The sequence below is a fragment of the Nicotiana sylvestris genome, chromosome 2 (assembly GCF_000393655.2).
Source record: "Nicotiana sylvestris chromosome 2, ASM39365v2, whole genome shotgun sequence".
NCBI lineage: Eukaryota > Viridiplantae > Streptophyta > Magnoliopsida > Solanales > Solanaceae > Nicotiana > Nicotiana sylvestris.
The window spans coordinates 137,472,743-137,544,831 of NC_091058.1; the positions used below are offsets into that span (position 1 = coordinate 137,472,743).

The 72,089-nt window shown below is 36.5% G+C and overlaps 4 protein-coding genes and 1 long non-coding RNA gene across 5 annotated transcripts; 1 reads left to right on the forward strand and 4 right to left on the reverse strand.

Annotated features, from left to right (window-relative positions):
- Positions 1–3,574: 3,574 nt before the first annotated feature.
- Positions 3,575–5,085, reverse strand: LOC138885658 (uncharacterized). Its single transcript, XM_070166631.1, has 3 exons — positions 4,533–5,085; positions 3,937–4,170; positions 3,575–3,813 (listed from the first exon to the last, which is right to left on the reverse strand). Exons 1-3 carry the CDS (start codon positions 5,083–5,085, stop codon positions 3,575–3,577), a joined length of 1,026 nt encoding a protein of 341 aa, XP_070022732.1.
- Positions 5,086–5,127: 42 nt separating this feature from the next.
- LOC138885659 (uncharacterized) lies at positions 5,128–7,686 on the reverse strand. The gene is made up of 4 exons (XM_070166632.1): positions 6,879–7,686; positions 6,349–6,585; positions 6,039–6,229; positions 5,128–5,841 (listed from the first exon to the last, which is right to left on the reverse strand). Exons 1-4 carry the CDS (start codon positions 7,684–7,686, stop codon positions 5,128–5,130), a joined length of 1,950 nt encoding a protein of 649 aa, XP_070022733.1.
- An 11,886-nt stretch (positions 7,687–19,572) lies between these two features.
- Positions 19,573–20,157, reverse strand: LOC138886402 (uncharacterized). The gene is made up of 3 exons (XM_070167501.1): positions 19,946–20,157; positions 19,807–19,860; positions 19,573–19,738 (listed from the first exon to the last, which is right to left on the reverse strand). The coding sequence occupies exons 1-3, from the start codon at positions 20,150–20,152 to the stop codon at positions 19,574–19,576; spliced, it is 426 nt and encodes a 141-aa protein (XP_070023602.1). The 5' UTR covers positions 20,153–20,157; the 3' UTR covers position 19,573.
- A 9,838-nt stretch (positions 20,158–29,995) lies between these two features.
- LOC104229243 (geraniol 8-hydroxylase-like) lies at positions 29,996–33,194 on the reverse strand. Its single transcript, XM_009781847.2, has 3 exons — positions 32,593–33,194; positions 31,937–32,400; positions 29,996–30,743 (listed from the first exon to the last, which is right to left on the reverse strand). The coding sequence occupies exons 1-3, from the start codon at positions 33,002–33,004 to the stop codon at positions 30,138–30,140; spliced, it is 1,482 nt and encodes a 493-aa protein (XP_009780149.2). The 5' UTR covers positions 33,005–33,194; the 3' UTR covers positions 29,996–30,137.
- An 874-nt stretch (positions 33,195–34,068) lies between these two features.
- On the forward strand, positions 34,069–39,132 carry LOC138886537 (uncharacterized). The gene is made up of 2 exons (XR_011405492.1): positions 34,069–34,729; positions 38,874–39,132. It is a non-coding gene; the product is annotated as an uncharacterized lncRNA (long non-coding RNA).
- The last annotated feature ends 32,957 nt before the right edge of the window (positions 39,133–72,089 follow it).

Below are 72,089 nucleotides of genomic sequence, written 5' to 3' on the forward strand. Positions count from 1 at the left end.
GTAACAATGTATCTGGGGAATCTATAAGGTGGAGCTTCAGTAACTTTACTGAAGTTCCGGATCCTCTCCCAAATTTCCTCACCTGAAAGTATCGGAGGTGGAGAATCATATTCTATTTTGTTCTTTTTGAATGCATTTTTCATCCTTCTAAACTCATGATCATGAGGCAAGAATTGACGATGACAATCAAACCATGATTGTTTTCGATCATATTTCAAAGTGAACGATTTACTATTTTCCATGCAGTAAGGACAAGCTAGCTTCCCATCAGTCATCCACCCCGACAACATTCCATATATATGAAAATCATTAATAGTCCACATTAAATTAGCATGCAAATTGAAATTCTGCATGGTTGATATGTCATATGTTTCAACACCACCATACCACAATTGTTTTAGCTCATTAATCAAAGATTGCAAATATACATCAATCAAATTTTTCGAATTACGTGGACCGAGGATAATATAATTTAAGAATATATATGGACTAGTCATGCACAACTCGGGTGGTAGATTATAAGGTGTAAGAAAGACAGGCCAACATAAATATGGTGTCGCAGATACAGAAAAAGGCGTGAATCCATCCGCACACAAACCTAACCGAATGTTCCTTGGTTCACTATCAAAATCTGGATATGTCCTATCAAAGTGCTTCCAAGCTTCTTCATCTGAAGGATGACACATAACACCAGGTGGTCTTCTATTTTCAAAGTGTCATCTCATATGTGGAGCAGAACTCGTCGACATATATAACCTCTTTAACCTAGGTATAAGAGGTAAATAATGCACCGCCTTGATAGCGACCATATTCCCGCTAGAAAGCCTCTTGAAACGAGGCTTTTCGCAAAATTTACAACTGTCTAAAGTTGCATCATCTTTATAATATAACATGCAACCATCTTCACAACAATCAATTCTCATTGATGAAAGTCCTAACTTAGAAACCAATCTATTTGCTTTATAGAAATCACGAGGTAACTTGATATTAGGGTCAACTAATTCACTCATAAGTTCAATGAAAGAGTCCATGGCTACTTGAGAAATATTACAATCTGATTTTATACTTAGTAATCTAACTGCAATAGACAACTCAGAGTGCGAACTTCCTTTACGTAGTGGACGAATAGCTTCCTCTAACTGGTCGTAAAAACGTTTTGTGTCATCATTAGGAGTTTGTTCAATATTTTCATTGGGCTCACCCCCGAAATGCATCCCAAAAGCATCTGTAACCATATCATGAATTCTAGAATCACGATTTGTATTCTCCACTGACCTACTACTTTCACCAACAACCATGTTATGAAATATCGCATGGCTACCATCGATCTCTCCATGATTAGTCCACACAAAGTAATTCTCTATAAACCCCTTCCTATAAAGATGAAGCTTAACTTCCTCCGGTTTTTTAAACTTCATACAGTCGCACCTAACACATGAGCACCTAATTACTCCTTCACTTTGGTATGGTAGAAGTGATATTGCATGTCTAATAAAATCATGAACCCCTTCTACAAAATCCTCCCGCAATCCCCGCCTATTAGGATAATTCCTATTGTACATCCAAGTACGATGTTCCATCTATACAAATAAAATAAGAACAAATTAATTTAGTTAATTCATATCATAATCTTTTTTTAGTTAATTCATGTCCTAAAAGTTCCAATTCATATCCTAAAAATTAAATTCATATCCTAAAATTTCAATTTATAAACTAAAAGTCCAATTCATATCCTAAAAGTTTAATTTATATCCTAAAAGTTCAATTTATATCCTAAAATTTCAATTCATATCCGAAAATTTTAATTTATAAACTAAAAGTTCAATTCATATCCAAAAATTTCAATTCATATCCAAAAGGTCCAATTCATAAACTAAAAGTTTAACTACAAATCCTAAAAGTTCAATTCATATCTTAAAATTTCAATTTATAAACTACAAAATTCAATTCATATCCAAAAGGTCCAATTCATAAACTAAATGTTCAACTACAAATCCTAAAAGTTCAATTCATATCCTAAAATTTCAATTTATAAACTAAAAGTCCAATTCATATCCTAAAAGTTCAATTCATATCCAAAAGGTCCAATTCATAAACTAAAAGTTCAACTACAAATCCTAAACCTAAGATTCTAACTAAACTATTCAAGACTATACAAAGTATAATTCCAATCTTACTAAACTACTCAAGACTAATTAAACTAATTAGTTAATAAAATTAATAAACAAAACTAATTAAAACAAGACCTAAACCCTGTTCCTCAATAAAATACAATGTTCAAAGAATTGAAACACTAATTGAAACAATAAAATACAATGTTCAAATAATTGAAACAAAAACTAGAAATAACAATGAAATGGGTTGTAATTCAAACCTAAAATTTTTAGGTGGAGAAGGAGAGGGGAGGCAGTCCTAAAAGCAGTGGCAGCGACAGCTCCGGCGACGGTGACGGCAACGGCTACGGGCGGTGGCTACACGGGGTGGGGAATGGGATTTGTGTGAGGTAAATAGAGAAGGGGAGGGAAAGGTATTGAGGGAGGAGTTAGGAAAATTTTGGGGAAGAAAATAAGAGAAATGGGGGGAAACCCGTATATCATTCTGAATTTCAGAATTACCGACCAACGTTGGTCGGTAATTTGGTCGGTACATTAAGTGTTGACCGTTTGACCAAATACCGACCAACTTTGGTCGATTTTTTTTTAAAAAAAAACTTAATTAATTTTTTATTTTATTTTCAACATATTATAAGCTATAACAAATTATTATAAACTATAAAAAATTATTATTATTTGGTAAATAAGAATTTTATTACCAAGTAACAATATTTACAACTCATCTAACTATTACAAAATTTGTCTAGCATATTACCAACTGGACATGAAGCCCCAGTAAGATGATATCTAGCCTTCACTTCTCCTAACCTCCATCAACTTCCATTGTTATTCTGTTCTAGCTAATTTCCGGATACCAGTTCAAAGTAGTTATCACCCTATCGATAAGGGAATCTTGCTGCCCTTATGTGCACTTCCTAGATAATAAGCTTTATTAACGAAGTGGCTGTCCCTTTCTTCTTCTGAAAAATCACAAAATTCCTCTCCTGCCAGCAGTGATACACTGCAGCTGCTAGTGTCATTCTGCATATAGCTGCTCTTGCACTCTTACCTTTAGTCATCTTCACCATCCATGTAATCTCGTCTTGCCAATTGTTGTGTGATCTTTGAATCCCTTTCCATCTCAGCAAACTATTCCATATCTTCCCTGTAATCTCACACTTGAAAAATATATGTTGCATTATCTCATTTTCCTTATTACACAGAGAGCATGTTTGATCTATATCTAAACCTCATCGTACCAGCCTGTCTTTGGTAGCTAACCTCTGCTATATTGCTAGCCTCAATATGAATATCCATTTTGGCTGCCCTTGGTTATTGCACACTAGCTTCCTCCATTTTACTTTTTGAAATACACCTTGTAGTGATCTGTAAAGTCCCCTGATTGAGCATTTCTCCATTAGTTGGACATCATTTTCAATCATACCAGCCTTAGTGAAATACTCCTTAGCCTGAAATATCTTCTAAATTGTCCAGGAAGCATTCTTTGGTTCTATATTCCACATTGCTTGGCCTTTGACATAGTAAGTATGTACCCAATGCACCCATAGCTTCTCCTTTCTAGTACATATATTCCATAGCAACTTACAAATAGCAGATTCATTCCATAAAGTCACATCTATGAAATTCAATCCCCCTACAACCTTAGGTGAGCAAAGTCTTTCCCAAGCTATCAAGGCCTTCTTTGTTGGTTCAGCATCTCCTGTTCACAGAAACCTTCTACAGATGGTCTCTATGAATTGTATAACCTTCTTAGGTAGTATAAAGATCTGTGCCCAGAATGTTTGGATGGCAAACAACACACTCTTTACTAGAACTGCTCTACCTGCATATGATAAGTACTTTGTTGTCCAGTTCTGAATTCTGTGCAACATTTTCTCAATTAGTGGCGCACATTGTATAGTAGATAGTCTCTTATTACTCAATGGAACCCCTAAATATCTGAAAGGCAATTCTTCTTTTTTATAACCAAGAGTCTCCATAATTTGTTGCTGAGTCAACTGATTCACCCCTCCAAAATAGATGCAACTCTTGTTTGGATTAGCAACCAGTCCTGATGCTGCAGAGAATTTCTAAAAATGCTGGTGCAGTATCTGCACAGATTGCACATCACATCTACAAAATAATAGTAAATCATCTGCAAACCCCAGTTGCACTAGGTTAAACCTGGCACATCTGGGATGATATTTAAACTTCTTGTCATCCTTTAGAGTCTTCAATGACCTGCTCAGGTATTCCATAGCCAAAACAAATAAGAAGGGTGAGAGTGGATCCCCCTGCCTGAGTCCCTTTTTTGCCTCAAAAAGATCTGTTGGTCTGCCATTTATTAGAACTGAGTAGGTTATTGTACTGATGCAAGCCATTAACCATCTCACAAAGAATTTTGGAAAATTCAGTGACTTTAACACTTGTTCTATGTACCTCCACTCCACAGATCATATGTTTTTTGCATGTCAATCTTAAGCATACATCTAGGGGAGATACTCTTCCTTCCATAACCTTTTACTAGCTCATGACTCATCAGAATGTTATCTGTGATCAGCCTTCCTGGTACAAAATCAGCTTGATAATTATCCACCAGTCTATCCATTACCCCTTGCATTCTTGTGGTTATCACTTTAGAGATGAGCTTGTTTAAAATTGTATTGCATGAACTAGGTCTGAAGTCTCTTATGTTTGTTAGATTCTGGATCTTTGGAATCAGTATGATTGTTGTGCAATTAATGGCTTTACACATATTAGCACTCTCAAAGAAATCTTGAACTACTGTAGTTATTTCCTCTCCTACAATGTGCCATATCTTTTTAAAGAAGTAGGAGTTATATTCATCACACCCTGGTGCCTTGTTGTCATCAATGCCCAATAAAGCTTGCTTCACTTCTTCCCTGCCGACTGGTCTGATTAACTGTAGTTGTTGACTCCTGTTTAGCATATTGCCATTCTTCTTTATGTCATAGTTGATCATTGGTAGCATTGTAGCTGAACTACCAAGTAATCCCCTATAAAAATTTAGAATTTATGCCTTCACCTCTTCAGGACTTTGCATTATATCCCCATTACTGTCAGTTAACCTGCTAATATTGTTCCTTGCTTGTCTATTCTTCATACAAGCATGATAATAAGTTGTATTAGAATCTCCCAAATTAAGCCACTGTATTATGGACTTCTGTTTCATAATACTCTCCTCCACCATTAACCATTTCTCCAGCTCCAATTTACTAGTTCTTTCCAATTCAATCTGCATTTCTCTTTGGCCAGGACATCTCATTTGGTTCTGTATACTTTCTAATCTTTCTCTAGCATCCTGTATTTTACTATCAATGCCACTGAACTCCTCTTTATTCATCTGCTTCAGTAACCCTTTTAACTTCTTAAGTTTGTTCCAAACTATCAACATTGTTTGTCTGTTCTTTCCACTCTCCCAACCCCTCTGCACTATACCTTCAAAGGTCTTCAAGTTTACCAGGCAGTTCAAGAACTTGAAAGGTTTCCCTCCAACTTGGCTACTTGTATCAAACTTCACACGAAGAGGGCAATGATCAGAGAATCCAGGATTCATAGACATCCCCTCCATGTTGGGCCACTTTTGTATCCATTCAGCATTTACCAGAATTCTATCTATTCTATTATGCACATGGTTATTAGTCCATGCGTATTTTCTTCCCACTGTCTTTAACTCATCTGTTTTGGCATCCACTAAGAATTGTTTAAACTCCCTTGTCTCCATCTCCTGTACAGGGTTTGGTTTCCATTGAATCTATCCTCACTAGTTAGAATTGTATTGAAGTCCCATATTATAAGGCAAGGACTCCTTATATTGACCACTGATATTAGCATCTCCTCCCATAGACACTTCATGTCATGTATTGTATGCTTACCATAGACAGCACATAGGTGAAACTGAATATTATGTTGTAGTAATGTTACTTCCCCCAAAATAAATTGTTCATGATGTCTAATAATTGCATAATCCACCAATATAGAATCCCATGCAACCCATATTCTGCCCCCAGGAGCCTCATCATAGTTATTCACCCATTTCCAGTTCTTTAGAGATTTCCTTAACACAGAGTCAGCATTACTTTGCTTCACACTATGCTCAATTATTGCTATCAAAACTACATTATTAATTTTGCAAAAAAAAATTAGTTCTTTTTGTTTGTACACCTTATTCAGACCCCTTACATTCCATGCAATAAAGTTCATCATGATATAATAGGTAAAGTTGGAGGTCCACCCCTGTCTTCCTTGTTATGCATTCCCTTTACACCTTGAGCTTCTGACATTTGAACAATTTTTTGAGCAGTATCAACCAGAGCTTTGAATGCATTGCCAATATCCACTTCCCTCTCCCTTATCACATCTGTGTGCTTCTTAGTTGCAGATCTACCTGTAACTACTTGCCATTGTTCCTCAACCTCTGAGTTACTCTTTTGTATAGCTACTTCTTCCTCCAGTTGTTCAGTAAATCTCCCTGTGCATCAATTTTGTCAACCTTAGGATCAAGCGCTCTAACTTTCCTCCATTCCTGCATTTGCTTCCCTTCCACATTTTTCCTCACTTCATTATGTCTCAGCTTCCTTTGATCCTTGCATGTATGGCCAAGTTGGCAACATTTCTGGCAAGGTTGGTTTCTAGTCATAGTGCACAATTTGTTCCAGCACCTTTCCTTTTGGATCATAGAGTTTTATCTTCTCTGGTAAAAACCTAGTGACATCCATCTCTATTAAATCCTTGCATATGAGATTCTCTCAATAATAGTCGTACAAGCATCAGCATATATTGGTTTCCCCAATCCACTTCCTGTCTTACTTAACGCTTGATTACTCCAAAGGTTAAGTGGAAGATTTGGAAGCTTGATCCACAGGGGAATAGTTCTCAGAACTTCCTCATTAAAATCAAAATTCTCCGACCATTGCCTCATAATAACTAGCATATTGTTAATTGTATAGGGGTCATTCATTAGCACCCTCTCCTTCTCTTGATTAGTACTAAGCAGGACTATGAAATATCCCTCATTATGAAATAACACCTTTGGTTTCTGCACACTTGCCCATTGATTATTGATAAACCTTTCAATGGCACCTATTGAAGGTGTATTCCCCACCACATACAATATTACTGCTCTATTCCATTTTTCATTTTCCTCAACAATGTCTTCCTCCATCAGTTGTACAACTACTTCACCATCCTTCATTAACGGTGGTATATAGTTGAGATTCATACCTTTTGCAGCTAACTTGTTCTCTTGTAGTAATCCCGCCCATGATTGACCCTTATCAACAGTTGAAATTGAGTTCTTCCCTTGAGCTTCCTTTTGATTATCCATAGAAATAGCCCTCTGTTCCTTGCTTGAGCTTGCATGTACTGTTCCATTGGATTTTACCTCACTCAAGCTGGTTTTCTCATTTGCAACCCTAATTTCGCTATTTCCTTTGCTCATGTTCACCGTCAGTGCCAATTTCCTGCTCGAATTCACTGGAGTTATCTCTTGATTTCGATACTTGTCCAGATCTGGCCAGTTGTCGTCACTGTCATTTTCTTGTTCTGCCCCCTCCTCCTGGATTTGATCCATAGCTTTGGCCTTTCCTTTTCCTTGTTCACTCTATCTAGTCGTCATAACCTTCTGCTCTAGTGCTGGTACTTTGGTAGTATTCCTCCTCGGTCGTCCTCTTCCTCCCATTTTCGGTGAGGCCGCAGGTTAGTCAGTCACCTAACGTGCGCCGAGAGAGAATTTTGTTGTTACTTATTGTTAAAAAAACAAAAAAAAAATTCCTATAAAAAATTATTATTAACTATATATTTATTTTATTTAACTACAATTATTATAAATAATTATAAACTATAAGCATAATCTTTACAAAAAAATTATATTAACTAGATATTTATTTTTAATAGATTATAATAGCATCTATGTAAGTAATACATTTTTAAGTTATATTTAAGTATATGAGTAATTTCACACACACATATAAACTATATTGTAATTGATGATCAATCTTATACATTACTACGTACGTACAAATAATTAATCAATTGATAAACCAATATAATATTATTCTATTTTAGGTCGAGACGTTTTGTTTTTTATATTAATCGATATAGGTCAAAACATTTTATTTTTAATATTCATCGTTGCATCTAAATAAGATATAAGTCGATGAATAAATTTATAAGTTTATCAATCCCTAAAAGAACCCCACCCTGTGTTCCTAGCGCTTCATGTTCTTATATATATACGACTATCAAAGTGTATATATATATATATATATACACACACACACATACATACACACACACAAAGCCACTTCATTGTAATACTTTAACTATATATATAACTTATTATAGTATATCTTATTCTGTGTGTGTGTGTATATATATATATATATATATATATAACATACATACTTCGTTGTGCTACTTTAATTACATATATAGCATGTTATAGTATATGTTACTGTATTCATTATTTATATTATAACAGAGTTAATGGATTACATTCATTCATCACTAAAATGCATGACATAGATTAATCGATATAGATCGAGACGTTTTATTTTTACATTATACCGGATATATTAATCGTTCAAAGGGGCCGTATGTTTTCAGGATGAGCGGTTAGAATTACCATCACATAGGCTACCAGAAATTGGGAAGAAGCCACAATTTGCTCAGCTTTATATATATGATACTGAAAATGAGATAAGTAACAGAATGAGTTGGCTGTCGCAAGAAGATATTGATCCCAAGGTTGTTCATGACGTATCTGTCACGACCCCAAACCTGGACCCGACCGTGATGGTGCCTCTCGTGAAGATAAGACGAGCCAACACATTCTCATTTCAATTTTAAGCAATTTAATATAATAAATATTAAGACTTAAGCATCCGACCCCCAGGTCAACGTCTCGGAATTCGATAAAATTCACATCAATAGATTCCCCATCTCCCCACGAGTTCATACATATCAAAAGTACCAAAATTCGACCACATATGGTTTCTCAAATCCTCAAGTCTAGGTCTCCAATACCAAGCCCTACTTTTCCCCAATTTTAACCCTTAACTCCATAAATTATAGCTCTAATCCGAGAAATAATACCATAGGAACGAGTTTTAGGTCCAAAATCCTTACCTCAATGAAGTTCCCTTGAAACCCTTCTTCAAAATCGTCCAAAAAGCTCCAAAGCCGACTTAGAAATGGTGGAATAGCTCAAAAATCGTGAATGAAACAATTTATACCTTCTGGCCTAGGGATTTCGCATCTGCGGCCAAAATCCCGCTTCTACAGTACCGCATTTACGGTCCTTGAACCGCTCCTGCGGTTTTCACTTAAGTCTCAACTTTTTGCATCTGCGATGCTTAGTCCGCACCTGCGCCATCGCAGGTGCGGTTCTCCAACCGCTTCTGCAGTCACAGCCTTCCCAGTCACATTCCGCTTTTGCGGCCTTCTTCCTCTCAACTACGGCATCGCACCTGCGGTCCCCAATCCGCAGGTGCGGAAACAACAGAAGCAGAAAATCTGCAGGTTCACTAAAACTCCAAACTCTCCGTCAACCATCTGAAATCACCCCGAGGCCCCCGGGACCTCAACCAGAAACACAAACATACCCATAACCTTATTCAAACTTATACCAACCTTCAAAACACCTCAAACAACATCGAATCACCCAAAACACATCGGATACAAGCCTAAGTTTCCAAAATCTTCCGAATTCCGCTTTTGATCAAAAACCCAACCACACCACGTCTGAATGACGTAAAATTTTGCACACACATCCCAAATGATACAACGGAACTACTGCAACTCTCGGAATTTCATTCCGTCCCCTATATCAAAATCTCACATATCAACCGAAAATCGCCGAAATTCCAATTTCGTTAATTCAAGCTTAAATCTACTCCGAACCTCCAAAACACATTCCGATCTCGCTCCTAAGTCCCAAATCACCTCCCGAAGCTATCTGAACCATCGTAACTCACATCCGAGCCCTCTAACATATAAGTCAACATCCGGTTGACTTTCCAACTTAAGCTTTCTCAAAAGAGACTAAGTATCTCAAACCTTACCAAATCCTTTCCGAACTCGAGCCAACCAACCCGATCACATATAGAACCGATAGACAAATCAATAAGAAGCATAAATGGAGAAAACTGAGCGGTAGCTAATGAGACGACTGGTCGGATCGTCACATTATCTCAAATGCTAGACGAGCATAACATTTTGGTAAAATCATTTAGGATGGTAAAGTAATTTTGTTGGAAAGTAAAGATAATAGAGCAAGTGAATGAAAAGAGGGTGAGGGTAGAACAGAAAAAATTGTGGTGTGGGCCTTTTTGTAGCTTGGACTCTTGTATAAGATATCTTTCATTTTTGACACATACAAATCCATTGTTAATTACAGGTGATTTAGAGCCTTATCACCTTTGATTATTTTAATTATAAAATTAAAGATTGCCCGCTTGGACTCTTGTATAGGAAATCTTTTCATTTTTCACACATACAAATCCATTGAAAATTACAGGTGATTTAGAGCCTTATCACCTTTGATTATTTTAATTATTATAAAATTAAAGATTGCCCAAAAGAAACAAAAGAAAGTCTACATTGCTTTCTGCACCTGTCGCCTTGATTGTATGCATTAGGTCCCCCACCTGCACTTACCTTTAACAGAAACACATGCAAACTTGTACGTTAAGGCTACTCTTGTAATTCAATCTTATGACATTTTAAAATTTTCTATTTGTACTTCGGTTTTAGTTATGTAGACAATAAATCATTATTGTGAAGAACTTTTTAGGCAAAATACGTAGAACCAAATCTCTGTTATACATTTTTTGTGGACGAAAATAACTTTACACACTCAATATTTTCAGAGTGTGTCTAATACACACTACTTTTGCTACGTGGCACGCGCGTGTTTAACAAAAATTATAAGCGCGTTAAACTGTAGAAATTTTTATCCCAATTCTTACTTAAAGGACACATGTCAAAATTTTAAATTTTTGCTTTTTAAAATTATTTTGTTCCCCTTCACTTTAACTCACCCCTCCCTATTCTTCTTCCCCAGAACCCCGCCCCTATCAATTTGTTGCTAACCTTCCTCCTTTCCCATTTTCATCTTCTTCCCCACCCCTCTTCCACCATCTTCTTTGTCCATCATTTTAAGAATAACAATAATATAAAAGGGCTTTGGAAGAAATTGATAAAGAAAGTTAAAAGAAATCTATATCTAAGAGAATTCTATAGATCTGGGTTTGAATCATAATTAAGTAGTAACAAATTAAGAACACAAATTTAATGTGGTAGAATATTAATTTGGTGTTGAGGGATATTAGAGATGAGCCAAAAGATGTCGAGAATTAACTATTTTATTTGTTATTTACATGCCATTTTTATAAAGTTGTTGTTTGTTGCTTGCGCTTTCATCACTTTGGTTGCTTATTTGCACTGAATAATGCCACCGATTCTGGCCATAATCAACTGTCAAAACACCTAGTCTTTTATTTTATCGGAGAAGACGACCGTGGATCGATCAACCATGGATTTGGCCATAACCAACTTTAATGGAGTTTTGAGATGCCGTTAGATTTGAATCTGGACTCACAAACTCGTGATTAATGTACATGAGTTCCTAATTTTGCTTTATAATTGAAAGGTGATAGTTGTGGATTTTTTATGGTGTCGGTGTCAATGGAGATTCGGTGTAGAAGAGAAAGGGATGGAAGGGAGAATAGTTTAGGGGTATATTTATAATTTCACATTAATTTATTTTATTTCAAAATTAATGACATGTGGTAATATATTATTGGTGCGTGACAGGCCTCACTTTTTCTAAGATGCTTAAATATAAAAGTAGTGTATATTGGATACACTCTGAAAAGGTTGAGTGTGTAAAGTTATTTTCGTCCACAAAAAGTGTGTAACAAGGATTTGGTTCATAGTTAAGGTGTTAACTTATGTATATTGCCAACTTTTTACCCTATCACATGTCGTCGAAGGATATCTACACACAAGCAGAGCTACCTTAGAGTAGGGAGTCATCCGCTTTCGGTAACTTTCGGGGAAAAATGTTTGTATATATATTTACTAAGATTCAAAACTTACGCAGTTGCATTAGTCGATTTCAAAGGGGAAGACACAACTTTACTTTTAGTTTGCTGCGTGGATTCAATTTGTATTCTAGCATTTTCTCAGACTTTCTTATTTGCCAGTGCTGCTCCCCACACTTAAATTATGGGTCCACCTCTGTATATGTAACAATTTGGTAAAAAGCTACTAACAAATTTGTATGGCAGAAATTATTTTTCTAAGAAATTGTTGCTGATAGAATTTAAGGGTCCACCAAACTATATAGAAAACCAGGTTCTCTATTAGTTCTCACAGAAATCACGCACACTGCAATAAGTAAATGACAAGAGAAATTTTACATGAAAAATTTCTAGCTTAACGGGATTAAAAACCACAACCTACCCTTGTAATATTTCAACTTCACTACTCAGCAACTTTAGATTACAACATATGTAACCTAGGAATTAACCTCTTAATCCCTCGCTAACTTGGAACACTCTATTACGAGCCATTCTGTAATAACTCTATTACAAAGACTTTACAACTCGACTTGGGTTCTTTTAGGGATTGATAGACTTGTGAAGATCCTAATTAGTATATATAATTTATCATCAAATATATCTATTTGGAAATTGATTCATCGACTTATAACTTACTCAGATGCATCGTTGAATATTAAAAACAAAACGTCTGACCTATATCTATATCTATATAGATAAAGGTCGGGTTTTTTAGGGATTGATAGACTTGTGAAGATCCTAATTAGTATATATAATTTATCATCAAATATATCTATTTATAAATTGATTCATCGACTTATAACTTACTCAGATGCATCGTTGACTATTAAAAACAAAACGTCTGACCTATATCTATATCTATATAGATAAAGGTCGGGTTCTTTTAGGAATTGGTAGACTTGTGAAGATCCTAATTAATATATATAATTTATCATCAAATATATCTGTTTGTCTATTGATTCATTGGCTTATAACTTACTTAGATGCATCGTTGAATATTAAAAACAAAATGTCTGACCTATATATATATATATATATATATATATGGGTCGGTTTCTTTTAGGGATTGATAGACTCATGAAGATCCTAATTAGTATATATATATATATATATTTATCATCAAATATATCTGTTTGTAAATTGATTCATCGACTTATAACTTACTTAGATGCATCGTTGAATATTAAAAATAAAACATCTGACCTATATATATGTGTGTATGTGTGTGTGTGTGTTTTATATTCATCCTTTGTATTACAAAAGTGTTAACGGATTATATTTATATTATTTAGATAGTAAATATAAAAGTGATTTTAAAATTTGACCAATATTGACCTAATAACCGACCAACTTTAGTCGGTTATTTTCCAGAAATTAAAGTATAGCGACCAAAGTTGGTCGGTAAATGCTCCCCCCTGTATTAACCGACCAACTTTGGTCGGTAATTTTAAATAAGATTTCTTTATATTTTATAAAATATTTAAATAATAATATAACTATTAAAATTTTATAACTGGGTCCCATATTACCGACCAAAGTTGGTCGGTAATGTGAAATTTTCTTTGACTAAACAAGTCTGACCAGCTCGGTTAAATTGTTGACCACTTTACCAACCAACTTTGGTCGGTAATTTATTTAAAATAAATATAAATATTTTTCTCCCCGTTACCAACCAACTTTGGTCGCTTTTTTGGACCGATCAATTTTGGTCGCTACTTACCGGATTTCTAGTAGTGATGTATAAAATTTATCTTTATTTGAAAATTAATAAACATAAAATCCAAATGAAATACTAATTAATCTAATATTCTATCCATAAAATATATAGTTTTTTAAAATACGATAGTTGCTAGTGGTGATGGCTAACGGTAGTGCTTGTGAATACCGACTAGACGTGGTGGTTAGTGGTGGTAGTTCAGGGTAGTAATTAGTGGTGATTGATAGTGGTAGCGATTATGATTGAGGATGGTGGTGATAGGTGGTGACAGTTAATAATGGCGGGTGGTGGTGGTGGTTTATAATGATGGGTAGTGACGACTATGTTTGTTGATAGTGATGGGGTAGTTGGTTGTGTTAGTTGAGGTAGATGAGTTTTGGTTGTGGTTGAGAATGATGGTGGTTGGAGTGGCGGGGATGATAGGGGGTGGTAGTCGATGATGGTGACGGCTATGATTGAGTATCGTAGTGGTGGTAGCGGTGGTGGTTGATAATGGTAGGCGGTGGAGGAGTATGGTGGTGGTGGTTGATAATAGTATGCGGTGGAGGAGTATGGTGGTGGGTGGGTGGCATGGTGGTAGTTGATAATGGTAGGCGGTGACAACAATTAATAATAAATATGGATGATATCATCTTAATGAAGTTAAGTCTCTGTTAAAGATCTTAATCATCCAGACTTATTCAGACTCATTAAGTGGTTGTTAAGTAAAAAAATAAATACACTTAATGATTAAGATCAGAATAATTAAGATTCAGACTTTAAAATAAATGCAATCAGAGATATATTAAGATTAAGTGCAGACAAATGAGTAATCTTGTTCAAGATCTGCTACACATATATAATCTTTTACATCTGCATCACTTATCACATGCATGCTGTTACCAGTATTCCTTTCAAGAATTTAATTATTTTTAGAGCTAACTTGTCTCTTTTTTTCTACAATTACATTATTAATAACGCTTTGCAGGGTTGAAAATGTAGAAAGTAGTTGAGCTGTCCAGGTCAAAAAGCAATTCATTTTTCTATAAATGATGATGTGACCTGTTTTGTTTCTGAAAGGAATCGTCCATCAGATTTCCTGAATAGGAGTAATATTTTGAGTGCGGAACCAAAATGTGGTTTATTTTTACTCAAATCAGTATAAAAAAAAAGTTATCAAACTATATATAACGCCACAAATAGTGGCGCTATACAGTAACGTTAACTGCATCGTTACTATATAGCGCCACTATTTGTGGCATTATACTGACACATCTTACATAGCGCCATTAATAGTGGCGCTATACGCCTTATTACCTGACCCAACCAATAATTTCTGGGTTTAATAATTTAAATGCGTATAAAGCCACTTTTTGTGGCGCTATATACAAAAAAAAAAAAAAAAAACGGCTAGCCATTTTCTATATAAACATCGTAGAATCGTCACAACTTCATTCAAAATTTTATTTTAACTCTTGTTGGTTTCTATTGTTGTTAAATTCTCCAGCATTTTTTCATTATGTCTGAAGAACGTAGAATAAGAGTATCATTATATTGGGGGGTGAGGTTGTGATGGAGAATAACTCTGTGGGCTACAGTTTACCTGCTAAGTGTAATGTTAAATTGCCACTTTCAATGGAGTACGAAACATTGATATCGTTGTTATGCAAAAAAATGAGTGTGAGAAAACGTTCAGTGATACTCAAAGTAACCGGAAGATATCCGTATTCCGTTACGCCGCAAGGGGTTGCTTTTTACTCAGAGTTTAACATCGACGATGATGACACTTTGAGTGATTTCTTGAGGACTCCGGACGAATGCCGGGAATTTCTTGTAATCACAATGTTGGAGATGTACGTGAAGGTCGAAGACGTTCCAAAAAATGAGGTTGTGCGTAGTAGAGATAACCCCCAGTCATCGGGTGGTTATTCTGGATCACTTTTTGCCGGACATGTTCCAGATGAAAGATTTTTTCTTGATTTAAATTTATCACCGTCGGCGAATGAGCAGCGAGAAAATAATTTATACCCTGCTTTCCATAATTCACAAGAAGAGTGGTAAACTTCAATTTTCATTTGTGTTAATTATGTATATTTTTGCGTATTGAATTAATTTTAACGCTCATTTATTTAATAGGGGGTACCGGCCGGATATGAATTTTACAAGTGGCCCATCCGGTAGTCATCACCTAACTGAAAACGTCCATCATGGAATGTCATCACATTACAACTTGTAAGTGAAAAGATACAGCCATATATAAAGCATTTATTAATTTAGTAGCTTATATTTTTGTTGAAATGTGCAGTGAAAACGAGCAAGTTGAACTACCCGTACTCACTCAATTGCCCGAAAATGACGTATTACATCAGGATCTGGCAGATGAACAGAGTGAGGAAGAGAACAGCAATTACGATAACAATGCCGATGAATCGGGAGATGAGACACCATTTGCTCGTGAGGATGGTGATGAAGAGGACGAGGAGGAAGGACCCGATTTGAAGAGAGCCCCCATAGACGAAAAGTGAACGAGTTTGAAGTGCCGTTTCATTCAAGGGAGATTCCTTATATTGATAACTTGTCAGCCGTGCCGGATGTGGAAGCTCTCACAAGGGATTTTGATGAAATCCGGACAGCAATGTGAGATGAAGTAGACCAATGGTGCTTGCAAAGGGGATGCTTTTTCCTGATAAAGCACGTGTAAGCAGGGCTTGTAAAATGCACAATGTTAAAGAGTGTCGTGAGATGCAGGTATCGGAGTCAAGTCCGACGGTATACAAGGCTATTTGCCGCAGGTGGTTTTGGCCATGTAATTGGATGTTGCGTGCGTCGAAGAAGAAAACAGGTATGTGGAAAGTGGGTAAATACATTCCCACCCACACATGCGAAATGGACACTTTCAACGGGAATCACTTCAACTTGGATATTGACTTGATATCTCTTGTACTTATTCCGCACATCGAAGCGTCCATAAGGTATAAAATCAAAGAGTGCATTACAGCAGTCTACCAGGAATATGGCCACACAATTACTAAAAGAAAGGCATATCTTGGGCGCAAAAGAGCGTTTGAAATAGTCTATGGTAACTGGGATAAGTCATTTGCAGATCTGCCTAGCTACATGGCTGCACTGCAGCACTTTAACCCCGGAACAGTTATTGAATGGAAGCTTGAGCGGAGTCCGGGTAAACCAGAATATATATTCAATTACGTGTTCTCGGCGTTTAAGCCAACAATTGATGGTTTTCCGTATTGTCGGCCTGTAATATCCATAGACGGAACTCATGTCTATGGAAAGTACGATATCAAGCTATTGATAGCCGTGGCAGTGGATGCTAATGGACAGATATTTCCTATAGCCTTTGCTATTTGTGCAAATGAAAGCATAGAGACGTGGACAATGTTTTTGAACCACTTGAAAGAGCACATTGTCAAACATCGTTCAGGTATTTGCTTAATATCTGATCGGCACGGGGGTATATTAAGTTCTGTGGAGAACCTTCCTACCTGGCAAGAACCTTATGCATACCACTGTTACTGTGTGAGGCACTTTATGGCCAATTTCAAGAAAGTACATCCCAAAAAAGATCTATATGATTTGATGTGGATGGCAGCAACAGACCACCAACAACATAAATTCCGGAGGCATATGGATTCTATCAGGCAAGAAGACGATGCAGCATATCGTTGGTTAATGCGACATGATCCTGAAAAGTGGACGTTGCATGCAGATGGTGGCAGACGCTGGGGAATTCTTACTACAAACGTGTCAGAATCCTTCAACGGGTTATTAAAGTCGGCAAGAGGATTGCCCGTCACAGCCATGGTGCGTATGTCGTTCAAGCAGATGGCGGAGAGGTTTGTACAACGGTCTGCAGCTGCAACGGAATTGATGGAAATGGGTGTTGAATTTATGCCAGTGCCTATGAAGAGATTAGAGAAATACAGACGGCGAGCACATTGGCATTCCTTTTTGCAATATGATAACGAACGAGGTATTTTTGAAGTTCGCACCGCTATCCATAATAATCGGGGTAATAATGTACATACTGTAAATGAATCCACAAGGTTATGCTCATGTGGGAAATGGTCAATCTACCACATGCCTTGTTCACATGCCATCAAGTGTTTTCAACGTGTTGGTTATGCGGAGACCAACTATATTGATCAACAATATAGTGTTTCCAAATACCTAAACACATATAGTGGTCAGTTGCAACCAGTGGGTTCTGAGCATTACTGGCCCCCAGAACCATTTAAAATGGTGTGTAACAAGTCCTATTTGCGTAAAAGACAGGTGCAGAAGAGAACGCGTATACGGAACCAAATGGATGTTAGTGATATCGTATATGCACGCAAATGTGGTATATGCTCGCAAACAGGCCACGACCGTAGAAAATGTCCTTTGGGTGGCAACAATAATCAAGCTCAGGGCGGGTGTTCTTCTATTGTACCTAACTACCCATGAGTTCATGTTGTAATAATTAGTTGTTATGTATACGATTTAAGTATTTATGAAATAATATTTTCTTGTTTGTTAATTATGATTTGTACTTTCCCTTTTTACCTATTTAAATAATAATTTAATATAATTATCGGTATATTTATTATGTGTGTTGTCTTGTCGCTATCACGATATTTAATACACAAAATATACATATGGCGCTATGTGTGTCTTGTCTTGTCGAACTGAAAAAGCTGAAAACATCATGATATGACGCCACTAGATATGTGTGACCGGCTGACATAAAGTCGTCTCGTCAACATCATGATATGGCGCCATTAGATATGGCGCTATCTAATATAGCGCCATTAGATATGGCGCTATATGTGTCTTGTTTAGCCTATAAATAATGGGGTCATTGTAGTTATTTTGTGTGCTAAAAATTTCCCCCAAGAAATATTTCATTAAAAGTAAGTAAGGTTTTTATTATAAGCAAATAGTTCACAAATGGCTCAACCTGGTCGTCCACCAATTTGCTTATGTGGAAAACCATGCATGATGGATTGTGGGTGGGAAGGTGCTAACGTTGGACGCCGCTATTGGTGCTGTATGAACAAGTTGTACAAGCAACCCGACGAACCTACTTGTGAATTTGATGAATGGGCTGAGGAACCATGTTATCAGGAAAGCTACAGGGATAGATTACAGGAATTTCATAATATGTTGTTATACCAGCATAGAATACAAAAGGAGGGAGATAGAATTATTACAGAAATGAGGGAGAAACTGAAGGAGGTGGAAGATAAAAAATGGAGAGCAGAATGGAATTGTGAAGCACACAAGGAACGCAACGAAAAATATAAACGGGAACTTGCGGAGGTGAAGGCGAGAGTGAAAGAGTTAGAAGAAGAAAAAGAACAAATGGAAGAACGATTTAAGTGGTTGGAGCGAAGAATAAATGACAACTGAGGATGGAGCATTGGCGTGTATGTGTTTAGTGTCATTTTCATATGTCATGTATTTTTATTATGTTGGCCTGTTATGTTTGTGTTTGTGTTGTAGTAATGTTTTCCTTGTTTGTTGTACTAAATTTTATTTTAATTTAAGTGGAAGTTAAGTTTAAGTTGTTTTGTTACTATACCAAATGCTATAAAACGAAATGAGAACTAAAAAAAAGTAACTGTCATATTCGACTAAATATTATTTACACCAAAAAAACAAAAAAATGGAAGACCGAATCAATGTGTCCCGCATCCGGTGTGTCTCAAAGTAGCCGTTGGCCTGAGGCGCATCCCCTGCCGCCCGGGTACGCTATCAGGATCATCATCATCAAGTCGTCTCCTTATGGCCGGATGCGGCACAGGATGACATGTATCGGTGGTGCTGTCAGGTCCAGTAGAAGGCTACATAATAATATCAAACTTAGTATAGAAAACTACATAACAATTCACAAAAATTTATATTGTCTTACCATAATCGTGTCTGGATCCTGAATGTAGTCATCTGTCGCAGCATCGCATGAAGCCTAAAAAAGTAAATTAATAAAGTTAAAACAAAATAAATAAGTTATAGTAAAAACAGTAATAAAATTAATACTAATAAACTCATACCTGCGCATGTGATGAGCTGCCATAACTCAGTCGGTGCCCACTATCAAAATCTCGGATCGGTCGAGACTCATCAGTGGTAGACGGGCCAGGGAAATATCTACCCAACTCCACTCCTTGAAAATCCGAGCCCATGATCAAGAATTGACCCGATGGGGTCACCTGCGACGTCCCTGGAGTGTCATAAATGCCAAGGCTGTAAGACGGCATGTCGGTCTCATGCATGCCACCTCCCATATCAGTAGCAACATCATCAGCAGGAGCCTCAAAGCCCCCTTGCTGGGGACCTCCTCTCCGCCCACGACCACATCGTCCAACACCAGCAGGTCATCGTGGAGTAGCAGCAGCTCGTCGGCCACCACCCCGTGGCATACCACGACCTCGCTAGTACGTGGCTGGGTCAACATAATCTGGCTGGTGTGCCAAACGCTGATCCGATCGGCCTCGCTGCAGTGTCTGGGCAGCCACATCCATTAAGCGACGACTATAGTCCTGCATGATCATAAGGGTCGTGGACATAACTCTGCATCTGCTGCCCCATACGATATACGGTATGCAATCCAATCGCCTGCACAAAAGTTTTTAATATAAACTACGTATTTGACTAGAAATTACTATTAATGTAATTGATAATAACAGAAAACATACCAGAGCCTCATGTCTCCCGGCGTATGAGACGTACCGACCATCTACCTGATGAACTGGGTTCCCGATAAAAAGTCGGGAAACAGTGCAGTACCATGCCATATAAACTTCGATAGGAAAGTGTTGCGGAGCTGGGGTCAAGTCCCCTCGGCTATCCCAAATACCCAACTGCGCTGCTAGCCACTCAATAAATGTGTCGTCCACTCTCATCCTATCATCCCTCTCATAATGTAAAGGATCCCATGCAGGCTGAGTCGGTATAGACTGCGGAAATCCAAACTGACGAAATACTCGCTCTGAGGCATGATGCTCAACAATATCGAGGCACGTGAGAGGGACGGAAGCCCTCCAAATATGGCGACCGTGCGTGCAATACACTGGCAGGGTACCTATCAGCTCTTTGCGTCCAGATGAACTATCAAATAATAACACAAACCGTTAGTATGCGCAACACCTAGTTAAACAATAATTGGTAAGTTTAGTTAGATATTCACCGGTGCATCCTCCAGAAAATCCAACACATCCCTACAGAAGGGGAGATTATGATGGCCATGATATTCTCGTGCAAGTCTACGACGCAATACCCACCTACAAGCTAGAGGGAGATCAAGAATATGTACATTAGCCGGTAGCTGTGGTAGAGGTGGCCGAAGTTGCAGAAATCGCTCCCACACCCAAACCTAAAACAGAAAGTTGACGTAAAGATTAACTATAACTAGGTAGAATTGTAACTAAATGACAAATTATTTGAATAAGTTGTCACCTGTAGAAGTGGCAGAAAGCCAGAAACGTCTCTCTGTGTGCCCATGGATGCCTGGCACATCTCCCTGTACAAAAAAGATATGACAGCACCACCCCAGCTGTAGCTGACTGTATCATCGAAATCCGCAATATGATGCAGAAAACGAAGGCTCACTAGGTTCCCCGAAGTGTTCGGGAACAAGACCCCCCCAAATAGAAGGAGCAACAACAGCCTCGTATATTGCTCCACATCCACCTCCGCTGAGTCGTCGGTGATAGTATCGTGGATCTGCACCAAGTGGTCTCTAATGGGGACCAACTGCATACGACTGCTCCCAATTGCTACATCTGGGTCCTCGGACCTGAAGCCCGTGAGCCTATGCAGCATATCCATATATGAAGCCCAGTTAAAATATCTCATGTTCCCAGACAGTAAAACTGGCAAGCCATCGGTGGACAGGCCATATAAAATCTCGACGTCCTGGAGTGTGATGGTGGCTTCGCCGATGGGCAGATGGAAAGTGTGCGTCTCCGGTCGGCACCGCTCAATCAACGCCGTGATCAAAGCATAGTCGAGCTGTATCCGGCCAATGCTAATGATCCTATATAATCCCATCTCCTCCAGGTGATGGACCACACGGGGATGTAAAACGCGGGGAGGAGTCAAAAACTCCCACAATAAATCCACTCTCCTGCCCCGAAAAGTCTGCGTAAGCAACTCTCCCCCCCAACTCGACTTGGGTTCTTTTAGGGATTGATAGACTTGTGAAGATCCTAATTAGTATATATAATTTATCATCAAATATATCTATTTGGAAATTGATTCATCGACTTATAACTTACTCAGATGCATCGTTGAATATTAAAAACAAAACGTCTGACCTATATCTATATCTATATAGATAAAGGTCGGGTTTTTTAGGGATTGATAGACTTGTGAAGATCCTAATTAGTATATATAATTTATCATCAAATATATCTATTTATAAATTGATTCATCGACTTATAACTTACTCAGATGCATCGTTGAATATTAAAAACAAAACGTCTAACCTATATCTATATCTATATAGATAAAGGCCGGGTTCTTTTAGGGATTGGTAGACTTGTGAAGATCTTAATTAGTATATATAATTTATCATCAAATATATATGTTTGTCTATTGATTCATTGGCTTATAACTTACTTAGATGCATCGTTGAATATTAAAAACAAAACGTCTGACCTATATATATATGGGTCGGTTTCTTTTAGGGATTGATAGACTCGTGAAGATCCTAATTAGTATATATATATATATATATATATATATATATTTATCATCAAATATATCTGTTTGTAAATTGATTCATCGACTTATAACTTACTTAGATGCATCGTTGAATATTAAAAATAAAACATCTGACCTATATATATGTGTGTATGTGTGTGTGTGTGTTTTATATTCATCCTTTGTATTACAAAAGTGTTAACGGATTATATTTATATTATTTAGATAGTAAATATAAAAGTGATTTTAAAATTTGACCAATATTGACCTAATAACCGACCAACTTTAGTCGGTTATTTTCCAGAAATTAAAGTATAGCGACCAAAGTTGGTCGGTAAATGCTCCCCCCTGTATTAACCGACCAACTTTGGTCGGTAATTTTAAATAAGATTTCTTTATATTTTATAAAATATTTAAATAATAATATAACTATTAAAATTTTATAACTGGGTCCCATATTACCGACCAAAGTTGGTCGGTAATGTGAAATTTTCTTTGACTAAACAAGTCTGACCAACTCGGTTAAATTGTTGACCACTTTACCAACCAACTTTGGTCGGTAATTTATTTAAAATAAATATAAATATTTTTCTCCCCGTTACCAACCAACTTTGGTCGCTTTTTTGGACCGATCAATTTTGGTCGCTACTTACCGGATTTCTAGTAGTGATGTATAAAATTTATCTTTATTTGAAAATTAATAAACATAAAATCCAAATGAAATACTAATTAATCTAATATTCTATCCATAAAATATATAGTTTTTTAAAATACGATAGTTGCTAGTGGTGATGGCTAACGGTAGTGCTTGTGAATACCGACTAGACGTGGTGGTTAGTGGTGGTAGTTCAGGGTAGTAATTAGTGGTGATTGATAGTGGTAGCGATTATGATTGAGGATGGTGGTGATAGGTGGTGACAGTTAATAATGGCGGGTGGTGGTGGTGGTTTATAATGATGGGTAGTGACGACTATGTTTGTTGATAGTGATGGGGTAGTTGGTTGTGTTAGTTGAGGTAGATGAGTTTTGGTTGTGGTTGAGAATGATGGTGGTTGGAGTGGCGGGGATGATAGGGGGTGGTAGTCGATGATGGTGACGGCTATGATTGAGTATCGTAGTGGTGGTAGCGGTGGTGGTTGATAATGGTAGGCGGTGGAGGAGTATGGTGGTGGTGGTTGATAATAGTATGCGGTGGAGGAGTATGGTGGTGGGTGGGTGGCATGGTGGTAGTTGATAATGGTAGGCGGTGACAACAATTAATAATAAATATGGATGATATCATCTTAATGAAGTTAAGTCTCTGTTAAAGATCTTAATCATCCAGACTTATTCAGACTCATTAAGTGGTTGTTAAGTAAAAAAATAAATACACTTAATGATTAAGATCAGAATAATTAAGATTCAGACTTTAAAATAAATGCACTTGATATCAGAGATATATTAAGATTAAGTGCAGACAAATGAGTAATCTTGTTCAAGATCTGCTACACATATATAATCTTTTACATCTGCATCACTTATCACATGCATGCTGTTACCAGTATTCCTTTCAAGAATTTAATTATTTTTAGAGCTAACTTGTCTCTTTTTTTCTACAATTACATTATTAATAACGCTTTGCAGGGTTGAAAATGTAGAAAGTAGTTGAGCTGTCCAGGTCAAAAAACAATTCATTTTTCTATAAATGATGATGTGACCTGTTTTGTTTCTGAAAGGAATCGTCCATCAGATTTCCTGAATAGGAGTAATAATTTTGACCAAATTATTGAGGCGGCTAAAGTAAAAAGTACTGTTTCTTCTGCATTGACAATGTAAAAGTCTTACTAATAACTATAAATGCCTATGAACGCCTCTGGATAATAATGTTATGGGGACAAAAAACATTTCTTTTTTCAAGGATAGAAGGAAGATGAGTGAAGGCTACAATTCATTCCAACTTTTAATATAAAGTCACTCAGTCTTTGGTTGAATTTATAAAAAAAAACGCGATTATTAAAAATTAAATAGTTATGTTATTATTTCTATATACTAATCTCTGTCATATATATATATGATTTTACCATCTTTCATGATTCTTCTCAAATCGTTATATAATTTTAGATCCTATATAAAAATTAAAGAATCTGTGAGCACATTTCAGATTAAATATTGAAAACTTATTAAAACTCGTCTAGATCAATATATGTGAGCTTGAATTGGAAACCTATAAAATAGAAAAACTAAAGAAAAGGAGAAATGATGATGTAAAATTTAGGAAAGTAAACCTAAATATCGCATGCTTTCTTTTCTTTCTCTAAGACATTTTTGTTAATATTTTATTTCTTAGTTCTTACTATTAATTGTTTACACATATGTTTTATAATATTATATTGATAGTTTCTCATTAATTTATCGCAAATAAAATTTAAACAAACAGTAAAAAGAGAAGGAAACAGAAAAGGACATAGAAAAAGAGAAGGATACAGAAAAAGAGAAGAACTTTTTTTTAAAAAAAAGAAGAAACCATCTATTAAATTATCCCTCTCTTGCATGAAAATTTCTGCATCCAATCCCTTCTTCCTTTCTAAAACTCCAAATTATGGAGTCTCTGTTCATTTCTTTCCTCGTTCTCTTTACCCTCGTTTCAACACAATATATTGATCTCAATCCATAGTCAAATTATGTGTATCTCCAAACAACGTAGACTCTTCGAGCAACTTTGTTTGATACCATCCTAGAAATAGATAACCATAAACGTTAGAAGAATAAGATCCCTACTTATGAAAATCATTTATGGTCAGTCTTCCAACATTTAGTGTCAAAATACAAGGACAGAAAAAAAGTGAACTATTGAACAATATATTACTCGGTAGCAATACTATGCATGTCTAAATTGAAAAGTGGCTATATTAAAATATTAGAGAAAGAGGACGGTACTTAGAGGAGCAACACAAGAATTAAAAATGGCACAAATTTCTAACTCAACTTATATAAATAATGGATATTTGTATTCGTTCCAAATTAATATCACTTCGATTATGTATTACTGGATAAGCTAGTGGCTATAATAATTGTTTTAAATATAAAAAATTGTGTTAATCCCTTAGTATAGTAAATACTCAATTTTAAGTCGTCTGATATCTTAACTCTAGCAATATTTTAAATTTAGGTAACTTTAATTTGAAAACAAAAAGGAAACAATAACAAACAGATAAGAAACTAAACATTACATTATTAGAATTCTTAGTAAAATAATTGGTTAAGAGGATATGATTGTCATTATCTTGAATAGCAGCTACATGGATAAATAATAAACCATGAAAAAGAAAATTTTCTTATTTTTCATAATTCAAAAAGAGATGAGAAATAAAATGAAAATGGAAAATATATAAAAAGGGAAAAATAATGAATCACATCTTCCCATCCATTGTTTTCGTGAATTGAAGCCAACTTTTCTCAAGGGTTCTCTTTCTCTTCCACTTCCTTTTCATCGCCAACCACGCACAACACTGATGCCACCACCAGCGACGGCAACCGAAACACTATTGTCTTCGGAAGGCAGTGAAGCGACCCTATTTACCGTCAAATCTTTGTTGGCATAGTCGAAGGCCTTGAAAAGTCATCTGTTGAGCATAAAACGCTAAACACGTACATCAGTTTCTACTATTTACACGCATAATATCATTCTTATCTCAGATTTCTAAAATCTTCAAACCTTAAATCGAGACATGGAGTAAATCTCGAATTATGGAGTGAACAAAATCATGGTGTGATTCTTGGGTTGGAATATGACCTCATATAAGTCCAAAAAACTTTTAAGACATTTATGGAGGTAATTACAAGTTCGTTATGAAATTTAAAACTTTCAAACATTTATGGAGGTAATTATAATACTCCATTACAAAGAGTGACTTAAGGGGAAGTTACGAAGAAAGATGAATCGGTACAACAATAAGGCGTCAAATAGTAGGATAGCATAAATGATAACTAATTATGGTACAATTAATTTTTTGCATAACCATTTTTAAAGTAAAAGCGTGAAATATATGCCAAAAATCTGAGAAAAAAGATAAATGATAAAGCTGGTTAACGAAAGGTGTCATGTCAGCATCTTTTAGCCCTCTTATATATATATATATATATATATATATATATATATAGATTGCTTCGGCCATTATCAAAATGGAACAAGAAACGAACGGTTTCTGGAATAAGTGGCGTGCCTTTTCAGTAAAACGTTTGGCGTTTAATTTGTTAGTTAATGGGTTGAATGAAAAGTTTGGCTTTAGTTAGTTAATTAATGAGGTAAATGGTAAAAATAGGAGGAAAAAACCAAAAAAAAAGGAGGTAAAAGATAAATGTTATCCTAGTTTTGAGATGTCACGTCATCTTCCTTAATCTCACAATCTATCTATCTATATAAAAGAGAGCCAAAGAATGCTCACATGGCACCACTCTTTAGCCTAAAAATCTATATTTATCTTTTTTCTTATTTTTTTGCCTTTTTTTGCTTCTTAGACTTTGAAACAACCACTAGAAAGAGAAGAAAAAAGAAGAAAAATTACTGATTCAAATCTCAAATATCAGCCGTGCATTAAAAGATACAATTAAGAAGGATCACACAACCGTTATTTTGGGGAAGTTTAACAATTAGTCAAAACCCAAGCGTCACCTTCATTAATCCTCTCAATTACACTCCCTCTTGTTTAAGTTGTCTTTCTCTCAAGTATTTTCTCATTAATCTTTCTCTCCCCGATTGACTTTTCTTGCGGATCTGTCGAACTAGATATGAGTTTGTTTTTTGTTATAGGTATTGCGTTTATTTGTCGCTGCATTAGAGTTAGAGTTGAGATAAATGCTAATTTCTTCAATTGTAAGTTTTCATGAACCTTTCTAATTACAACTTTACATCTTCTCTTTCCCCTACCAAATAGGAGTATTATTTTTGCAATATTAGACTTGCTGTGCCTTCTCAGGATAACAAGTTTGTATAATATTTTTACAATAGTGGACTTGCTATGCCTTCTCATGATAACATATTTCTCTGAATATAAAAATTATGAGCTTTAATGATCCTTTTCAATTCTAACTTTATCTTACAATGTTGGAATTGCTTTGTATTTTCAGGATTAACGTGTTTCTCTATATATATACTCAATTGCTAAATCTGAACAAGATACATTCAGATCGAAAGAGAAAAGAGCTCGCTTTTGAGGCTAAGGACCGAGATGATGACAATCAATTCCGGGAGAAGAAATGCCACTGCTAAAAAGTTTTTAGTTACAATTATCTCATGAATCAATATTACGATAGTAATTAGCCTCTTTCTGTTAATAATATATTGGATATCAACAAATAGATTTTTTGAGAGATTTCAGGAAATAGTAGAAATTGGAATTTCGTCCGTGGGATAAACAGTTACTGGAGCATCTATGAAATCTCAAAATTGCTATGCCCTTTTTGCCTCTGTTTCCATCTATTTGCTTCTCCTATTCAACTTCATTTCTACATTGTTCCTCATGTATCAAGTTTCATTCTTTTCAATATTTTTATTATTTATTTGTTGTAGTCAAATCTCAGTTCATTGAACATTTTAATTTAAGCACGTTTTCACAAAATAAGACCATCCTGGCTAGCCTCATGTGAATCTTGCTTGCAAACTTGACTTCCTTCTTCTTTTCACCCTCAAACCCAAAACTCTGTTATATCGTCGTCGAGTAAAAACACAAATATTAAAGTTTATTAGAAACAGAAAAAAGATAAAAGGACAAAGAAGAATCGGAAAAGGACAAGCAAAAAGTAAGAGTTTATTCCTATACATAGCTAATAATTTACTTGTTGGAAATAGTTTCTATGTTGTCTTTTTTTAAATTTTTTCATCATTCTTTTTTATCTTGAGAATCTTATCATTGTTTAAGAGTATGAAAATATTCCCAAATTTTGTATGCTCTATTCATAAATTTGTGATTACAATTTGATCAATGAGCAAAACTTTTATGGTAGTCTTCTATATCAATTAGATTATTATTTCTATTTGATTCCATATTGTGATATTTTTTTAATGCATCTTTCTGGATCTTTCTTTGTATTGTTTGTTCTGGTTATTGCAAAAAAATTGTTGAGTATGTGAAATATTTTTTGTTGTTGTTTGGTCTTTATGTATAGGAAGCACATATTTTGCTTTAGTTTGTCCTCTTTCAAAAATTTTAAAGTACGCCATATGTTCTCTTTTCTTTTTTGGTTAAAAAAAAGTACCATATCAAAAGGTTGATAAACATAGTGAAGGTGCAAGACTCTCCAATAGTTTTATCAAGAATATCTTCTTACCTTTAATATATGTTGCTAATTAATACTTCTTTTTTGTATGGATAGTTTATATTGTTGGAGTTTTAATAGGAATATTTTTTATTATCTTTATACTGTATCATTATTTTTTCTTTTAATTTATATATTAGATATTACATTTACCCTCATAACTCGCAACTTTTTATCTTCTACTCTTTATAATACCCTTAACGTTTTCATACTTTAATCTCAATAACTCCCAAATATTGCAGTTTTTTTTGTTTAATCAGTTTTGGAATATAAAGATAGAGGGTTGAGTTGTTCTAATATAGTTAAAAGGAACAAAACAATTGGGAGAGTTTGTCGGGAGGGCCAAAACATTTTTTTTACAGATTTTTTTTAATTTTATTGATATTGTAGTGTATTATTGTTAATGTGAAATTAGTTATATGTAGTGTATCTAATTAATTAGAAAAAATATTTATATTTGTGATTTAATCTACCTTTAAAATTAATTTTTGTATGCATATATGAAAGTTATTCTTCTACAAAAAAAAAATCAATGAAGTATTTTAAAAAAAAATTATAATGACCGTGCGAAGCGCGGATAATATCACTGGTTATATAATATCACTGGTTGCTACTGTATGTTCCAAGGATACACAAGGATAGATTCTACAAAAATACAATGACATGTACGTAGACTTTTGACAGTGCGTGAGCATTCATCCATAACGCTTTTAGCCCGATTCATCAATATATTTTTAACATTCACAAAGAAATGATAGATATTGTGGTACTCTTAATCTACTAAGTTAAAATCTTAAAGGGTCGTTTGATATGCGAGATAAGGTGAGATAATGCGTGAGATTAAATTTTGGGATTTTTTTACACAAATAGTCGGCGATATTTATTGTTTACATTTTCTAGCCATATACATAGGTTATACATTGATTATACATATTTATACACATATGATACATAAATTATGCATATATTATACCTCAACCGACTAATTTTAGTTTAAGTGGTTAGGTGGGCTATTTGGGTAAATTCTTCTTAAATAAATTTATACCATGTTTGGTTGATGGTGCCGTCAACGAAACATGGTATAAATTTAATTAATCACAGTCTTAATAAAGGATATCCCATATTATCCTATCAAACTCGGGATTACATTATCCTACCTCACAAGTGGGATAAATTAGTCCCGGGATTATAATCCCGAGCTAATTTAATCCGTGTACCAAACGACCCCTAAGTATATCACTATAGCTAGAGTGGGATTGGAGTAGCTAGCAGAGGTTGGGCTTTTCCCAAGGTAATACCAAATTTTTCCTCCATGTCCAAATCTTTAGGTGCAATTCCACCTTGAAGCTTCCAGTTAAACGTATTTAGCAATGAACCTAGTGCTACTGGAACCATCCTGATAGCCAAAGGCAATCCAGGGCAAATTCTCCGACCAGCACCAAATGGTATGAGCTCAAAATCCCGGCCTCGAACATCTATCTCCGACTCCCAAAACCTCTCTGGCTTAAAGTCCAACGGATTTTCCCATAGGTCAGAGTCGCGCCCAATTGCCCACACATTCACTAGAACTTGCGAGTCTTTTGGGACAATATAGCCACAAAGCTCAACATCTTCCTCCACTTTGCGCGGGATTAAGAAAGGAAGCGCCGGGTGTATTCGTAATGTTTCTTTCACAATGCATCGCAAGTAAGGTAGCTGTGCAATATCAGTTTCATCTACTAGTTTGCCTCTGCCAATCACATGTGCAAGTTCTTCTTGGGCTTTCTCTAAAGTATGTGGATTCTTAAGTAGTTCCGCCACTGCCCACTCCAACGTATTTGATGTTGTATCGGTCCCTGCTACAAACAAGTCCTGTAAAACTTTCTATTGTAAGATCCCATGACATAATTGCCATAATCTAGCTGGTAAAACGTCACCACTTACTTCATCAAAAAATAAAAAATAAAAAAAATCTAGCTGGTAAAGCGTTCCATCACATACTGTTGTCAATTGGACATACTGAAACGCTGACACAGCAAAAAAAGGGACCAATAAGTGTTGATAATGCGTGGCATTATTGCATATGACTTTAACGAACCTACTTACGGAACATACATCTAAGGAAAAGCTACATAGTGTTACACTAAATATTTGTCACCGCTAAGATCATCATAGTTCTTTGTTCTCCGGATTCTTCCAAAATGTCAAAACGTGTGCGTGTAAGAGGTTCAAAAGTTATATATTTTTGGAGGATTCAATACAGATATGGCAACATTATTAAAGGATCCAAGCAACATAGTAATAATAAGATAATTTTATTGCTGACAGTTATTCCATCACAACTTCACATATTTACACCCGACTATCAATGACATAGCCAGGAATTTCGTCAAGAGTGCTTAATAATTTTTTTTTTGTCAATGAATGAATGGTGTACGAATTATTTTAGATCAAACTAGGCAACATATAGCTAAACGATAAAAAAAAAACTTTTGATAGAACTATAATTTTATAAATCAAACTTAAAATAACAAAAACAACTTTAGAAATTTTACTAATAAGAGTAAGCTTATCAATTGAAAGAGAGAGTCGAGAGACTTTGTAGTTTGCAGAGAGCTTTTGTTGAAGAAATTTTTGTAGAACTTGACTTTTAAATTATAAAATTTACTTAAGAAATAACTTTTAGTTAAAAAATTACTTTTATGATTAGTTGTTTATTTCTACACAAATTTTAAGTTTTATGAGTTATTTTATTAGATCTAAAACAAATTAAATTGCCCACACATGGGTTTAGTTTTGGCAAATAAAATAGGCAGAATTTTGAACCCGTAAACAAAACGTCACTTTAAATACCTTGAATCGCTAGACTGCCTCACTCCACTATTTTAAAGGTATTCAAAATATAATCGTGTAAAATAAGCTAAGAGTGTGCGCTTGACCACGCACGGCCTAGGGCGGCTACGCCACTGCCGACTATACTTTGCACGGAGAAGAACAATTAAATAGTAAAAGAAATGAACAGATAATTATGGATTGAGGAAAATCAGAGTACGTAATAAACTAACCAGACACAAATGCTCGATGTGATTCCTGTCAAGCTCTTCTGGGCTAATGTTGAGAAGGGCATCTAAAACATCAACATTTGCATGGTTTCTCAGTTTCCTTTCCTTTAGCCGCTCATCAATCAAACCACTCATAAGGTCAAGAACCTTAGTAAAATGATCGGTCATGCGCCGCCTTATACCTTGTGGATCAATTTTCACAAGAAAGGGAAAATAGTCCACCAAATTGGGTTTACCAGCCTCGACCATAATGCCCCACACCAAGTCCTTAAACTCCTTAGCAGAATCAGAAAATGGGTCACTCAAATCTTTAGAGAAAATGGTGTTTGACAGCAAATTCAGGGAAGTTCTAAAAGCTGCTCTGCCAATATCCACTGTTCCACCATTTTTGGCACTCTTGTGAAAATGATCAACTAGCTCCTGGATCTTTTTATTTCTGAGATGCTGATTAGCATCAAGCTTACTACCTGAGAACACAAGTCACAAAATCAATCCAGTTTCTAGTCAGTCACTCAATTTGTAAAAGTTCAAATAGATTGAGTTATAACTCGTTTATTGATTTGATCTAATGTGTTAAACTCGAAATGCCAAACAAGCTATTGCATCAAAATGAATGAAAAAGGGTAGTCGAAGGGGTCAAAATGCAATCGTCTATTTACCTGAGAAGATGTTAGAGTTCATAATCTTGCGAAGTGTTCTCCAGCGAGTGTTGACAGGTAGAAAAACAACAGAGGAATCAGAGTGATTTTGGGCACGTAGTGCGTCTGCGACAGACCTATTGGCAAAGACCAAATCTCGCTTTTGCATGACTTCTCTGGCCAATACTGACGAGGATATAACCACTGTGTTTACTTGGCCTAATTTGAGATTCATAATTGGACCATAAATTTTTGAGAGTTTAGCTAGTGATATGTGGGGTTTGTCACCAAGCAAGTGAAGATTTCCAATAATAGGCAAAGGGAATGGACCTGGTGCAAGTCTCTTCTTGTTTTTGCTTCTCTCAAGTGACATCACTCCATACACCAAAATCCATATGAACAACAATCCTAGCAAAATGGTCACGTACTCCATTTTTCTTTTCTTCTTGTAATTTTGGGATGCTTAATCTTGCTTTATAATGGAGGCGAGTGAGGTTTTATGGGCAATGAAGTCATAGGAGTGGGCAAGATTTTCAATTTTTTAATCTTCATCAATTCAAGAAGAAAGGTTAAAAAATTGGTGTGAATTAAATTATTTGCACAAGTCGACATGCCACCAAATTTTGTGCATTGCAGCTATGTTTTTCATTTGGAGTCTAGCTTTCTTTAGCTTGGCAGTATACAAGTGCGATGAGAGGTTCAGCTTAATCAATGTTCACAAAAAATATATGTGGGCTCAACGCAAATTGCATAAGAAATGTATTGTAGTTTCAAAACAATTACTACTAGTATATAATAATATCTCAGTTGCTTAAAGCAGAGGAGCATACTACTGTGACATAGTATTAAAAACCAATCCATATGTGAGACACCTGTTAGTCAAAATTGAGAAGCAACCAAGAGATAATAAAAAATAACCTAGAGCAAACCGAGTCGGATCCAGGATTTAAACTTTATGAGTTCAACCTTTAAGATTTTAAGTATTGAACCCATTATATTCTTAAAGTTATGAGTTCATATCTATTACTTGTTGCAATTTTAATAAATTTTTGTAAGCACGTACTTTTTGACCCGTACAATTTTTAAGTTAGTTGTAGTATGTTAAATATTTACTTGAGTTATTATAGATTTTTTAATCCATTTTTTACTACCACTTTATTAGTTTAATTTTATTGTTTTAATATTTAAAAATCAAAAGAAAATACAAAAAAAAAAGTTTCAATTTTTATATTTAGTTTTATTGTAGTAGTTTATTTTATTAATTAAGATGTGATTTTTATATTTTATAAGTATATTACATTGTTTTAGTCTCTCTACCATATTCAAACCCAAAAAACATGGTTCAATCCAATTATCCTTAGCCCATTCTTTTCAATCCATTAGCTCACTTAAGTACAAGATTTAATGTTAGTTATCTATTTCCTTCTAATCCAATGACCATCATCCTTCCCACCTCCTTATAAAATACCCAATTATAGAAACTCGTAAGTTTTTAATCCCTAGACGTAGGATCTACACTCTAAGCTAGAACGGCGGAGGACCAATTCCAAAAATAGAAAATGAGAGCAGCAGCTTAAAAGATGGCAGAAAATTTCTTGACCCAAGTCGAAATACCTCAACAGAAGCACTACAATGAACTCCCCTTAGCCACCCCAACACAGATTTTCGTTTTTTTTTTATCTTAGCTTCTTCATTTGCATTTTGAAAAAAGAGACCCCACTATTTTCCTCCCTTCGATCTCCATAGACCCACTGTTTTGTTCCCTTTGGTTTTCCCTCTTTATATTTGCTTTATTGGGTAGAGTAATTTTCTTGTGATTCAATACCCATCAACCAGCTTCTTAATTTTTCTTCTTTCTTTAATCAATTATCGAATTTCATAATTTCTCTTTCTTTCTTGAACCCATTAATATGTTGAATTAGAATTCTGGGAGATTCAATGAAAGGCTGTTTCAACTGATCCAAGGATCAGTTTTAAGGTCATAAATTTTGTTGATTATTCGATTTTGGTAAGGTTCCGTCTGTCAAGTTTCGATTCCGGGTTCCTGATCGCGGTCAAGTTTTGGGTGATGCATCGGTCCTGTTTAGTACTAACAAAACAAATTGTAGATGCTTGGGGTCATTCTATTGGAGGTTCATCAATATATTGAAAGTTAAAGGTCCCATTCTATCTCTATCCATTTTGTTTTATCTTTTGATTTTCAGATCATGCTTTTGTTTATGTATGAATAATGTTCGGAGAGGTTCTCTGTTTACTCTATACCTCTAAATTAGAGTTTTGTCTTTATTTGTTTAATGGAGATTAGCTCTTGACCATTTAGCTCACTTGTCTTGTTAGGAATATTACTAATTAACTACTGATTTATAAGCTCTTATTTGGTGTGCTTATGGCATAATCCCCAGTGAAACCGTTTATGAATTGTTATGTGGTAGGTGTATATTTTTGTTTTTATGAATGTGTGGTTGTATGTAGTAGGAAGGGTATGTTTTGTTTGTTGAATTTGAGATAAAACAATTTGAAATATGTTGAATTTAGAAATTAATCCATGTCGGTCAATTGATATCTATGAGCTCATTTAAATTTGTCAATGGGACATACAATATCTTTGGAGAATGAAGTTTTTAAGTTCATTTGGGTTTAAGTAGAAGCTGGCCTACCCTTTCAACCAATAAGTTTGGCTATTGAATTGTTTAGGCCATGGGGTGAACGTTTTCTTTTATCTTTTGAAAATTAAAATTGGGTGAAATAATTTGATCTTGTTAAGGCCCAACGTAATTGATAAGTTATTTTGTTTCTGGTAAATTAATAGATATCGGAATAATCATACATGAACATCGTAGCTTGTTTTAGGCACGATTAATTAAATAAATCATCACGGCTATATGTACGGTTCTCGTGGCATGGTCGTGATACCTAATCCCCAAAATCGGGTATGCATTTCATGTGACCCGATCATAACAACTTTGAACAATAATAAAATATACATGTCGCGAATCGCGGATGCATTTCATGTAGCGTAGTTTGCAGGGTGTTCCAAAATGGCAAGTGTACGACAATCGTAACTTGTTCCAGAAATAATTTCATAAATCCTAAAAACGGTTTTAAATAAATAAAAGCAGTTATAAAATTAAAAATGCACAAATTGTTTAAAACATGTATTAACTCAGATAATTAGGCTAATTATTAATAGTTGAGCGACCGTGCTAAAACCACGGAACTCGGGAATGCCTAACACGTTCTCCCGAGTTAACATAATTCCTTACCCGATTTTTTTGGTTTCGCAAACTGTAAAATAGAGTCAAACTTCCTCGATTCGGGATTTTTAACCGGTGACTTGGGACACCATAAATTATCCCAAGTGGCGACTCTGAATTTGAACAAATAATCTCATTTCGAATAATGTCACTTTAATTAGAAAAACTCTCTTATATTACCCTCGGGTGGTAGAAAGGAGGTGTGACAACTTTATATATAAATTTATGTTCCGCATCAAAAGTTATGAGTGTGAGCACGTGATTTTTGCCTCACGAAAATTACTCCAAAATAATTCAAAAAATATATATAAAACAATTTTTTGCTTAGTGAGCAATTTTTAGAATTTGTGTGGCGTTTATTAATTATTTGTATTATGTCCGTAAATGTTTGCTTTGTTATAATTAAACAAAATAAAAATAAAAATATATGTTTCATGTATATCTAGGATTTAATTATGCATTTAATAATTGATTTAAAAATAAAATCACAAAAAATATGCATTTGTTCTATTTTAAATATTCCACTGTGTGATTAATGTTTTGTCTATGTGTTAATAGTTGTTAAAAAGTAATTAATATTTTTGCAAGTTTAAAATTGTTTTATAATTAAAATTGGGAATTTAAATTAGGAAATTGAAAATGGGTTCTGAATATTAAAAATCGGGCCTGGACTGAAATCCAGGCCCAAACAAAAAATTCAACCCTCCACAGCCCAATCCCAACACTCCCATGTCCGGTCCAATTCAAACGAACCAAACGACAACGTTTGGTCGTATTTCATCAAGGGTCGTTGGATCAAATCCATCCAACGGCTGAGATCTTACAAACCTAACCCGTGATCCTTACCCGATCTAGTACCCGGTTCAACCCGTCCCCCCAACTTAAACCAAACGACATCGTTTGGTTAAGTGAATAGATCCTAGCCATCCATTCTGCTTGATCTAACGATCATTATCAATCCACCCCACCCCTATATAAACCCAAATCCTTACCCCGCCCCCTAACTAAACACCCCCCCTTCCTCTCCTGTTCATCATCGTCTTCAGACGATGCCCCTAACCCTAGCCGCCCTCATTCCCCACCGCCTGAAACCCGGCGGCAACAACACCGCCTGTCACCACCTTAACACCCCTGAACCCCCTGACCTTCCTCTATCCGAATCTGTTAGCCACTTGGCTCGAATCCTCCTGAAGGTTCTCGAATCTTCATTTGAAGATTCGAGCCAAACTCAGATCCAAACTCAACCACCTCCGATGGTCCCCAAATTAACACCGTAGCTTCCCCTAACTACCCTAGCTATGGATCTGGTGTTGGTTTGGCTCGAATCACCTCAGAGTTCTTCGAATCTTCTTTTGAAGGTTCGAACCAAACATGAACTCACTCAGATTCATTCCAAACTAACACCAAATGACCCCTAGGCCTCCCTCACCCTTGTGTCATCTTTGATTCCCTTCGAATCTGCCCAGAAGTGTTCGAATTTAAGATCCAAGAATCTGAAACCCTAAAAATTTTCCAATCTTGGAATTTTTCCAATTCGAGTGAAGGATTGAGGTCTAAGAGACTTTAATCGAGGTATTCTCAATTGAGAATACTTCGAATAAAGTCTGTTCAGCCTCAAAAAGGTCCGAATCCAAGTTGAGTTTGAGTCCGTGTAAAATTAAAGATTCAGAGGTATTTTTCCTATTTTCTTTTGTTTCCTACATATGTTGTTGCCTATTTTAGTTGTCTGTGTAATTTTTCATATTTGTTTAGATTAATTCTGTGATTCTGTCTCCTACCCGTCTACTTGATCAAAATGTGAATTGTTTCTGTTGGTTGTGATTATTTACAATGTGAGTAATCGACTCGATTAAGTTCGTCGAGTAGTTATATTATAGGATCCTGTTTCTGAAAATGTTGTTTTGAAATAATCTGTTTACCGGTTGTTTGTTGGCAATTGTTGTAGATAATCAGTTTAATTAATACTCGTCAATTAAATCATCCTTGTTTCAATGAGTTTGTCAAAATAAATGCTGTGTATATGTTGTTTTCTGAACATTAAGTTTCAGGGCATTGTCAGTATATTGACGATGCTCCTGTGTTTGTTTGATTTTAGTCCAATGTTGAAATTCAGTTTGAATTGTTATGCTGAATTCAGTATAATGTTATTGGGATATTGAGTTTGAATTCAAGTTTACAAGGGTTGATTAGATACAACTATGTTAGGAAGTTGATAGGATTGGTTATAGCTGTTTAATTCAGAAGGATAATCAAGTTTGAACAGATTTTAAAATCTGTTTTGTATCAGATTCTGATTTTAGTTTAAAGACAGTAATAACAGTAGGATTTCAGGGGCATTTCTGGGAATGAAACAGTAAAAACAGTGTGTTAGTGCTAATGTGTTATAATGGAATGTTAGTGGCTATTAATTAATGGGATAATGGGAAACAAAGGGTAATGGAAATGCTGAAAATCAGGAAAAGATCACTTAATGAGATTTAAAGTAGTAAAAGCAGTTTTAATGGGATTTTCTGATTTTTTAAAAAGAAGAAGGGGTCCAAGCAGCACTTAAAAAGAAAGGGGCAGACCTGTATAAATATAGGGACAAATTTTAAGGAAAAAAAAGAAGAGGGACTCAGATTTTGAAGAAAAGAAAAAGAACTGAGATTTTAAGAGAGAGATCAGATTTTAAAAAGAGAGAAAAAAAATGATTTTAAAAGAGAGGAACAAATTTTAATACACACAGATATAGAAATACATATACACAGAGAGAGACAGAGAGAAATCTGGACAGAAATTAAGAGAGGAAAAACACAGAAGCTAAAATAGAGAATAGAAAAGGAAAAGGAAAAGGAAAATCTGAAACCTTGTTTTTCTAGAATCTGTCCGGGTCTGTTTGTTGATACTGCTTGGTTTTAAAATCTGAAATTCTTTAAGAAGCTTTGCTCCTGTGTATCTGGGTTCCTCGGGTCCTGTTTTTGTTATTCAAATCTGTGGAAATACTGGTATTCTGCTGATTTTGTTGCTGCTATTACTGCTGAAATTTACTCCTTCTACCTTCATTTCCAGGTACATATCCTTTAAACTCATGTTGTGAAAAGCTTCAACATGACAAATAAATGAAGTTTGGGAATTATAATTCTGTTTTCCATTCGTCTAAGTTCATTATTCTAAATTTCAGTTTTGTTTCATGTTATTTAATATAACAATATGCTTGATATGATAACTATTAGCTAATTATTCCCTTTTTGAAGTTCGTATAAATGTTGTAATAAAGTTATTTATTTTGAATTTTCATTTAGTATAAGTTATATTTGAATCATCAAAATAGGGAACATGGCAGAAAGTTGGCCATTAATTGCATCTCTTAATATTGCTAGTATAGACTAGTGTGGAAATGTCAAGACAACTGCATTACTAGTCTATGTTGTTAAACATCTGATTTTTAAGGCTAAGATAGTATTGATTGTATCTTGTTCATATTTAGCATAATAATGGTCATGTTCACAATCAATAGCCGAAAGATGCATCGATAAAATTTGTTATATTCACGATATCAGCATATGGTGAATGGTGTAGGGGTATATTCATGTTATATGTGATATTATCTTATTAAGTCAACGATTTTTTTTTATATTAATGTTTGCCAAATAACTCGTATAGGTTGAGAATAAAAATTGGTTTGATTAAGTATATCTCGAATTCAATCAATAGCAATTAATCAAAAATAAACTAGGCCTATCAGATTAGGAACAAGCAATGTAGAAAGAGATTAGATTTATAATGTGTAATAAGTTTAAGAATATAAAAAATAACATTCGTTGCAAATAGAATAATGAGAATTGTTCGAAAATATCACTTCCTTTCAAGAATTGATTTATTTTTAGTTTCATACGCTATTCACATTTTGAGTATACATATGTTGTATTTACTAAAAAATAGTGTTAATCATATGTTTATTCTTTTCTTTAAATTTGAATAGCTTGGAGGAATATAATTCATACGCGAAAAATATAATTTGCGATCCACGTCTAATAAATTGTGAATTCTTTTCAAAGAATTTAAGGGCATCTCAAATGGGGATTTCTCATGATTTTCACAATAAAAATAATATGGATGTAATAAACAATTTGTAAATAAATTTATACTACCATCAAGAATATATTTGTGATTAGGGATACGTTCGCGTAACCTGATTATATTTCTAAAAGCAATTCGGATTATGCGTTCGCGCAACTTCGAGCGAATATTTAATAAAAGGGATTTCTCCGAGGATGTTAAAATAATTTCATATAACCCGAGATGTGCAGTTCACTGTTTAATCATACAAGGGCGACGATGTTCTTAATTTATTTCTAATTTCTAACGTATGATTTTTTATAATAAAAATATAAAAAAATATTATCAACCTTTTTATGTACACGTATGCGTGACACGATTCTCTATGATTATAAAAGGTATATAATACGAGTATACGTACGCGTGATTCGTTTATATAATTGTAAACAATCTAAATAAAAGCGGTAACAAAATCATGCAATAAAAATGTATTTAGTAAAATCAAGATAATTAAGCCAAGAATAAAAACAGTTGAGCGACCGTGGTAAAACCACGGAATTCGGAAATGCCTAACACCTTCTTCCGGATTAACAGAATTCCTTACTCAGGATTTCTGGTTCGCAGAATAACAAACAGAGTCATATTCTCCTCGATTCATGGATTAAAACCGGTGACTTGGGATGCCTTAAAATTCCCTGGTGGCGACTCTAAAATAAATAAACAAATCCTATTTCGATTGTCCTTCAAAGAGAAAACTCCCTTATACCCCCGCGGGGGTGGAAAAAGGAGGTGCGACAATGAGTTCAGTTAAACTCGTCAAATTAATACTACATACGCCCCTGAGAGCAAATACACGTTTAACATCACGACATATTTACATGAATAATGAACCTATATGCTATAGTAAATCTTTAGGCTTACATAGTAAAAAAGGTGAGAGTCAACCAGAGTATATAGAGAAAGTTCAGAGTACAGCTGTCTTATTTGTGCTCATGTACCCCAAAAAGGAAACGAAGATAGATGTCCTCCTTTATTAATTGTGCTAGCTACTGTGGGTGCTTTATCAACCCTATTTAACTAAACCAAATACATAAATGGGACGAGAGTGGGTAGGTCAAGTGGTGAGCTCTAGGGGTGGGCATAAAATCCGAAAAATCGAATTCCGAACCAAACCGAATTAAATTGCTATTTCGGTTTCGTTTTTTTCGATATTTCGGTCTAATTCGGTATTACAATTTCGATATTTCGGTACGGTCCTCGGTATTAGAAATGTGAAATTCCGGTATATCGAAATACCGATTTTTTAAAATTCATTTTCTTATTTTGGATTGCCCCAGTCCACTACTCCACTGCCTAACCTTAGCCCAGCCCATCGCCCTTTCCCATCGCCCCAACCCATTGCCCCATGCCCCCATCGGCCCATCCCACTCTAAAAAGATTAGGGCTAGCTAATTCATTAGGTACTGAAACTCTGAAAGTCAGATACAGACATACAAACACAATTGACTGAGTAGGCGATTAGGGCATTAGGCGATTTCCGAGCTTGATTCGATTCCTCAGTCCTCAGTCCTCACTCCTCAAAAATTCCGGGCAAACGAAGACTCTACTGTTGCGAACTTATGATAGTTTCAATCTTCGTCTTTCGAAGGTATGTTTCTACTTGGTTTTTTTTTGTTGTTGTCTTGCTTTAGCAGATGAGTTAGAGGTGAAGAGGATCCCTTATTTTGTTATTCATTTTTCTTTCTGAAATTAATGTATTTTTCTATATGTGGCAAAAGAAGTACAAAATCTAACTTATTGATCAGTGCAAGGTATACTTGGCAACTTCATTGACATTGAGTATGCCAGTTCTTATTAGTGTGCCGAAAACAGAGAGTGTGTGTGTTCTAAAATATTGTTTCAAATACTTTAAAGAAAGTTGCTAGCGAAAATGGAAAGAATAAAGATCCTTCCTTCCTTGGTGTTTTGAAGAGAAATCCTAATCTTTTCTTTACCTTATAGAGTGCAAGCATTGTGGTCAAGTCTATTAAGTGTGCAAAGCATTGTGGTCAAGTCTATAATGTTAATCCAAAGAGGAATGGAACAATTGGTTTAAGGAAGCATATTAAGCGTTGTCTAGCGCGTCTTCCCGGAATCCGTATTTAAGAATTAAGACTGTTTTTAAGTGTTAAGTGTTAAGACTGTTGCACTGTTAAGTTAATTCTGCTACAACTGCTGCATCTGTTAAGTGCTAATTTTGTTAAGACTGCTGCATGCCTGCATCTGTTGCACCTTGATAATTTATTGTTTTTATTGTTAATTTTGTTAAGCTGTTGCATCTGTTGGTTAAGACTGCTGCATCTGCATCTGTTAATTGGTAATGCAGCCAGTAGATAAGCTATTTAGGTGCTGCATCTGTTGCATCTTTGAGCCTTTGAATTTTGAAATTTGAATTGTGCATACTGCTGCTGCATGTGTTGTTGCCTTTTGAATTTTTAGCTTTTGCTTAGCTGCAGTTACATTAGACTGTTGCTGCATCTGTTGGAAAGATATTGTTAAGTTGTTGCATCTGTTGGTTAGACTGTTGCTGCATCTGTTGGTTAAGACTATTGCATCTGCATCTGTTAATTGGTAATGCAGCCAGTAGATGAGCTATTTAGTTGCTGCTGCATCTGTTGGAAAGATATTGTTAAGCTGCTGCATCTGTTGGTTAGACTGTTGCTGCATCTGTTGGAAAGATATTGTTAAGCTGCTGCATCTGTTGGTTAGATTGCTGCTACATTTGTTGGTTAGATTGCTGCTGCATCTGTTGGTTAAGACTGCTGTTGCATCTGTTAATTGGTAATGCAGCCAGTAGATTAGCTATTTAGGTGCTGCATCTGTTGTATCTTTGTCTTTGAGCCTTTGAATTTTGAATTGTGCATACTGCACTGTTGCACAGAACTGTGCACTTGTTAAAATGGCCTGGTTTGGAAAGATTTAAATAATTGTGGACTTGAGTAGTAATGGCCATGGTTTTTATTTATTTATAGATGGCTAGAAAAGGATATTGTTAATGGCTTCTTTAGCCTTTTTAGCTTTTGCTTAGCTGTAGTTACATTAGAAACTAGAAAGTGACAGAACTATTACTAGTGTAAATTTACCAGCCTCAATTGGTTCTTACACTGAAATGCAACAATCTGAATGGGTCTTGGTTAAACCGAAACCGTACCGAAACCATACCAAACCAAAATAAGAAATACCGAATCGTACCGAAATAATTTGGTACAGTATTTGGTATACACAACCGATAAACCGAATACCGAACCGAAATTCTTAAATACCGAACCGAAATACCGAATGCCCACCCCTAGCGAGCTCCCTCCACTTTCAACCATCCACTTCTAATCAATAGATTGTGAGTTTGAGTCATCCCAAAAGTAAGATGAAGAGCTTTTTGAGATAAGGAATAAAAAAATAAATAAGCTGTCACTTAAATTTTGCGCCACTTTTTACTTTGACATTTAAAGTTAGGCATGTTCTTATTAAGCACACCAACATCCTTCCAAGTGTGCCAATTTTAGCATTGATTGTTACCATTAATCGACTAAGAATTTTCTAGGAATATAAATAAGGCGGGGTAGGGCAAGAGTTGACTCACTAAAATTTTGACCTGTTTTTGACGAGTTCCAGAACCACGAGCGGATTTAGCCTTTTGTCAAAATTTTGCCCTACCCCGCCCCGCTCTATTAAGCTCTTCCACCCCTTGCCCTGTTTAGACTCTCTTTATTTTTTTATTTTGCAGTGTGCATTCAATTTCTTTTACCTTTTTAACTTTCTATTGAAACATTTAAAATATTATTTAGTTGTTTATACATATTGGTTGAATAAAATATATTTTTTATCAGTATTATATAATTTATCAAAGACTAAACTCCCCTTATATTATTGTTGTACTCCAAGAACAAATACAAAAGCAGTTAGATGGTTGTTAGTGGTCCAGAAATATTTCGTCTTTAAAAATGAATAACATTTTTACTACTCTAGATCTGTTTCTCTTCAGCTGGTGATACTTCTATTCTAGGATACGTTTATCAAAAATAGAATTTTATCACTATTCTCTAATTAGGATACGATAATGCACATTCGTTTTAAAATGCGGGCATTTATAGATAATCGAATTGGGCTGCATATATCATTGTCTAGAAAGAAGACCGTGAACAATTCAAACATTGAAATCAACCAGATAGTCTGTACTTCAAGGTTTCCCTTGCCCAGCCCTATTAAAATTTTTCAAAAATAACATTTTGTCCTACCTTGCCCTGCCCCGCCCCATTTAAGGTTTGCCCCAGAATCAGTCGATGAGACATCGAATTCAACTAAAAAACAACCAATGGAACAATAATGGAGTAACCAGTGCAAAAACCAACTTCAAACCAAAAAACTTGAGCCATTTCTCAGCCAGAAGTGCAGCTAGGAAAACTCTTTAGGTATTTTAGCTAGACAAAAGAAGTCAGGGATCTAAATAAATTGAATTTAGATAGTTTTTCTACAATGAAATGTATGAATTGCAAAATTTCCAAAAGAATTCAGTCGTTTAGCTTTCAGTGTTGTTTTTAGTGTTCTTTTTCTGCCCTCTACAATGAATGGAAAAAGAGCTTATATAGGCATACCTAAGGCAGCCCTAGTACATCTAGCCAATTCCCTATTTACCCCTCCTTCCTTAGTTATTTTTTACCCTTTTACCCATTTTTTAAAAATATTTGAAACTTTCAGCTCTTATCCTATTCTTTAGAACCTTCTATCCTAATAGAAATTGATTCCTTCATACCCTAAATCCCTAAACTGACCTTAGACCAATTGGTTATTACAATCCCTGCCCCCATTTTTGAGACCCCTCTAAGTTTCTATACTTACAATTAACCCCTTATGGATCTCTGAAGACTAACAAACAAAACCACTCAAACAAAAAGCCCTTAACCGGATCAAAACAAATTTCAAAAACTCAGAAACTTTGAACAATTTAAAGGCCAAAGACTATGGAACTTGATTTTTGAGTGATTTAGGGGAAATTAGGATTTGGATCTGATTTTTCGATCCAACATTCGAGCCAAACTAGAGGGATTCGAGGGACATGGGTTAAGGATTTGGAGAGGGAAAGCAATGGGGGTTCCGGGGTGTAATTTTGGTGGTGTTTGGAGGTGGCGCTGCCACCCTAAAGAGGTGGAGGAATGGGCGCGCTTCTAGGGTTCATGGGGGGTCTCTGATAGGGGGTGTGAGAGAGACGAGTGAAAGAGAGGGGTGGTTGGAGTTTGGACATATTTATATTAAACCCACCCCAGTTCCCGGCCATCTGATCACATGGGATCAACGGTCCAGATTAAGGTAACTGAAACGGTGTCGTTTTGATTATGGTGGAGATTGGATCGGGTAGGGAGCGAGTTTGGGCTGGAATTGGGGCGGGTTTGACTATCAAATTGCTTGGGCCTGGACGGATGGAATTGTAATTGGCCCAACTGATTTCCCTCTTCTTGCTTTTCTTTTCTTCCTTTTTTCAAATTAATTCCAATTATTTTCCAACTCTTTTTTCTCTCTCTTTTTAAACCTCTTTTCAAATTAAAACTAAGATAAAATCTAAACTAATTCCTAAATCACAATTAACCCTAACACATTGCATTAATTAACCTTAATTAATAATTACCACAATTAATTAAAAACCAAATTAAAGGAAAAAACTACCAAAATTCAATATTAAAATTAAAAAGCAAAATTAATCTATTTTTTTGATTTTCCATTTTTATAAAATAATTAATTTGTTAATTAATCCTAAAGTGAAGGATTAAATCCTAAATGCAAATGCAACATATTTTGTATTTTTTTCAAAATTAACATGCATAGACAAATGCAAACAATAACAAAAATGCTACGAAAATCCATGAAATTGCAAACCAATGGAAAAAATTATTTTGTTTTAAATTTATGGGAGTAATTCATATAGGGTAAAAATCACATGCTCACAGCTGCCCCTCTTTGCTCGGAAACATGAAGAATTTTCGTGCAAAGATAAAGTGAGTAGATACAAGCGATTTTTGCCTGTTTGAATACTCTATGGGAAGCATTTTTGAAAGATTTTGACCGCACCCTGCTTCCGAGGTTGCCTACATATCCTTGGCTATAAAGGAATCAGGTCAGTATAGTTCGGGAAGTTTCGGTAGCTGGGACTACCATGAAGCTGTGATTTCACTGTTGCTGCCGCTGCTGCTTACTGAACTCCTTATTACACCATGACAAACTAAAAAAAAGCTGGACTAAACAATGCTCTATGCATTACAAAAATCCTATCTGTATCTTCAAACTTGATCTTGTGATTTTTGTTGCCTTGTTGACTTGTATTCTTCTGGTGAAGTCCCTTTGTTTCCAACTTGAGTTGTGATCTAAGACACTTTCCCATTTCTTTAGGTGGACGCCTAATTGCTGAATTCAAATTATAATCTGAGATGCTTTCCTTTTCTCCAAGTGAACGCCTGATTACCGACACTTAAACTATTTCACTTCCTTAAAACTGGTGTTGCTCTCCCTTGCTCTCCAGGTGGTCGCCTGATTACCAAAACTTTAACTGTATTCCCGTGCTCTCCAGGTGGGCGTCTGATTGCTAAACTTTAACTGTATTCCCGTGCTCTCCAGGTGGGCGCCTGATTGCCAAAACTTTAACTGTATTCCCGTGCTCTCCAGGTGGGCGCCTGATTGCCGAACTTGAACTGTATTCCCGTGCTCTCCAGGTGGGCGCCTGATTGCCGAACTTGAACTGTATTCCCGTGCTCTCCAGGTGGGTGCCTAATTGCCAAAACTTTAACTATATTCCCGTGTTCTCTAGGTGGGCGCCTGATTGCCAAAACTTTAACTGTATTCCCGTGCTCTCCAGGTGGGCGCCTGATTGCCAAACTTGAACTGTATTCCCTTGCTCTCCAAGTGGGCGCCTGATTGCCAAACTTGAACTGTATTCCCTTGCTCTCCAGGTGGGCGCCTGATTGCCAAAACTTTAACTATATTCCCGTGCTCTCCAGGTGGGCGCCTGATTACCAAAACTTTAACTGTATTCCCTTGCTCTCCAGGTGGGCGCCTGATTTCAACAAAATAGACAAAACAAAGAAAATTTTCTTCCCCAGTTTGGTAGCTGGGCACATATGCGAGTATTAACTGAATCATGTTACCAAATATTTTAAGAATTTGATAGCTTGATCCCATTATCAGGAGGGTCCTGACATCTCCTAGTTAAATGACGGTTTTAAATCAAAATTATATCTTCTGAAGGTGTGATTTCCACTAATTCTTGTTATCTAAGAGAGTCTTAAAACTACACCCCATTATCTAGGAGGGTCCTGAAAGTCAAAAATCAAGTATTATCTTAAGGGTGAAAATTTTTACGGCTGAATTACACTACCCTACAACAGAGCTTACGCTAGATCTTGTTATCTAATGAAAGTCTTAAAGCTAAGTCCCATTATTCAGGAGGGTCCTGAAAGCTCTTAATTGAATCCTATCTCAAACATGAAAACTTTGAAGCCAATGCTGGATTTTGCTTCTCATGATTGTTTTGAATTTTAAACTAGGTCCCATTTTCTAGGGGGGTCCTGAGAATTTACAGTCAAACCTGTCTGGTGCTTGCTTTTCCCCTACGGAGGGTTTCTCCGAAACAAACAAAATTTTCTGCCCATGTTTCAATCAGAAAGATCTTGTCAGTTAAAAAATGTGGTGGTTAGTTTGTGGCATTCTTGCTGAAGGTGGCCTCTCCGCTGTCGTGCTTTGTTTTGATTTGCTTCCCCGAACTGGCCAAAAACCGCTTGACTTTCTGACTGACTTTCAACCTATATGACCTTGGATGACCCGAGTGTTCTATACCCAAATCATTATTTTACATCTCTGACCCCTTTATCTGAACCTCTACATCTCCCATGAAATTACTAAATCATTCCACCGATAGAACTTTCGCTGGCACTTTATATCCCACTTTACATCATACTATCTTTGGTATGTTCTGGCCACACTGTGCTTTGTGCAATTTGGAAGTTGATAGTGAGCTTTGAAATTCTTTCTTATTTGCTTAAACAAGACAGACATTGAAAACATCTTAGAGAAATAAAACCCTAAATGAAATGCAATGACTTTGAGAGTTAAGAATAAGAAAAATCCAAAACTGGATAACTACCAGAAGGGAAAAAGAAAAGAGACTTATCTGAGTGGAACAACTGGTACCAATGATCATGACATGTATTTGGGATTAATCGGCCCAGTCTGTCCAACCAATCAGCTTTCAGTTGTCATACTTTATGCCCCGAGATCTTCAAAACCTAATTTCTTCACCAAAACCTTGTCCTTGTTCGGCATGCGGTGCCCCGAAGGGTTTTCACCAACAAACCTCTCTCATTTGTTCATCTCTCAACTCACTTTCGCCTTAAGGTGCCCGTGAAGGTTTTTACCAATAAGACTCTCTCATTTTTTATTTCTCTCAGCTTTCATCGCCTTTCGGTGCCCGTGAGGGTTTTCACCAATAAGAATCTCTCATTTTCATTATTTTTCATGTTTGGACCTGAGTGTTGCCCCTGATATGAATCACCTCTACTTGCTCAACTTGGTATCTCTTGAAGACTGATCAGAATGTCTTTCTTTGGACCGTAACGTGGGCTTTTGGATAGGGTCAGAAAGAAAGGGTGTCAAAGACTTAAAACAATTCAAGTGGGTTCAAAATTACAACTTTCGGAATCAGATTTCTTACAACAATTACAACTTCTGCTGCAGTTTCTTTGCTTTGGGACTTTTGGATTTTTATTTTGATGGGACCGAACCGTGAGGCTGCCTACGTATCCTTAAAAGGAATCAGGTCGAACGTAGTTCGTGTCATAGAAATTGCTTTGTTGCTGTGATTCTCTCCTTCCTCTTTCTTTTCTTTTCTCTTTTCCTTTCTTCTTTCTTTCTTTTTTTGTTGTTTTGTTCTTCTTCTTCTTCTTCTTTTTTTTTTCTTTACTTTTTACTCTTTTTTTTTCATCATCATTTTTTTTCTTTTCCTTTACTTATCTTTCGTGCTTGCGCTTCTAATCTTTGCTATTGATTCTAAAAGAGGGATATGAAGGGAAATAAATAAGGCTCAAAAGGGTAACAAAGGATAAAGTGTTTAGATAGAAGAAAAAAATGCCTTCGTCATTCCAATCTTCAAAACATACCAAGTACAAATAAACACAATTTAACCAAGGAAATCATACATAATATCTCTTGACTGCATCAGAATTGATAGCCATTTCTACACATTTGCCTTCTATATTTGTTAAATACAAAGCACCATTGGACAACACTCTCGTCACGATGAACGACCCCTGCCAATTTGGGGCGAACTTGCCTTTTGCTTCAGCCTGATGTGGAAGAATACGTTTCAATACTTGTTGACCCACCTCAAACTTCCGTGGACACACTTTCTTGTTATATGCTCTTGCCATTCTCTGTTGATACAACTGACCATGACATACTGCTGCTAATCATTTTTCATCGATCAAACTCAACTGCTCTAGGCGGGTTTTGACCCATTCGCCATCATCAATTCCGGCTTCAGCGACAATCCGAAGAGATGTGATTTCAACTTTCGCGGGTATCACTGCTTTAGTGCCATATACCAACAAATAAGGAGTTTCCCATATTGAAGTGCGAACAGTAGTACAATAACCCAACAATGCAAAGGGTAGCTTTTCATGCCATTGCCAGGAACCTTCCACCATTTTCTGAAGTATCTTTTTTATGTTCTTATTGGCTGCCTCGACTGCTCCATTTGCCTTGGGCAGTATGGGGTGGAATTGCGATGCGTAATCTTAAACTGCTGACATACCTCTTTTATCAGATGACTATTGAGATTAGCACCATTATCTATAATGATCACCTTTGGGATCCCGAACCGGCAGATGATATTTGAGTGCACAAAATCGACCACCGCTTTCTTGGCCACGGACTTGAAAGTTTTAGATTCAACCCACTTGGTGAAATAATCAATGGCCACCAGAATGAACCTGTGCCCATTGGATGCTGCTGGTTCAATTGGTCCAATGACATCCATACCCCAAGAAACAAAGGGCCATGGTGCAAACATTGTATGTAACTCAGATGGCAGAGAATGAATCAAATCTCCGTGTACTTGGCATTGATGACATCTGCACACAAATCTGATACAATCTCGCTCCATGGTGAGCCAATAATAACCTGCTCGAAGAATTTTCTTTGCCAGAATGTACCCACTTATATGAGGTCCACAAACTCCAGAATGTACTTCAGTCATGATAGTTGTGGCCTGTCTAGCATCTATGCATCTTAACAATCCAAGATCTAGAGTTCTTTTGTACAAAACTCCTCCATTGAAGAAAAATCCACTTGCTAACCGTTGAATTGTTCTCTTTTGATCACCTGTGGCTTGTACTTGATACACCCCCATTCTGATGTACTCCCTGACGTCATGGAACCATGGCTCACCATCAAGTTCTTTTTCCACCATGTTACAGTAAGCATGTTGATCGCGGACCTGAATATGCAAAGGGTCAACATAAGCCTTATCTGGATGATGTAACATTGATGACAGGGTAGCCAAAGCATCAGTAACCTCATTATAGATCCTTGGAATATGCCTGAACTCTACTGATCAAAACCGTTGACAAAGATCATGCAAACATTGCCGGTACGGTATGAGTTTTAAATCCCGTGTTTCCCATTCCCCTTGAATCTGGTGCACCAGAAGGTCCGAGTCTCCCAAAACCAAGACTTCTTGGACACCCATGTCTGTAGCTAACCTCAAACCCAAAATGCATGCCTCGTACTCAGCCATGTTGTTAGTACAATAGAAACGAAGCTGAGCCGTAACATGGTAGTGATGCCCTATTTCAGAAATAAGTACAGCTCCTATCCCAACGCCTTTCATGTTAATAGCTCCATCAAAGAAAAGTTTCCAAACTGCCTCTTCGACTTGTTCCGATTCATCAATGTGCATTACCTCTTCATCAGGGAAGTAGGTCTTCAAAGGCTCATATTCTTCATCCACTGGATTCTCAGCCAAATGGTCGGCCAATGCTTGGGCTTTCATCGCAGTCCGAGTCATATAGACGATGTCAAATTCTGTTAGCAAGATCTGCCACTTTGCGAGCCTCCTTGTAGGCATAGGCTTCTGAAAGATATACTTTAGCGGATCGAAATGAGAGATTAGGTAAGTAGTGTAAGAGGACAAATAATGCTTCAACTTCTATGCTACCCAAGTTAGGGCGCAACATGTCCTTTCCAGGTGAGTGTACTTAACCTCATAAGATGTGAACTTCTTGCTGAGATAATAGATGGCCTGCTCCTTCCTACCGGTGATGTCATGCTGACCCAACACACAACCAAACGAATTGTCCAAAACAGTCAAATAAAAAATCAAAGGTCTCTTTGGTTCTGGTGGCACCAATACAGGTGGGTTTGACAAGTACCCCTTTATCTTATCAAATGCTTCCTGACACTCATATGTCCACTTGACCGCATCATCCTTCTTCAACAGTCTGAAGATAGGCTCACAAGTTGTTGTAAGTTGAGCAATAAACCTATTGATGTAGTTCAACCTCCCTAATAGACTCATCACCTAAGTCTTGTTCCTTAGGGGTGGAAATTCTTGGATAGCTTTGATCTTTGACGAGTCCAATTCAATACCTCGACGGCTGACTATGAATCCCAACAATTTTCCAGATGGCACACCAAGTGCTCATTTTGCAGGATTGAGCTTAAGATTGTACCTGCGAAGCCTTTGGAAGAACATTCTCAAATATCTGACATGATCAGATTGCTTTCTAGACTTTATGATTACATCATTCACATAAACCTCGATCTCTTTATGTATCATGTCGTGGAATATGGTTGTCATTGCCCTCATGTAAGTTGCCCCAACATTTTTCAAACCGAAAGGCATGACCCTGTAGCAGTATGTTCCCCATGGCGTGATCATTGTCTTTTCTGCATCTTCCTCATCCATTAGGATATGATGATAGCCCACATAGCAATCCACAAAAGACCTAATCTCATGTTTGGCACAATTATCAATCAAAATGTGAATATTTGGCAATGGGAAGTTATCCTTTGGGCTTGCCTTGTTGAGATCTCGATAATCAACACACACCCTGGTCATACCATCCTTCTTTGGTACAGGCACGACATTGGCTAACCAAGTGGGATACCGCGTGACTCGAATGACCTTTGCCTCAAACTGCTTTGTGACCTCTTCTTTAATTTTTACACTCATGTCTGTTTTAAACTTCCTTAACTTCTTCTTGACGGGAGGGAATGCCGGGTTAGTGGGCAATTTGTGAACCACCAAGTCAGTGCTTAGACCCGGTATGTCGTCATATGACCATGCAAAAATATCTTTATACTCAAACAATGCTTTAATTATCTCCTCCCTGAGTTGAGGTTCAAGATGGACGCTTATCTTAGTTTCTCTTATATTATCGGGGTCCCCTAAATTGATTGCTTCTGTATCACTTAGGTTAGACTTGGGTTTTTCTTCAAAATGACTTAATTCTTTACTAATCTCTTCAAAGGCCTCATTCTCATCATATTCTGATTCATCATCACACTCTATTTCTTGAATTATTATTTCATAATTAGATTGGCCTTTAAGAGTGGGCCGAAGATTCCTCATGTATGTCATGTCATTGAAACCAGCATAAAAAGAACTGTACAAGGAAGAAAAGAAAAACTATCAGGAATGATGAAAAAGGGAAATTGCATTTCATTAAAATTAAAAGATAACAAGGTTTATACATCCAAACGGATGAAACATAGAATCTGAATTACAAACCTGGAATAATCCAGATAACTGAAAGAAAATCAAAGAAAACTACCAAAACTCCTTCTTGGTGGGGAGAGGAGTAGCTTCCCTATTGTTAATCTTTGTACTGGGCCCAACAAATTGCACATCCGCCTTGCTATAACCCTCTCCAGCTTCCACCATGTTCACATCATTGAATAACTTCTCGAACCTTTCAATCAACTATTTATCAGGACCAACCACAGAACTAGGAACTGTTGTTACTGGGAATTTCTTAGTGCCAGGCTCGACAAATGATCGGGAGAGACGTGGGACAGGCTTTGGGAGGACCCATGCCCTCTGTTTCAACTTTCTGGCTCTTTTCACGTCTGCAACTGTGGGCTTGAATCCCAAACCAAATGTATCCAAGTTTTTTGGGAGGGATACCGGCTGTACGATGCCTTGCATAGATGCACCCAAACCCTTGCCAGGTACAAAACCATTTTCAACATTTCAACGGCTACCATGACTGATGCGGCAACTACCTTTGCAATTGGAACGCACTTCCCTTTTAGAATTTTCTCTACCGACACTGTGTCAAAAACCTGATAAACCCATGGCCCCTTGTCGTCTTCAACCTCAATGAGTGGTACAATGGCCTCACCGTGAGCGCACAAGTTATACTCACCATGCACAATGATTTCCTATCTGTCCCATTCAAACTTGACCATCTGATGTAGTGTAGATGGGACTGATTTGGCAGCATGAATCCAGGGTCGACCCAACAGAATATTGTAAGAAACAACCACATCTAGCACCTGGAACTCCATGGTAAATTCAACTGGTCCTATTGTCAGCTCGAGCACTATGTCACCGATTAAATCTTTCCCTCCACCATTGAACCCCCAAACCTAATACTGATCTTGTGAATTCTTTCATCATCCACTTTCAATTTGTTTAGAGTGGGGAGAGGGCAAATGTTCGCACTAGAAACATTGTCGACCAATACCCGAGTAATCACGGAACCATCGCATTTCACCGTAAGATAGAGGGCTCTATTGTGCTCCATACCCTCTACGGGCAACTCATCATAAAAAAAAGTGACTCTGTTTACCTCAAAGATCTTGTTGGCTATCTTTTCCAAATAGTTTACTGAGATTTTGTTAGGAACGTGAGCCTCATTTAGGATTTTCATCAAAGCTCGACGGTGCTCGTCTGAATGGATTAACAATGTCAACAGTGAAATCTGAGCAGGCGTCTTCCTCAACTGCTCATAATGGAATAGTCTTGTACTTTCATCTTTCTCAAAAACTCTTCTGCCTCTTCTTCAGTCACAACTTTCTTCACTGGCACTGGGTTATCTTTGGAGGTTTTAGCTTTTCTTAACTCCTCGGGGGCAAAGCATCTCCCCGACCGAGTCAATCCATGGGTCTCATAGACTTCTTCTTTGACTTCTTTGCCTTTGTAAGTCACTGTCACTCGTTCATAATTCCACGGGATGGCCTTGCTATTGAATATCAGTAATTGAGTTACCGACTTGATAATGACAGGATTTGTGTGGGCACCCTCCACAATTACAACAGGCTTGTTCACTACTCCTGGCACAACCACCTTTTCTCTTTCTGGTTTTATTGCAACATCACTTGGGATCCCCTTCTTGACTACTGCAGATGGTTCACTATTTGCCCCACTCAACCTGATCACTAATTTCTCACTTGTTGACTTTTCAACCGACCTGGCTTCACTGGACCGAATCATCATGATGATCTGCGAAGGATTCTTAGGCTCCCCTTCCTTATGCACTATTTTCGATCATATTTGTCTCATGATGGGCCGGCAATGGGTTCTGGTTGATATTGGGCGCCTCCGAAGCTTAGACAATCCGATTGGTATCAATAATCTCTTGAATAGCTATTTTCAATTGCCAGCATTTCTCTGTGTCGTGCCCCAGAGCACCAAAACAATATTCGCAACTTACAGAATGATCAAGATTTCTCGAGGGAGGATTTGGCAGTCTTGGCTCGATCGGCCTCAGCATATCCAATTGTCTCAGCCTGTGGAACAAACTAGTATAGGATTCTCCCAATGGAGTGAAGGTTTTCTTCTTCTGCAACCTCTCATTCTTAAATGCTTGATTGGGCCGAAAAGCTAGTCTAGGATGGTTTTGGTAGGCTCGTGGGGGTGGGTAGGCATTTTGTGGAGCTGGGTAGGTATTTTGTGGGGCTGGTGCATGCCATTGTGCGTGGGCAGGGGGTTGGCTGTATGCTTGGGCATGGTGGACAGAGAAATGGGGGTCTGGTGGTGGGTAGTAGTGTTGGGGTGGATTATACGGGGTATGAGGGTAGGTTTGGTGGTGGGGTCGAGGCTGATTATAGTAGTGAGGTGAGCCCCTAGGTCCGAACCAAGCTCCTGAATCAATTGTTGCTACATCCTCTTTCTTCTTCTTTCCAATTACCCCCTAGTTCCACTTTGAATGGCCTGGGTGGTTGCCTTAATAGCCGAATAGCTCATGATTTTATTTGTCTTGAGCCCTTCTTCTACCATGCCGCCCATCTTCACCACTTCATTGAAGGACTTGCCTATAGCTGATACCAGATGACCGTAATAAGTAGGTTCTAAGGCCTGCAGAAAATAATCCACCATTTCACTTTCTTTCATTGGAGGGTCAACCCTTGCTTCCTGTTCTCTCCACTGAAAACCATACTCCCTGAAGCTTTCATTGTGCTTTTTCTCTATCTTTGTCAATGGCAGCCGATCCGGAATAATATCAAGATTGTACTGGAAGTGACAAACGAATGCCTAGGCTAGATCATCCCATGTATATCACCTTCCGTGATCCTGCCTAGTGTTCCACTCTAGTGCCGAACCACTCAGGCTTTGACTGAAATATGCCATTAGCAACTCGTCTTTCCCGCAAGCTCCCCTTATTTTGCTACAGAAACCTCTCAGGTGCACCATTGGGGTCTCCGTGCCTATCATACAAATCAAACTTGGGCATCTTAAACCCCACCGGTAACTGAACATCTGGAAATAAACATAGATCCTTGTAAGCCATACTTACCTGACCTCCCAACCCCTGCATATTCCTGAAGGACTGTTCCAGGCTCTTAACCTTCCTAAACATTTCCTCTTGTTCAGGATTTTTAGACGGTTTCTCAGTTTTCACAGGGAGATCAAAACGAGGAGTGTAGGAATAGGGTTCTGGAGCTTTGAAAGTGGGCTCCGGGGGGTAATATTGGTTAACATGGGATTGGAACAAGGGCTCGCTGGAGGATCTATGGAGTGTAGCAGGAGGAGGTGCCACGAAGATAGGAGTGGCTGGTGGAGGAGGGTATGGAACTGGTTTGGGCGGTGGAGCTGGTGGTGTTTGGGAGGTGGTGCTCTGGTAGTGCTGGCGAATGGGGAAGCTCGGGGACGAATCGGTAGCAGGAGGTTCCTGAGACTGAGTCAATGGTGGGATGAAGGCAGGGTTGGCGGGGTAAGCTGGTGGTGGTTGCCCTTTTGCCCATACCTGGTACATTTCGGTCATCTGTTGTTTCGGCTTATACATCTCTTCTTTCATCAAATTAACATCTGACTCTTCCACCTCTCTCGAAGGATCGATAACACTCGCATCGAGTTCTTGATTAGGCATGATCAACTTCTTTTTGGATCGGGTGTTGTATGGGTGAGTTGCCAGAATGCCAAACAAACTAACCACCTTCATGTGCTGGATCGTCAACAACAAACTTGTTAGCAATTAGAGCTTAACAGATAGGAAACCGCACATTTGGGGAATGAATGCACCTAAGCGGTTAACCGTCTTTATTATGCATTTGATCGGTTGCTTGCGTCATCCCGACTTTTCCTTATTTCCATTTGAAACTTCTCTTTTTCTCTTTTCTTTTTTTTCTTTTTTTTTTCTTTGCTTGATTTCCCGCTGTTCTTTATTCTCTCATCTTCTCTCTTGTTTTGCCATTGTTTCCTTCCCATAGTTTCTTGTTTTCTCTCTCTCTCTCTTTTTCTTTTCTTTTTCTCTCTTGTTTTTCCTCTTTTTTTTCTTTTTTTTCTTTTTCTCTATTGGTTATGATCGAATCCTATGGAGATTGTCTATGTATCATGACCCCGCATGAATCAGACCAAGCGTATTTCTGGGAGATAAATGTAAAAGTAATAAATTTTTATTAATTTATTTTGGATTTATTATGCGAATTTGAAGTTGTCTTCATTTTTTCCTCTGGTATTCAACTTTCTTTAAAAAATTGGTCTTTAAAAGACTGAACCCAACGAGTTATTAGATTTTTATAATTTACCAGTAGAATGAACAATAAAATTTGTTACTTACGGTGTGTTAACACTTTTTTTGGTTTGAATGTTCTAAATGCAGTTCTCTTGCAGTAATAAACTTCTGAAAAAAATGGGTTTCCGGCCAAAAAAACAAACGGTCATATGCAGAATATACAAACTCTAACAAGAATGTCAAAAGGCATGATATGTATAGGCAAATATCGCCTTATAAAAAAGAGGCAATGTTACTACAATGCCGCACCAAAGAACTTGAGCGGCAAAAATGGATAGCTCCATAAACTCGGTAGCTGCTCCGGATAAAAGAGTAATGTATCAATGTCACCCTATGATTCGAAAACCTATTGCTCTTACCATAAGAGAGGCTTCTTTTGCTGACGACGAAGGTTAGACTGAATTATTGCTTTTTATTTACCTTATATTAGTGTAGGAGCAGACTAATAAATATTCATATTTTACTAAGTGACACATTTCTTCTTGCATTTGCAGGTTGCAGCTCTATATAGTTGAGACTGCATTGCCTGCTCTTTGATATCAATTACTTGACCGTTGACATCTTTGACTGAGGTCTTAGAATTCTACTCATTCCGAGGGAAATTACTCAGTCAACCCAAAGCAAGGTAGTAACATTCCAATTCTCCATAATTATATGGTGATTCATCAACTATATTATTTTGTTTTGTTATGATATCACTAATGTTGAGTTTATGGATAGTGATTTTGATAATCTTGGATTCTATTTGATGCCAACTGCTTATATGTATGTAACAAAAGCTCTAAATATGGACAATTTGACAAGGCTAGCGGCTTATTTGTCATGGGAATGTCCCGTTGAGCCCCTATGTTGCTGCCTTGAACTATGTACAACAATTAATTTTTTTCATATTCGACCAATATTTTTAACACAACCGAATCATACGAAGAACATTTCGCAAAATTTGGTTGAAGCAGTGTTTGGTGTAAGGTATATAAGCACATAGAAGAGAGAATAGGTTGTAGCTCTATTTTGCCCTCATTAGAATGTACATTGGTACTGAGAGAATATGCATGTTCTTTATCTACATCTTGCAATTATTATCTCATATTGTGTTCATTGTTGGGGTTGAATATTTACACATTCCTCCTCCTGGAAATGTCCACTGTCAAAAGGTATTGGAAGCTCTAAGACTTTAGACATGGGGCAAGTAAGTGATATCTGTATGTGATATGAACTAAATAAATGAATTACCAACAGTTAATGACTTTATTTATGAATGACTTGAATGACAAAATACCGAACTAAAATAGAATGCATGCCACTCTTTTCTTAATTTTTTTTATGTCATTTGATGTCTCCATGTGTTATATGCCTGAAACAACTACATAATGTTTTACTGTGTTTTTTTTTACTGATATTCTCAAACATACTTATTTATCAGTCATGAATTTGGTACATTATTTACTTATATTGGATAGTAGCAGTAAACTCGGATTCACATGTTTTAATGGTACTGTAATGAATTGTCATGATTTAAGGATTGCGTATAGGTGTTCATAACACGCAATGCAAGATAATAACAATCCTAGGCAGATTTTTTCGTGTTTAAATTTATTTACATGTCAATAGATCAGATCTAAGACGTACCTGGTGAAGAAAGTCTCATTTCAAATTCTTCGATAGTGCGAAGACTCAATGCGTATCCACACCGAAACCGACTCTTGCTATCAACTCTTTGATCAATAAAACCCGAGAACAAATTGAACAAAATATTGTGCTGAAATTTTTCTCAAAATCTCAACTCAATATTAAAAGAACAAGAAACACTTTTCTTATAATTGTATTTTCTCTCTTGGCTTGTGTTGCACTCTCATTTCCACAAAATAGTTTTTCTTCCTAATTAATATTGATTTCTGCGGCTCCTCCAAAGAATTATATTCGTCACACTATTTTGGTTGATAGGCATGTATATATATATCATTAACCACAACCTTTCCCATCTGACTTAGGAAAGCACTTTAGGCGTGAGTTCACAATACATATAAGACCAATTCTAGATTAGGATTTATATGTATTCATAATTTTCACTGGAAAATACAAATCTCATGCCTTATGGGAATTTGATAGCCGACGTACGTACTTTATGGAGTCCAATTCCAATTGGATTTCTCTTTTATGAACTTTCACGTCGTGTCCGTCATTGGATTTTCAAATAAGTTTTAATAATATATTATATACATACCTTATATATATATATATATATATATATATATATATATATATATTTCAACCAAGAGATAATTTAATTTTCTATTCATGTCAAACTATGTATTCATTTCAAATATAATCGACCATTGAATGACCTAAGAAACTCATTTCTTCTTTCATTCAATTGCCTTGGCCAAGGTCTTAGTTTGGTCGTTTATAATTCATGACAACATGGAGCTTAAACTCATTATCAAGAGTTGACAGATTCCATCTTGATCAATCACTAATTCTACAAGTATTTAATCGTACCCAATATCCTTTCAACTATCGCCATAGGGCCATAGGTGTCTGGTATCAAAGCACAATAAATAATTTGTTAATTACTATGACTATCTCAGGTCAAAGGAAACTCTTACATCACATTCTTCAAGAGAATATCCTATTGACAGTTTATGGTAATTCTAACCATTAGGAATTATCCAATGAGTCTGTTCAATGATCATATCTCTATATGCATCATCTATCTATGTAATTTAGTTAATGAGATCAACTAATCTTTATCCAATAAAGACGATCACATAAATATTGATCTAACTGGATTGCTAATGTCCAAATTAATAATCCTATGATCAAGAACAAATTTAGATTAAATTACAAGAAACTTCACTCTCATTACCATGATCTCCATCATAATGTCAAGTCTCAAAATTTAATCAAGGAACTTATCAAATTAATCAAGCAATTAATAATAATGATAAAAGAATATCAAATGCCATATATATTTTATATCAAATAATATTCATAAAAATATGTCCAAATCATCAAATATGAGATTGGATCTAGGGCATATATACTATATCCCTAACAATCTCCCACTTGCACTATAGTCAATTGCTCTTGTACTTCTTTCCCAATTTCTACTTGTGCTTGTCAAACTCCTTTGCACCAAGAGCTTTAGTGAATGGGTATGGATCATTTTCCTTTCATCAACCTTTGAATCTAGACGTCTCCACGTCCAATGATTTCTCTTATCAAGTGATCCCTTGGCAGAACGTGTTTGGATTTTTTGGTGTGATTTTGGTTCTTTTGCTTGAGCAATGGCTCCAGTGTTGTCACACAACAATGGAATTGTACCTTCTATTGAAGGAACCAGACCAAGTTCAGTTAAGAACCTTTTCATCCATACAGCTTTCTTAGCAGCTTCACTAGCTACTATATATTCTGCTTCAGTCACTGAATCAGCTACTATAGCTTGTTTAGAACTTTTCCAACTCACCGCACCACCATTTAAGGTGAATACATAACCAGAAATAGATTTGCTATCATCTCTATCTGAAGAGAAACTTGCATCACTTTAACCTTCAAGTTTCAACTCAGAATATCCATAAATGAGGAATTGGTCTTTAGTCCTTGTTAAGTACTTAAGAATGGTCTTCCCCATTTTCCAATGTTCCTCACAACGATTTGCATGATATCGTCTAGTCACTCCAAGTGCATAAGCCATATCAGGACATGTACATGTCATGGTATACATGATAGCTCCCACTGCACTATCATTTGGGATCCTACTCATGCGTTTTCTCTCTTAAGGTGTTTTAGGACAATCCTTCCTACTGAGAGTAGTTCCAGTGCCTATCGGTAGATAACCTCTTATGGAATTATCCATATTATACCTTTTCAGAATGGTATCAATGTACAAAGATTGGGAAAGTCCAAGCAGCTTCCTCGATCTATCTCTATAGATCTTTATTCCTAATATATAAGTTGTTTCTCCCAAGTCTTTCATGGAGAACTGTTCAAATAGCCAAATTTTTGGTATTTTGCAATACCAGTATATCTTTCCCTATGAGCAATATATCATTAATATACAATACTAAGTATATAATTGTGCTCCCACTAACCCTTTTGTACACAGAAGGTTCTTCTCCACATATAACAAAATTGAACTTTTCAATTGTCTTGTTAAAGCGAATATTCCAACTTCAAGATACTTGCTTTAGTCCATAAATGGATCTTTGTAGCTTGTAAATCTTATTATGATCATGCGGAGATGTGAAACTTTCAGGTTGTGTCATGTACACATCCTCTTCTAGCTCACCATTAAGGAAACTGTTTTCACATCCATTTTATTGTCATGACCTTGTGTCGCCTCTTCATAGGTCTCAGGGTCATTATTATTATGATCAACCTCATTTAATACATCATCTTGTACCATTAGATTTAATCTAGTTGGTACATGACGTTCATATGTAGACCTTCTAAGAGGTTTTTGTACAACTTGTTCACCTTGTGCTGGATTTTGTTGTTGTTCAATTTGGTTTGGAACTGGTTCATTAACCTGTTCTTGAACTACGTTTAGTTTTTGAACTTCAACCATTGAAGATGACAACTTCCTTATCAACTTCAAAACATCCAATAAAGGTTCTTCAACTTGTGTCTCATGATCTTGATTTTGTGTTGATTCATTAGTTTTTTGAACTTCATCAAATTCTATTTCTCCACTATAGTTTCCTTCCAAAAGAAATTCCCTTTCCCAAAAGGTTGCTCCTCTAGCCACAAACACTTTATGGTCAGAAGGGTGATAGAAATAATATCCCATTATTTTGTTGGGATACCCAATGAACCTACACTTATCAGATCTTGAGTCAAGTTTATCAAACTGCAATCTCTTAACATAAGCTCGACAACCCCAAACTTTAATATGTTTAAGGTTATGCTTACATCCTTTCCATATCTTATATGGTGTTGTAGAGACTGACTTAGTGGGAACTTTATTTAGTAAGTATGTTGCTGCTTCCAAAGTATATCCCCATAAATTAATTGGAAGTTTTTCTTTAGAAAATACCAACAATAAAAAAAAGAGTTAGTTTATTTACTTTATTCCTGAACTACGTAATGTTCTGATTCATGCAGTGTCATGATACGTAGGCAATCCCCAATCAGATGCAATCATAGCCATAATTGATCGGAATTTTTTTTGAGAGAAGATAAAAAAAAGAGGAAAAAAATACCGTTAAATTCAAGAGAAAATAAACCAATAAGTCGGGATGAAGCATGAAGCCTTCCAAGCTCATTTTACAAATAAAAATGGCATTAGGTGCATGATGTACAATGTGTGATTAATATTTGCAAAATACCTAACTCTAACATATTTGTTGTTTATCATTTTAAAAGATAAAGTTAAACAAAAGTGGTTGGTTTGTGGTTTGAACTGGCGACTCACCCTTACAACACGAGATCAAAAGAAAAAGTAGAATGGCAAACAATAGCGAAATTAAGTCACATAATGATGATATCCATGGACAATTGGTCGAACAAGGAGCGGGATTGGTTGAAGAAGTAAGAGTGCTGAAGCAACAATTGGCAGGGATGTACCAAGCCTGGGTGAATGGACAGGCACCACCCCTACTAACCATAGGGCCTTCGGATAATCTTTATAATGTGTCAGTTGCAACTCAAGTGCCCATCTCTATAACAAGTAACCCATCGGACCAACTTGGATTCAGTCTGAGCATTAACCTTCCCACTATCCCCAGTACCTCTATTCCACATCCTCCAACCACACCTCTCAGAAATGACCCACCTACTGTACCCATTGTCCATACTTTTACTGTCCCTCAACCGGCTCTTACACGAAAGTTCAACGATGATCCACAACTCAATGCTCATGATGCCCAACATTACTCTCAGGAACTGACTTTCAATGTTCCAGATTCATACAAGCATACTCCTTAGAACATGTTTCCAATTGAGATTGAAAAGCCCAATAAGAATATGGAATCAGAGGAAATAACCAGAAAAATGAAAATCTTGGAACAAACCATGAGAAACATACAGGGCTTGGGAGGCTACAAGAGTGTTTCGTTCAACGATCTATGCATGTTCCCCCATGTTCATCTGCCACCCGGCTTCAAGACCCACAAATTTGACAAGTACGATAGGCATGGTGATCTTGTGGCCCATTTGAAGAGGTATTGTAATAAATTGAGAGGCGTAGAAGGATAAGAACATTTGCCCATGGCCTATTTTGGGGAAAGTTTGATAGGGTTTGCTTCAGAGTGGTTCATTGATTAAGACATCTCTCACTGGCACGTTTGGAACGACATGGCTCATGATTTGGTCCAACAGTTTCAGTACAATATTGATATGGTGCCTAACCATTCCTCTCTTGTCAACATAAAGAAGAGACTGACAGAAAGCTTCAGAGAATATGCAATCAAATGGAGGGAGTAGGCTGCTAGGGTCAAACCACCAATGAAAGAAACAGAGATGATTGACTATTTTTTCCAAGCTCAAGATCCTGATTATATCCATTCCATGTTAGCCGCCATTGGCAAACCTTTTACTGAGGCAATTAAGATTTGATAAATAGTAGATAATGGCATAAAGACGGGAAGAATATTGAGTCAAGCTGCCTTCAAAGCCACATCGCAGACCATCCAAAATAGGTGGAGGGGTTTGGCAAATAGAAACATGAGAGAAGAGGGAGCCATGATGGCTTCAAACTTGAGAGAGGCGTGCAGGTCCTTCAGCCAATCATATATGCCATCCAGAACTTCACAACATTACTACCCACATCATGATGTTTCATTTGCCGTGGCACCGCCCACTATGCAATGATGAACACACAATCTTACACGCGGCCACAACATCACACCCAAAGCCGAGCTCCACCTCCTAGAAATGCTCGTCCCTACCAAGATCCATATAATCCCGAACAAAATATTCCCCAATACAATCCCCGCCCAAGAGAACCTCCCAGAAGGAATCAATTCACCCATATCGGTGAATCTTATTCAAGTTTGTTACAAAAGCTAAACAGGCTAGGTCTGCTGCTGCCAGTGGACCCGAATAGGCCAAACCCCGAGTCCCCCACGCACCGAGCTGATGCTAGATGTAAATACCATTATGGAGAAATCGGACATGATACTGAGGACTGTTGGACTCTCAAAAAACGCAGTGGAGCACCTCATTGAGGTCAAACCAATAGATTTTATGGAAGAAGAGGCCCCTAATGTGATCCCTTGCCTACTCACAACAATAGGCCAGTCATTGGAATGACATGTGATAATAGGGAGCTTGATCCATCACTGAAAGCCATTGTAGCCATTTCCGCGACAGCAGAGAAAGCTAAAACGGTTGCCAAGCCATGAAAAGTTCTTCGTCAGATGGGAATCTCGGTAGTTGGTCTTGCTGTCCTTTCTGCGCCCGAAATATTTCAGGGTGTAATCTAGATGTTTTACTTTATTGTCTTACTTTCTGATATAAACTCTTCTATCTTAAAATGCAAAGAAATGAAATCAATATTTCATCTTCCATGAATGTCTCTTTTCTTAATCTTGTCCCTTTTCTTATTCTCTTTTCAGTTGTGTTAATGCAGATTTTAATAACATGACATGCTTGTGGACTTCATGCCTAGATCCTAAAATGTTGTTAGACTTTGAAATAATGAACCAAGAAGCATAATGTATTGAAGATAAGGCTTGTAAGAAAATAAACAAAAATTTGAACACCTCTTCTATTTTAAATAGAATTTCTAGCCTGTTACGAGTAAGTGGAGAGGAAAGATCTCCAGGGATTCTTATCTCATTCTATTCCAGTCGCTCAACCAATGAAAATGAGATTCCCTCTCTTTGGATCATTGTTGAAGACGAGATCGATGATGAAGATTGAGTCAAGACCCGATTGAAACATTATCTTTGACTAATGAAAAGTGATTGGCTAGAGTCTGCCATGGGCAGTTGTACAACAAAGAATGCCTCATGCTTACAACAAGAAAGTACATCCCAAGAAATTTGAAGTGGGGCAACTCGTCCTGAGAAATATTCTCCCGCATCATGGAGAAGCTAAGGAAAAATTTGCTCCAAATTTCAAAGGTCCGTTGTATTTGGGAGACATCAAAGGAAATGTCCCCGAGACAACAGTCAATACAGATGCAGTCAAAAGTTACTATGTCTCATTATTTGGTGTTAACATTCTTTGATTGGCATGACAGGGGCTTTCTTTCTTGCTACCCAAACACCATCAACCTTTTTGCAAACTCTTTGAGTCGGTTACTTCTCTTTAATTACCCTCTTTGGAATCAGGAAGTTATTATTAAAAAATGACAAAGAAAAGAAAGAAAAAGAAAAAAACAACAAAAAAGGAGAAAAGAAAGAAAAAGAAAAAAGGCAAAAGAAAACAAAACAAAACAGAAAATCAAAAATAAAGTTCTCTGAACTACATTCGACTTGATTCCGAAAGGATACGTAGGTAGCCTCTCTCCGTGGTTCAGTAACACCAAAAGAAAAATCCAAATTCCACAAAAAGTGAAACTAGGGCAGATATTATAATGTTTTGGCAATAATTTTGCCTGAAAGGTTCCAAAGTTGTAATTCAGTCCAAATTCTTTTTAACCAAATCCTTTTAAGTCCTTCCGATCAATCAGCGAGAATGTTTAAAGAATTAGAGGACATAATTATTTGGATCTAATACAATCAAAATGAGAGGAATAAAATAAGAGAGTCTTATTGGTGAAAACCCTCGCGGGCACCTTAAGGCGATGGTAAGCTGAGAAATTGAAATGAGAGAGTCTTGTTAGTGAAAACTCGCAAAAAGCGCTACAAGGCGACAGTGAGAAGAGAAACGAGAGAGGTTAGCTGGTGAAAACCTGCAAAGGGCGCCACTAATCGAAAAGAGTATCCTCACGACCGTTCGGCATCAATAGAACCCTGGCAAGGTTTCTTGGTTTGAAAGCATGAGTTGTGATGAATTTATGAGAGTTGGACGGTTTACATAGATCAGGCATCTAGTCCAAGAGGCATGTCATGTTCATTGAAGTCTGCATATACTCCAGATAAGTCCTTCTTTCCTTTCCCCCAAAGGGATACCTCTCGTCTAAGTTCATTTGTCCATTTCATTGTTTGTTTTTCTTTGAATCCCTTTTAGTCTAATTCTATTATGAAACTAAGATAAAGAAATGATGGCATGATTAATTTACTGGGCTTTTGTTTTATATGAGCCAATGTTTAGAAGGCACCTAGCCTCGGCAAGGGCATCAAGTCCACCCCGACTGATCATGATTGGCAGATGCTTTGAAATTGAAAACTTTGGAAAAAGAAAATCAAATTGATGCGCCAGCAAAGGCAAAATAAAGCTGAAAGGTTAAGTCTCACGTGACTAATAGTTATTGGCAAAGTTTGAAAACCCAAAACTCTCCCAATGGTCTGAAATTGAAGAACTTGGAAGAAAAAAGTCAAAAGCAAAATGCCTACAAAGGCAACATAAAGTTGAAAAAGGTAAGTACCGTCATGGAAAAGTTTGGAAAAGCTAAAGGTTCTCCAAGGTCAGAAATACAATTGGTATTCAGAAAATAATCAGTTGCAGTTGAAATCATTAAAGAAGATGAGTCGAGATCAGGAAATTGAAATAATCAAGACCATAAATCGACCACCATTTTAAAACTAACGAATCTTTCATTCTTCATAATAGGAGCAAAACAATTTTAGGAAACAGTTCGTGGAAAGACGAACACCACCAAGTGAAGTTCTTAAATCCATGATTTTCTTCCAATATGTGTGTAATCATGTTATTTTTAGTTTCATTATAGGGAATCAACACCCTATCTTCAATACAGGGTACTATATCCCCTGGCTGTATTACTTTCTGCCTACATAGGGTACGACATTCCCTAGTAGAATCTTAGAGAGCAAAGATCCTCATTTTATTGCAAACATAGGATACGACATTCCCTAGTAGCATCCCAAAGTGCCAAGAGCCTCACCTTATTGCCTACACAGGGTACTACATTCCCTGGTTGCATTTCTTATTGCAAACATAGGGTACAACACTCCCTAGTAGTATCCTAGAGTGCCACGATCCTCATCTTATTGCCAACACAGGGTACTACATCCCCTAGTCGCATTATGTTCTGCCTACATAGGGTACGTCATTCCCTAATAGAATCTTAGAAAGCCAAGAGCCTCGCCTTATTGCCAACACAGGATACTGCATCCCCTAGTTTTATTTTATTACCAACATAGGGTACGACATTCCCTAGTAGCATCTCAAAGCGCCACAAGCCTCATTTTATGCAACATAGGGTACGACATTCTCTAGTAGACTCTCAGAGTGCCACGAGCCTCATCTTATTGCCAACACAGGGTACAACATCCCTTAGTCACATTACTTTCTACCTACATAGGGTACGACATCCCCTAGTAGAATCTTAGAAAGCCAAGAGCCTCACCTTATTGCCAAGACAGGGTACTACATCCCCTTGTTTCATTTTATTGCCAACATAGGGTATGACATTCCCTAGTAGCATCTCAAAGCGCCACAAGCCTCATTTTATGCAACATAGGGTACGACATTCCCTAGTAGCCTCCCAGAGTGCCACGAGCATCATCTTATTGTCAACACAAGGTACAACATCCCCTGGTCGCATTATTTTCTGCCTACATAGGGTACGACATTCCCTAGTAGAATCTTAGAGAGCCAAGCCTCACCTCATTGCCAACATAGGGTACTACATCCCCTGGTTTCATTTCTTGTTGCAAACATAGGGTATGACATCCCCTATTATCAAAAAGAAAAAGAAAAAAAAGAGCCCATTTCTCTTTCAATTCTTCATTTTGCAATAGCGAAGATAGTTTATTGTGTTTTTAATAACTCACAAAAATTTTCTAGTGCAAACTGGGGCAGAAATTTTTTATTCATTTTGTTTGTTTGTGATGGCTTGTAGGCTTTTCTGTAAAGCACAGATTGGATGTGCAAAAATAAGATTTCAGTTCTTTCCAGAGAAAGTGGAACGTTTGATCTCAATACCAGCCGCAACCAGCTTTGACGTAATGCATGTAGAGACATATGGTCAAGATCCATATTCCCACCATCTGATCAAGAAACAAGCTTGCAAGAATATTTCATAATCTTTTGCATCGAGAGCATCAAGTTTCAGTCTAAAGTCAATGGGAGAAGCAAGTCACAAATCAAGACAAGACTCCAGATGGCACTTAGATAGGAATTTTGTAACTCTTAGATTTCAAGAATATGTAATTTTCTTTTCATTTTGATGTAATAGTGAGAACCGCAGATCAGAACCTCGACGGAACTTCACTCGACTCTCCCTCAAAGAATACTCCATCACTCTTCTTTTACTAGAACTACAGGTGACTTGATTCCCTTATAACATGGGATATGTAGGCTGCCTAAAACCAAGGTTCGGTCGCAACCTCTTATTTTCTCTTCTTTTCCTTTGTAAATAATAGTGAGGTCAAAAATCAGTCACCTTGTTCATTTTTTCTTTGCCATCATATTTCCAAGCAAAGAGGGGCATGCTGTGAACAACTAATTTTTGACCACACCCAAATTTTATACTACTTTAGCATAAATATTTCTTTCAGGTCTAATCTTATATATTTATATTCATATACTTATAGAAAATATTTCGTTTTTATTTGTAAAGAGAAAAAGAAAATTTACAAAAACTATTTAGTTTCTTTAATTAGTATTTGGATAAGTAAGCTATGGTATTTTTAGTATTATTTAAATTATATGTAAATATTTAGTTTTCTTATATATTTTTTTTCTTGGTGTAAAAGTAGTTGATCAACATTATCATTTTCATAATTAAGTTATTTAAAAAAAACATAATGAAGTTAAAATATGCCAAAAATAGGTATAGTTTTGTTCACAAATTTTCCTACTAATCAGGTCACATCCCAATCCCTAATGTTCCCACACATTTCACGTCCCTCCAACCACACACCCTCATGTTTGAGTTCTTTCCCCAACCTCAATCCCACGCTCCCACTTCAAATCTTTGGCACAAGATTAGATAACTACTTTTATTCCTCTTTATAAAGAGGTTTAAAAAAGATCGAGTGGGGATATGACAAAAGACTGAAGGAAAAGATTTTATTGAGTGGAGAGTTTGAGAAATATTTGGTTTACTTTAGAAAGAGAAAATGGAGTTTAAATAGGAGCAAAGGTTCGAGTGGACGTTTGGTTAATGCTTTTATTCCGATTCGGAGTTTCCTGTCTTCTGAGGTTGTTGTCTTTCTCATTTGGAATTTTTGAAATTAAAGTTTGTACCAGTTTTTATGATTATTGGTAAAAGAAGTCTCACCTTACAGGTTTTCTTCTAATCTTTGTTTAATCTATTTTAGTGTGTTTGTTGGAAATAAAATGTAAATAGCTGTCTTATAAGAATTAAGATCTATTATGAAGTTGTTGTGTTGCTATAGTTTATATCTCATTTATTATCGAAGTAGTATTTGAGTTTTTACTTTTCGCTTAATCATTGTTGTGTATTTAAGATATTATTCCTTGAATCTTAGATTCTTAAGTATTTAAGTATTTTCTATTTACTGTTTTGGTTAACACATTTTCCTAAGTTTTTGGTGTTAAAATATTATCATTTTTAAATGGGTAAGAATGGTTCAAACAATAAAGTTATATCTGATGCCATGAATTTTTTTTGATAAGAAGTACTATTGAAATTAAAGATCAAGTCCATCACGAATTTTATTTTTAAGTCTGTTAATTTGTGGCAAATATCACTTCTAACAAAAATAGTTTTACTTCCCTTCAAGAGTTCATGTAAAATTCTTGCAGTCTGTTTTGGGTTTGGAGTTTATTTGAAACTTTCCTTTTATGTGTTATTCCGAAATTTTCTTTTTCTTAAATTTTTGCAAAAAAATAAAAATAAAAATAAACCCACGTTACAAGTTTTAATGGAAGGTTGTGATATTTTCATTGATTAATTTTCTTAGTTTTACGTTGTCTCTCTTTCAATGTGACTAACAGAGAATATCTTACTCCGCATATTTGTTTTAGAAAATATTTTAAATGTTTATGATTTGGTTTCTTTTACTTGTTTGTTAGTTGAAATGTAATGATAATTAGTAGTAACAGAGGGATACGAGTTTGGAGAACATAGTTTGTTAATATAGGAGATTAGATTAACTTATTAAAATTATATTGTGGCCATGGTTTAATCTCTTAAAAATGTAGTTGCTGCGTTTTTCTTCTATTATTGAAGCTTCCCAGAAAATATTCATTTTTAGTAGATCCTAAGTAATGGAATTTCACATTTATCTGTATACAAATGCCCACTACTCCTAAATTTTAGAAGTGTACTTTAGACTAAAGTTTTTTAAATTCCTCCTTGTTAAGATATTAAATTTCACAATCTTTGATCCCTTATGAACAAGACTCAGATCTTAGGGCAATTAATCCATTCACGAATGTTTGTAGAAATGCTGATTAGACACGTTTTTAATCGAACTTTCGTGATTACATACACATTTGTGTGACATGGTTACGATTTCCAAAATTAATCAAGGTATGCATTTGCGCAACTTCGGCATAACAATCTTATATTAATAAAGCGTGATAAATTGTATACATGTATGCGTGACATGATTTTAACGCCCCAAATAAAGCGAGTTCACGTACGCGTGATTCATTTTAAGATAATTCCATAATTACGAATAATCAAGCAATTTAAAAGCGGTAAAAGGTAAAATGTAAATAGGTTCCAAAACGTGTAATTAAACAATTTAATTAAGGCAGGTATAATTAAAGCGACCGTGCTAGGACCATGGAATCTGGGAATGCTTAACACCTTCTCCCGGATTAACAGAATTCCTTACCCGGTCTTCTGTTTGCAGACTTTAAAACAGAGTCAATTTCCTCGATTTGGGATTTTAAAATAAACCGGTAAATTGGGACACCATAACTTATCCCAAGTGGCGACTCTAAAATTAAATAAATAATATCATTTCGATTATGGCACTTAAATTGAAAAAACTCCATGTCCCTCTCGGAAAAAAGGAGGTGTGACAACGGCGTCAACGAGAGGCTGGAGGTTTGGAGATAGACCATTGAGTCTAAGGGTTTCAAGTTGAGCAGGACTAAGACGGAGTACCTAGAGTGAAAATCCAGGCGGAAGCGGAGTTGGACGTGAGGCTTGATTCACAAGTCATCCCCAAAAAAGGTAGTTTCAAGTACCTTGGGTCGGTTGGGGAGATCGGCGAGGATGTCACACACCGTATAGGGTTTGGGTGGATGAAGTGGAGGTTAGCGTATGGAGTCCTGTGTGACAAGAAAGTGCCTCCAATTCTCAAAGGTAAATTTTACAGAGCGATGGTTAGACCGGCCATGTTGTATGGGACTAAGTGCTGGCCAGTTAAAAACGCACATATCCAGTAGATGAAAATAGCTGATATGAGGATGTTGAGGTGGATGTGCGCACACACTAATATGTATAAGATTAGGAATGAAGATATTCGAGAGAAGGTGGGCGTCGCCCCCATGGATGACAAGCTGCGGGAAACAAGGCTCAGATTGTTCAGGTACGTTCAGAGGAGAAGCCCTGATGCGCTAGTGAGAAGGTGTAAGCGGCTGACTTTGGTGGGCATGAGGAGAGGTAGAGGGTAGCCTAAGAAGTATTGGGGAGAGATGATCAGACAGGACATGGCCATAGACAAGAAGTTGTGGAGATCGAGCATTAAGGTTGTAGGTTAGGAGGTAGTTGGGAATATCTCTACGGCGCTCCAGAGTGAGGCTAGTCTGTTGGGACTTGGTCTTTGACTATTAGTGGTTAATGTTGAGTTCACACTACTCTTTCGTTCCTCTTAGTGATGTGCTTTATCTACTTAGTTATTATTTTGCTTTTCACTTATTTTCTGGTTCTGGTGATGATGTTCTTTGTTCTATGGTTTCTATTGATGGTACTGATATGTTGCCTCTTTTCATCTTCTTTTTTTCTTCTTGAGCTGAGGGTCTTTCGGAAACAGCCTCCCTACCCCCTCGGGATAGGGTTAAGGTCTCCATACACACTACCTTCCCCAGACCCCACTAGTGAGATTTCATTGGGTCATGTTGTTGTATTATTTAAAATCATGTGAAAAATATATGGTAGTTAACTATGGTTATATACTAAAAAATATGGTTAAATGAAATTACATATGTCATTTATTTATAGGATGGGAATAAACGTCCGGTGTGGGTAGGAATG

What these genes read in the sequence shown, in the direction of transcription:
- LOC138885659 (XM_070166632.1), bottom strand. Translation starts at nt 7,686, where the DNA reads ATGGATCAAATCCAGGAGGAGGGGGCAGAACAAGAAAATGACAGTGAC. An exon ending in ACCAATATATGCTGATGCTT is followed by an intron (nt 6,586 to 6,878) that starts GTACGACTATTA and finishes ATTGATGCACAG; the next exon opens with GGAGATTTACTGAACAACTG. An exon ending in GCATAACAAGGAAGACAGGG is followed by an intron (nt 6,230 to 6,348) that starts GTGGACCTCCAA and finishes TTAATAATGTAG; the next exon opens with TTTTGATAGCAATAATTGAG.
- LOC138886402 (XM_070167501.1), bottom strand. Translation starts at nt 20,152, where the DNA reads ATGCCGTCTTACAGCCTTGGCATTTATGACACTCCAGGGACGTCGCAG. An exon ending in GCAGCTCATCACATGCGCAG is followed by an intron (nt 19,861 to 19,945) that starts GTATGAGTTTAT and finishes TTACTTTTTTAG; the next exon opens with GCTTCATGCGATGCTGCGAC. An exon ending in AGGATCCAGACACGATTATG is followed by an intron (nt 19,739 to 19,806) that starts GTAAGACAATAT and finishes ATTATTATGTAG; the next exon opens with CCTTCTACTGGACCTGACAG.
- LOC138885658 (XM_070166631.1), bottom strand. Translation starts at nt 5,085, where the DNA reads ATGCTACCAATGATCAACTATGACATAAAGAAGAATGGCAATATGCTA. An exon ending in ATATGATCTGTGGAGTGGAG is followed by an intron (nt 4,171 to 4,532) that starts GTACATAGAACA and finishes AATTCTCTGCAG; the next exon opens with CATCAGGACTGGTTGCTAAT. An exon ending in AAAGTACTTATCATATGCAG is followed by an intron (nt 3,814 to 3,936) that starts GTAGAGCAGTTC and finishes TTCTGTGAACAG; the next exon opens with GAGATGCTGAACCAACAAAG.
- LOC104229243 (XM_009781847.2), bottom strand. Translation starts at nt 33,004, where the DNA reads ATGGAGTACGTGACCATTTTGCTAGGATTGTTGTTCATATGGATTTTG. An exon ending in GAACTCTAACATCTTCTCAG is followed by an intron (nt 32,401 to 32,592) that starts GTAAATAGACGA and finishes TTGTGTTCTCAG; the next exon opens with GTAGTAAGCTTGATGCTAAT. An exon ending in ACATCGAGCATTTGTGTCTG is followed by an intron (nt 30,744 to 31,936) that starts GTTAGTTTATTA and finishes AAAGTTTTACAG; the next exon opens with GACTTGTTTGTAGCAGGGAC.